General features: G+C 42.9%; 1 protein-coding gene across 1 annotated transcript; it reads right to left on the minus strand.

Annotated features, from left to right (window-relative positions):
• Window positions 1-10773: 10773 nt before the first annotated feature.
• On the minus strand, window positions 10774-33240 carry LOC126419313 (uncharacterized). The gene is made up of 2 exons (XM_050086494.1): window positions 32359-33240; window positions 10774-10906 (listed from the first exon to the last, which is right to left on the minus strand). The coding sequence occupies exons 1-2, from the start codon at window positions 33187-33189 to the stop codon at window positions 10877-10879; spliced, it is 861 nt and encodes a 286-aa protein (XP_049942451.1). The 5' UTR covers window positions 33190-33240; the 3' UTR covers window positions 10774-10876.
• Window positions 33241-72089: the final 38849 nt, after the last annotated feature.

Raw genomic sequence — 72089 nt, forward strand, 5'->3', positions numbered from 1 at the left:
GACTACACTGGTACAAATCTGCAACACACCAGATTACTTTAAACAAAAAGTTTTAACAATTTAAACAAGCACACAAACTATGCACCCCCGTATGAGGGATGGAAATGCCACAAAACACTAACAATCAAAATATTAATTTTTACCACCGAAGTGCAACTTGATTTTAACTTCTAAGATTCTAAGAAAAGTCTTACGGTGAAAGGGTGGCAACTTTATATACTAAAATGATCATTTAAATAAAAGCCCATGAAATGCAATCTTATATAAAATTCTACAAGGTTGGCCAAACAAGCTGCTCTACAGTACACAGATACTGCCTCTCAATATGATAGGCAAGATCAAAACATATTTCAGGAATTAAGCCGTTACACTCCAAGCAATAAATTCGTTAACACACCAAATACTACAAACATGACAGAGTCAGCTCCTAACTACAGACAGACACTAACTGCCTAACAAATGCGGACAAGAGACAGACGAGCAATCTGAGGACGACGCACTGAGCAAGAAAACAAGTACAATTTAACAATAGGAAATCACACAACATATCATCAATCAATTAACTTCTAATAAACTGCGATTTCTCGAGAAGACCTGGCGCAGCACCCCCAAATCGCTCTCCCGAACCGTCCGCTGCCAGCCGCTTCAACGGACGCAGGAAGGTGCGCCGATCTCCCGTCTCACGGCGTGGCAGCTCGCACCGGACAGACTGATTTCGTGGATTGACTCCTGTTGCTCTCGTGTCGACCGCGAAGTCACTACCCCTCACATGTGCCGACGCTCAAGACGGACAAGTCGTCTTGTGTCTCAGTGCACGACCGACCAACCGATCGATCCAACCGCCAATGACCATTGCCTGAGCAAACTCGAGCAGACTGGCGGCCTAACGCGCAGACTCAGATGCAGGGACTAAGCCCCGACCGGGCGACCACCCGCTGAGTTCTCTTAGTTTCGCAGTGGGAAGACTCTGATCCGAACGACCGACATACTAGCACTCCGAACGACAGACAGACACTAACTGCCTAACAAATGCGGACGAGAGACAGACTAGCAAGCTGGGGACGAGAGGCTGACTCAGACTGACTCACTGGCGAGCTCATAGCGCCCCTTAAATGCACATGAACAGGCAACCTTACCCCATTCCCCACCAGAGGGAGACACCAAAGCTGCAATTGCCACAGCGGCGCCACCGCCTAATTTCTATATGCATATATATTTTCATCTGTTTCTTTTTTTTTTTTTTAAATAGTGTGAGTATGAATGCGTGTATGTGTAGTCTCCTTCCTCATCTCATTCTGTTGCAAGAGGAAAGCTAGCCACAAGTCGATTTAAGGAATCTATTTAACCAAACTGGAAAAGTTTAGTGTTAAGGCAAGTCTATCAAAGGAGCATGATACTTCAAGGTAAATTTAGTTAGGGCTACCACGTTGTGTACTTTGTTAGTTGTTAAACTGTTAAGTATTTGGGTCTGTACATGGAACCCACTATCAAACAGAAATATTTTTTTAGACATTAAAGAGAGAGGATTGGATCCAGCAATATTAGTCAGTTTCAGTATGAAGTGTCGTAGTTTACTTCAGCATCTACTACACTTAGTTAAAATTTTGTAAAACTGTCGAAACTAAACCAGTAATCATGGTACCACTTTTGGCTTCGGTTAGTCAGAAGGAGAAGTAAATTAAGCCCATTTGCACTTATCTGTCCCAACTTAAGCTCTGCCCCAAGTGGTAGCAGAGTATGGGTGTGTATTGTGAGTCTGTGTCGTTTTTGTTATGCCAAGTTGTTTTCCTTGTTATGGTTTAATTGTTGAGGAATGAAATGACAGTGCTCTTTTGTGCTGTAATGTATGACCATTTCATATGGTTACTGACTGTATATTTGTTTATTCAGAGTCAATGATTATGAATATTATGGGAATTTGTGTTATGATGTACATTGTTAGGGGGGTGCAGTAACAAATGCAAATGAACGAGATGTTTTCAAAAATATTTTTAGAAGGGAATACTTCGAATAATACTAAAACTAGGTGTGTGTGTGTGTGTGTGTGTGTTTTTGTGTGTGTGACATTAACCTGAAAGAGACTGAACGGGGTATGCGTTATTGAAGATGTAAGGCTGGCAAGCAGTTCCATTTGTTTCTTGTCATGGCTGTAGTGACAAGGGGAATTTTTTCCAGTGTTGTATGTATAATTTCTTTAGTTGCATAGCATTCTGCATGATAGCGATATGACAAGATGCAGACTAATGTTTTCACTCACCATCAAGTATAATCCTGTAATGATTTGCTTCAGTGAAATGGCGTAAGGAAATTTATTGTGTTTACTCTTGATTAAGGTGAAATGTCTGGGACATTTACACTGAAGATCCAAAGAAAATGGTACACTTGCCTAATATCGTGTATGGCCCCTGCCACAACACTATGTGGCATGACTAATGACTGAAGTAGTGCTGGAGGGAACTGACACCATGGATCCTGCAGGGCTGTCCATAAATCCGTAAGAGTACCAGGTGGTGAAGATCTCTTCTGGACAGCGAGTTCCAAGGTAGATATGCTCAATAATGTTCATATCTTAGGGCGTTTAGTGGCCAGTGAAAGCGTTTATACTCAGAAGACTGTTCCTGGGGCATTCCTATAGCAATTCTGGACGTATGGGGTGTCGTGCTGTCCTTCTGGAATTGCCCAAGTGCGTCGAAATGCATAATGGACATGAATAGATGCAAGTGATCAGACAAGATGCTTTTGAACATGTCACTTCTCAAAGTCGTATCTAGACGTATCAGGGGTCCCATATCACTCGAACTGCACATGTCTCACACCATTATACAGCCTCCACCAGCTTGAACAGTCCCCTGCTTTCATGCATGGTCCGTGGATTCATGACATTGTCTCCATACCCGTGTACGTCCACCCGCTCCATACAATTTGAAACGAGACTCGTCCGACCAGGCAACATGTTCCTGTTCCAATGTTGGTGTTGACGTCCCTAGGCAAGGCGTAAAATTTGCGTCGTGCAGTCATGAAGGGTACACGAGGGGGCCTTCGGCTCCGAAGGCCCATATCGCTAATGTTCCGTTGAATTTGCACGTTTACACTTGTTGTTGGCCCAGCATTGTAATCTGCAGCAATTTGCGGAAGGATTACACTTTTGTCACGTTCGACGATTCTCTTCAGTCGCCCTTGGTTCCGTTCTTGCACGATCTTATTCTGACAGCAGCGATCTCGTACATTTCATGTTTTACCAGACTCCTGATATTCACGGTACACTGGTGAAATGCTCGTACAGGAAAATCCCCAGTTCGTCGCTACCCCGGAAATGCTGTGTCCCATCGCTCGTGGGTCGACTATAGCGCCATGTTCAAACTCACTTAAATCTTGATAACCTGTCAGTGCAGCAGCTGTAACCGATCTAGCAAATACACCAGACATCATATATTTGTTGTCTTATATAGGTGTTGCAGACCCATCCTCGTATACTCCCTGTTTACAAATTTCTGTATGTGAATATGCAATATCCATGCTTAAGTGTAGTGCTTCCAAACGTTGCGTACCGCCTACTTTGATCTTTTGTGATTAACTTGTCCACACGTACCACACCCATGACTTAAGAAACCATGATGGAGCTCTAGGTTTCCCAGAACTACGTACTCATGCAATAAAAGTTACATCATTTAGAACTGTAGTGTGTTTCAGTCTAATTTGTAAGCAATATGTAACTTCGCACTCATCTGGGCCCGCTTCATTATATATGTCACATGGGAACATTATATATTATGCTTGATATCAAGACGCTACCGTGTTCTATTATATTTTCATTACTATAAGCCCATTTCGTGGTGATTGGCATCGTCAGGTTTTATCAGGTGGTCTTGATGTCCATATGATACCGCTGACATAGTCGCTGTCACAGAGGTACTGGTGGCTCAACTGTCGATACAGTATTCAATTAACGTCATTTTGAAATCAACCTAAAAAGTAACTGATCCAGCACGGTTTAAAACCTACAATAGCTCCACCAACATCACAGGAGCAAATTTGTACTGTAGTGACAGTAACTCAGACAGCGATATCATATGGACATCAAGACCACCTGGTATAACCTGATGAAGCCAGTAACGCCGAAACAGACATATAGTAATAAAAAGAATAGTAGAACATAGCCGCGTCTTTGCCTCACATCACAATGTGTAAAATCGAAATTGTTGAGTTCAGTAATGGTGCGATTGCCAATAGATGTTTCAGAATAAATGCGTGTGCACAGTAAAGAAGACTATTTTTGTAGGGGTCTGGACGTCTTTTGTAACGTATTTAAATAATATCTATCATGAAGAATTACTACGTCTGTCTAAATTTGAGTGAGATGTGATGTTTAGTAGTAAACACCTACAGTTTTAATTGCAACGAGAGCTTCATGTAAATTGTATAATTTAATATTTTGTCTAATATTGCTGCATGTGTAATTTGTTTTACTCCATTCACAGTGTCGCGCTGCCATACATAGCATATATAGGAAACTCGAAATTTTCAGGATCATTGAGTAGAGTGAGAGGAGAAGAAATGCAGGATTCTTTACACAATTTTTTTCCAGTGATCCAGTTAAAATGAAAGGTATGAAAATAGGAAACGGTTGCAGTGCTCACATAAGGTCAGTCAGATTGTAGAGATTGTGTATATGTAATTTCCCGACCAAAGAAGATATTTTTTGTATTTTGGCTTTGTTCTGGACAACTGTGACAACAAGATTTGTTTGATCAGCTTGCAGAGTGAATTAGGCTTAGGTCACGAATTTTGGTACCATTTATGATTGTAGTTTATAGTGTTTCTTCCAGGTATACTGTTTCAGCCCAGGTCAGTTTAATAATGCTGAGAAATATAATCAAAAAAGCCATGGCCTTCATGCTATTGAGAATGCTATTAACTTAGCTGCACTTTGGAATACAGTACTATTGGAATCTTTGTCAGTATCATTTAGGATGCTGGAGAGATAAAGTTAATGTATGATATTTAGTGCCTAACGCATGAATTTTTTCGGATGACTGTTGTCAAGCAATTGGTTGAAAGGCATGTTGAGAGACTACATTGCTGTTGCACTGTCCATGCCAGTGTGTGCATCTTACAGCACTCTGTTGAACGTTTGCATCAGTAAGACCTGGATGTACCCTAATGGTAACATTCTGCGAAATGAAGTGGGACAGTATTGATGGTTTATCTTGAAACTGTCCTTTCAGTGATATTAAGTAATTGTACTCTTTCTAGATACTTCTGTGCCGATGAGACAGGCTCCCCACTTTCATTGAATACGACTCTTGTCAGTGGTGAGCTGCGCTAAATTTCTAGACTAACTACTGACTCTAATGGAGCACCACCTGTCGTAAGTATATACTTAAGTAATACATATGCTTATAGATTGTTTTATCATAGACAGATACGGTGAGAAAGATTTATTTTGTGGGTCTGCTCCTGTAAACTGAAGGGTGGGTCGAATGTAGGAAGTGAGCAGGAGCGGGAAAAGGTGAAATGCTTCGGTACTGCGCATAGGTGATGGCTCTTTTAGTGGTGTATGAACATATACAACTGATAATACTTAACTTTGCACTTAGATGACGACGTAGGTGCGAAGCTGTAGATCAATAAAGTTACACTGGCAAAAAAAATCTGTAGTGGCTGGCCCACTATGAAATAGAAACAATGTTGCTTGGTCGTCTACTCAGAATCAAATGGGCTGCATCTGAAGCGGCGCTCGTAGAGCTGCATAGCGCCGGCTAGAGGGCGCTGTCGTCTGTGTCGGTGTCGTAGTGCCAACCTACGAACTTGCACCTACGCCGTGGCATCGTAACTATCGATATCACAATCTATTTTTATTCTTTTATTTAAGAATGCACCACCGTCGGACTGTATCAGTAAATTTGCCTGCAGTCGGTTTTTGTGTGGTTGTCTGTTAGCGGTGTGCTGACTCCGCACACGTCTGTCAGTGAGAAAATAATCATTCACATAGGCTCCACTATGAATCTGAGCACATTTAGCGAAATTTTTTAAAAAAGTCTGGTTTTCGTATCTTGAGAATTGGATCTGTTTAAATGAACTTCATAGCATCAATCATTAGACAAATATTCTTTTCCATTATCGGGATCGTGTTCCATGTCGCCAGATTATTAACGGTTCCCGGGATGTTGCTTCAACGGACAGATGCATGAAAAGCGTCTGATGATAGATTGTCCAAATCCGAAACCGGACGTACTGGATTCACAAGTAAAGATGGAAAATACTTTTGTGAATGACTGTTGTTTTGAACATCACGACGCAGCCATAAACCTAACACGATTCTTTTTTTTTTTTTTTTTTTTTTTTTTTTGCATATTTGTAGCTGCAGGTGCAGAGTACGATGTTGAAAGCATTGCCACACTTGGCTGTAATGCTGCAAGGAAGATTTCACTCACTTCCTTATTCTCGAAACATTTCGTTATCTATTCTAGGTGGCACGCAATGCTACTCACCCAAGAAGAGCTGCGGAAAACTACGATGAGATTGAATGTTTCCTTAAACTGCATCATAATCTGAAATATCTGAAAGACGGAAAGATAAGTGAGGCATATTTTTAAGGATAACTAACCCACAAGCCCCTACACTTATAGAATGTGACACTATCTGGTGTGCTTTTCAAGAATATCTGATTATATATCACCTCTAATTTCACATGCAACAATCACGCCATGAGGCAGTAGCGATATAGTGCAGACGGCACTACATACACGTACTAGTGGCTTAGACGCGACGAGCCGACTGCACCCCGTGCAGTACACCTCCTGCCTCCAAAACACGGGACCGTGCGCCCCACTGACTGGCTGAATCTAGTGGTGTTCAGCTGTATGCATATCTATTCCAACATAATTAAGGAAATACATGTACAGTTAACTGACATTCGTCTTGAATGGAATTTATGATAAATACCTAAATACACTCCTGGAAATTGAAATAAGAACACCGTGAATTCATTGTCCCAGGAAGGGGAAACTTTATTGACACATTCCTGGGGTCAGATACATCACATGATCACACTGACAGAACCACAGGCACATAGACACAGGCAACAGAGCATGCACAATGTCGGCACTAGTACAGTGTATATCCACCTTTCGCAGCATTGCAGGCTGCTATTCTCCCATGGAGACGATCGTAGAGATGCTGGATGTAGTCCTGTGGAACGGCTTGCCATGCCATTTCCACCTGGCGCCTCAGTCGGACCAGCGTTCGTGCTGGACGTGCAGACCGCGTGAGACGACGCTTCATCCAGTCCCAAACATGCTCAATGGGGGACAGATCCGGAGATCTTGCTGGCCAGGGTAGTTGCCTTACACCTTCTAGAGCACGTTGGGTGGCACGGGATACATGCGGACGTGCATTGTCCTGTTGGAACAGCAAGTTCCCTTGCCGGTCTAGGAATGGTAGAACGATGGGTTCGATGACGGTTTGGATGTACCGTGCACTATTCAGTGTCCCCTCGACGATCACCAGTGGTGTACGGCCAGTGTAGGAGATCGCTCCCCACACAATTATGCTGGGTGTTGGCCCTGTGTGCCTCGGTCGTATGCAGTCCTGATTGTGGCGCTCACCTGCACGGCGCCAAACACGCATACGACCATCATTGGCACCAAGGCAGAAGCGACTCTCATCGCTGAAGACGACACGTCTCCATTCGTCCCTCCATTCACGCCTGTCGCGACACCACTGGAGGCGGGCTGCACGATGTTGGGGCGTGAGCGGAAGACGGCCTAACGGTGTGCGGGACCGTAGCCCAGCTTCATGGAGACGGTTGCGAATGGTCGTCGCCGATACCCCAGGAGCAACAGTGTCGCTAATTTGCTGGGAAGTGGCGGTGCGGTCCCCTACGGCACTGCGTAGGATGGTCTTGGCGTGCATCCGTGCGTCGCCGCGGTCCGGTCCCAGGTCGACGGGCACGTGCACCTTCCGCCGACCACTGGCGACAACATCGATGTACTGTGGAGACCTCACGCCCCACGTGTTGAGCAATTCGGCGGTACGTCCACCCGGCCTCCCGCATGCCCACTATACGCCCTCGCTCAAAGTCCGTCAACTGCACATACGGTTCACGTCCACGCTGTCGCGGCATGCTACCAGTGTTAAAGACTGCGATGGAGCTCCGTATGCCACGGCAAACTGGCTGACACTGACGGCGGCGGTGCACAAATGCTGCGCAGCTAGCGCCATTCGACAGCCAACACCGCGGTTCCTGGTGTGTCCGCTGTGCCGTGCGTGTGATCATTGCTTGTACAGCCCTCTCGCAGTGTCCGGAGCAAGTATGGTGGGTCTGACACACCGGTGTCAATGTGTTCTTTTTTCCATTTCCAGGAGAGTATATTTCAAATGGTAATTGACTTCTACCAAGTATTTATTTAGTGATGGATCGGCATAAACATGCTGCTTGCCGGATAAAATTATCATCTTTTTCTGCAGTTTTCAGTTAACTCTGTATATATGATTTACTTCATTATTTCGCAACGTTTCACACGCTCGGATATTCATTACTACCCACAAAATTCAAGATTCGTTCTATACATACACTTCCCATTTACTCCACACACATTCGAATAACATACCAACTGTTATTTGCTTCGTACCTTTGTGCTTTAAGGAATTTCCAGCACGCTGGAGTAGCTTGGATCGGCAACTTCTATTAATCAGTAGAAGGAAAAATCAGTACAAGTTGCAAATTTTTAATCTTTACTCATTCGATGACTAGTTTCGGGCTGAAACCCATTTTCAAATCATCGTAAAAAAGTCGAAAATGGCATTTCCCAAGATGTCAAAAACGTGCAATGAATATTTACAGTTGATGCAGGTAATCGTATGCAGCGAAAACATTGATTTCGGGATTTTTAACATCTTCGGAAATGCCATTTTGACTTTGTTATGATGATCGGCCTGAAATTGGTCATCGGATGGACAAAAAGTAAAAATTTGTAACTCGTAGTGTTTTTTCGTTCTACTTTAAAGAATTGCCTGTATGTATAAAAGATATTGACTTGAAATTTGTGTGGAGAATTCATATTTCAAGTAACGGCATGCAAGTTTCATTAATATTGGACCATGGAGAGGGATAAAAGTGGAATAACATTTTAGTGTACGATTTAGCATCTTTCTCTCTTTCTATGCACGCACGTTGAAGCAGCGCAGAGTTTAATGTGTGAGAGTGTTTAATACGGGCGACTATGAAGGCATTTCATCAGAAGTTCTCGTAATGATTATCATGCAAAACTCACAATTCGGGATCTTAACGAGGGAGGAGGAAACGAAATAATACAGAAAACTGATAAATGTTGGTTGTCCAGACAGAATAGAGAGGAATAGAAAAGTAATAAAGGACTCTGAAGCATATCATATGAAAAGATGTTTTATTCTTTATTACCTTATTACTTCGAAGAAACCATCAACCTGTAAGAAATTCTTATATCACAGAGTCTATATGTCACAGCAAATACAGAAGACAATAAGCATTAAGCGTAAAAAGCAGTCTCTGTTTCTTATTGATATATTTATTTTTTATTTTAAGGAAACAAACAAGGCTTGAGGAAGCGACGACATACTGTTCTGGCCACTCACTTGTGTTTCAGGTCTCTTTGTATTACGAGGTACATGTTGATTTATGGAACAATAATTTTATCCGAGATTACTGGTGTCTGCAATTACTATAGTAATCTTTCGCATTAGCATATTAATTTTATTTCATGATCTCATATGTTTCAGGTAGATGAATCAAATAGAACCTGCAGATCTATTTTTACGAACTCATATGGATGCCCATATGGTATGTTTATGATCAAAGAGCCTGCAAACAATGATGAACTTTAGTAGCCACTAGGTCTGACACTTCAAAAGATCAAGATGCGCAGAGGCGTAGGCATTTGAATGAAGCTGATTCAGTCTAATAGAAAATTCCATTGTATCCCGATGTTTATCGTATTACTAACCACATAGTGCCATCACAATCGTAGCGTGTCTGTCCCGGGGCAAGTCTTTCTTCATACGTAGCATACCTTCATCAGATTTCAAATATTTCTCGTTTATCTGGCGCAAAGGAAAAATAGTTTATAACACGAAAACCATTCCTGAAGACAGTGATGGAAATAGATAGCAAATGTAAAGAGAGGATACGATGACAGAACTACGATATTCCAGGAAACTAAATGGAGAAGATGAAAAGGTGTTTTGGAGATGACAGCTTGGAGATTCATCACGACAGGACATTGCGTCACTGATAAAAGTGGAGACGATAGATGAGGTCAACAGTAACTACTCAGTGAGTGATGGTATCTCGCACTCTGGAGGACGGTGGTTCATAAGACCATACGGATATGCAGATTCAGGTTTTCCGTGATTTCTCATAACTATTCAAGGCACTTGTCAGAGTTGCCCTGAGAAACGGCGCAGCCGACGTCTGTTCTTAAAATTCCCCAAACGTTGCTTGCACTCCATCTCTAACGATCTTCTCATCGACAGGACGTTAAGTCCGAATCATTCTCCTTTCCTTCGATAAGCTGTGAAACACTGAAGGCAATCGGTAGTTGTAACAAACATTTGTCTTCTGGATAATTCTAATCACCGGAGTTGTATATTTATTTATTTACCTTGGTTCCCTGTTAATGTGCAGTGCACTTACCTAAATCATATACTTCTAGAATGCGTATTGATTAGTGTACAACTATGGAATTAGCGCCGCAGAAGGAACTTTAAATGGGGAATAAAGTTACGTGACACAAATTCTGAAGATCAATTATTCATATTTATTGTAACAGTATAAAATATTTTAATTTCGTAAGTGTTCCTGCTTTGTTGTCTTCTGCCTCCATGAACGACCTGGCTTTCAGTCTTGTGGCCTGTTTTTGGGCAGCGACTGGAACAGAGAAACAACGAACTTACAAAGGTACAGAACACAGGCAGGTCACACAGATCAAAACTTATTGAAGCGTCAGTCTGCTGACCTAGGTGGTGCAAAAGCCATTTAATTTGTAGCTGGATTATTTTAAATATAGTTATTATGTAATAAAAAATTAATTAATCAATTATTTTGTGTAAAGGAAGCTTATGTTAAAGTGACACGTTCCACATCACTACGAAATGTCGTATTCATGATCTTTGGAATAAGGATTAATGTATGTATGTATGTACGCTTTGTTGTGTAGTCAATGTCTCACGTTAATGTATAAATTGTATAAATAAATTAGTATAGTTAATTTCTGTTTATTAATAATGGAAAAGAAGGATTTAATAATATAACTTATATAATAAGAATACATTATTCGAATATTAGATCTAAACTTTTTATTAATGATAAAACAATTAAGGTTGGTTGATTAACCAACCATCTTAAGTAAGGTTTAACTATTATTGAAAATATTTGTATTTTGTCAAAAGTTATATACGTGGTCATGTATTCACCTTTTCTTTACCTCATACGTTATCCTATCTCCCCAGTTTCTCTGACACGTGCTGCTGCCATTACATATTCTCATCTTTGCGATTTAAAATATTACTCAATATTTTACTAATGTTCTGTTACCCGATCAACGTAAAATTTAAGTTGTTCACTGCAACATTAAACTTTTAAGCGGCACCCCCACCCACCCCAGGAATGCACTCCTCACTGCTAACTACCGTTTCAGAAACTCTACAAACTGCTATCTTAAGGTTGGCAGAAACTACCCTCTGTCCTATGACAGGCCATTTAACAGTTAAAAATTACTTCAGTCCATCTCTGGAAAGTACATAAATTCTCTTGTGATAAGATTCCTCTTTACGGTGGTAGTTCAAACAACACACAGTAGATTGAAATGTTCTATACGTGATTCTAGAAACGAAATATTTCCATCTCCTTTTATCTTCACGTTCCGTCAAAAGAGATTTTTTTGTGAAATGTGCATATGAAATATTGACAACAAACACTTGAGACACGTTGAGAACTCTTAAAGGCCAATAACTTGAACTTGCAACGGACTGCAGACAACTGTGGTGCATAAACACAGCGATATTTTAAGCGGGACTCTCCTAGTCCTTACGGCTCCAATTACGTATAACAAATAATGATACAGAAAAACTGTTCGTGTTGCCATCTTCCGCTTTCTCATTTTTTTTTCTAACGCACTGTATTTTAAGAAAATTTTGCTTTAATTACAAAGCCGATTCTGAAAACATTCTAGGATTCGTAATATTTTTTTCATTTTGATTCCGATGCAAATAAAAGCAGTTTTCTTCTTACTTTTAATATATTTTCTATATATTATTTGTGGCGTTTATTGCTGTAAGCGGTAGAAAGAAAATTACCCTCTTCCATGTACTTCATAATGTTTTCAGACTATAGACGCAGATGTAGATACCCATAGTTGGTATAACAGTGAAGAGTAGCCTATGGAATATAAACTGAATAATGTGTGAGACACAAAGAAAATTTTTCTTCCAAAGTATGAATCGTTAAAAATGAAAGTCGTACGTAGATGTGGCAGCCCTGAGTTCAGGCTGAACTACCTTCATTCCGGACAAAGTAATTCTTGTTAGTGCTTTTAAGCTTATTTTGCTAAAACAGACGAATTCCTGAAATTAATACAGCGTCGTATCTCTTGATTGCCATCTTCTTTGTAGAATGATTTGCTTAAATTAGAGTCCTCGGTATTAAGTCCATAAGTGGTATGCCGAGTGAGTACACGGTAGGTCAGTTAGTTAGGACAATGGACGTTTACTGTGCAGGAGCAGGATTCATATCTCCGTCGGACCACCTAGAATTCCTTTTCCCCTGTTTCTCTTAACGAAGGCACGCCAATAGAGTGGCGATTTCGTTGATTATTGTCCTGCCGTCTAGCTCAGTTTCCCCCTTCTCCCATTGCTTGTCTGAGCTCCGTGTCTAATGATGTCTTCGTTGTCTCAACTGCTAGAAATTACGATACAAAGAAAGAAAAGCGCTACCAAATGTATCAAAATTAATGGTAGGAAATATACTGTATTCGATTTGCTGATACGTCATACTTTTAGCAAATCCTGTAAAAGAACATAATTTTTGTTAAAAGCTGTATCTAATGTCTTGGACAACTATAAACTGACCATAATGACAAAAGTCTAAAATATGCTAATAGGTAAATCGAACAAACGACTAAAGGAAACGAGGTAAGAAATGCAAATGAATTTTCGTGCATGGGCAGTACCTCAAGGAAGAGTGTAAAGAATCTGGCGGATGATATGTCAAGCTCCACGTCGCTCTTCGCAGATTATACGGTTGTCTATAAGAATGTAGTAATGTCAGAAGTCTGTACGAACTGCTGGAGTAGCTGCAGAGGAATAATCGAAGGTACAAGACCTTGAACGTAAATAAATGTAACGTACTGTGGGTGAAGAGATGAAGGAATTCGTTAATGTACGATTACACTATTATCGACAAATCGATAGAAACAAAAAATACTGTAAAATACCTAGAAGTTAACATTTGGAGCGACCTAAGGTGGAATTCATTGCAATCAGATTGCATTGCTTAAGCTAGCCTTGGAAATGAAAGTCATTTATCAACAGAAACCCACTTTCATACAGGAACAGCAAAGAAATTCATTGCGTGATTTTGTTAGAGCATTTTAAGTATGATTGTGAAGTATGGATTCTGGTGAAACAGAAAAGGAAAAATTAGAAGTACGGTAACAGAGATTTAGATATGGAGAAGATACACAAAAGTGTTTTAGACCGAAAAATTGCTACAAAAAATACCAAAAGAAATTAAAGAGAGAAAGCACTTGAGATTATGGGTGGATGCTGCATAAACCATGAAGTATCCATCACAAAGCGACCCAAATCATACTGTCATCTGGAATCTTCATCTGATAATGGTTAGTATAACCAAAACAAGTTATCTCCATAGGCCGAAAATAAATTGCGATTTGGAGTGTTGCTTTATATTTTTTATAAAATGTGCATAGATAAACATGACACAGAGAATCAAATCAAAATTCTCGACAGATCATTGTTGCACACAGTTAATTAATTAATTTGTTGCACAACAAGTTTCAGTCATCAAGAGACCATCTTCAGGTGTATGTATACAACGGAAAATCAAAATAAGAAACAAAGAGTCATTACAAAAACAACAGTAAATATAGTACTCAACGTTTATAACCTACTGAGAAATTGCATTGTGAAATCTTATTCAGATGTGTGACAACTCGTGTACTTATACTTATGTGCTAATGTCACCATAAAATGGTTACAAGGTCTGTGCCTTCATATGTTGGGTTCACTTTTAGTACATGGCTATTCAGTTTCATTCTCCTCAAGCCTTGAAGTTTAATTTAGGTTACTTAAGATCACAATTGACTTAGGCTTGATTGTACTTTACATAAACCATGAAGTAAGTAAGACACATAATGTTTTGTATGTTGGTTGCGTAAATTTGTCACTTGGTCGTCAATACGGTGTGTTCACTCTTCCTGAAATTTTATGTTTGTTGTATTCTGCTATGACCATAGATCGTATGGAGAATATTTTTAAGGTTTTGACAACATGGGATTTTCAGCCATTATGTTGATGTAATACTGTCTTCATGTTTCCAACTACCCTAATAAATATATGAATAATGATGTAAGATGACATGAATGCTCGGAAAGTTATTTATAAAAGGATGTTAGAAGATTGTCTGCAGAGTGTGTTCATCCTTTCTAAACATTTTGTTTTGTACAAAGCTGTAGTCCACAGTAACCGTTCGTCATTTGCCTTCATGTTTCCACTTACTCGTTCTTATTTTGCCATTGTGTCAACAATAATAAGGTACCATAGATCCAGTGACACCTTTAATTTATAATTACAAAGTACTCTTTGGATCCATAGAGCATCTCTTCCTGCCAGTATGACACCTTTGACGATCTACTCATTACTGAGTATTACATGTCACGTTTATAATGTCAAGTGCCTCACCACAGTATTACTGGACACTGTATGTGCTCCAGATTTCCATTGCAACGGACCTGTTGGCTTAAGCCATGATGGCTTGTAGTTGGTTATGAGTTGCCACATACCCGACGACATTTTCGCAGTGTAATTTCTCAGTGGTTAATAACGCTGAGTATTATGTTTACGATTGCTTTTGTAATGATTCATTGTGATTTAATTTAGTGTTCCACTGAGTGTAAACACCTGAATGTGGCCTGTAATGACTAAAACTGGTTATGCGATAAGCTGATTAATATAGCTGTGTGCCACCATGATTTTTCAGCAATTTTTACAAAGTGTAAATCATCACCTCCTCAAAATTATGTATGAAGTAAATTATTTGGGCATTTAGTTTAACACAACAACTTCATAAAAGACATCTTAGAAAAAAAAATCCTGTGAAGAATCATGATACAGGCGTAGAACATCAGCACCGCACAGTATCATCAGTGGATAACTGCAACCAAATGGTAAAGACGCGAGGGACATAGAAAGATGGTTACATCATCAAGGCGTTGCTTTTAGTGTCTGATAATGACCGGGTGATGAGTCTATAAAAGACCGATTCGCTTAACTCGTTGTCGGGTTGATACAAGAATGTGAAAATTGTGTGAAATCAACACATTCGAACTGTTTAGCGCTGTCGTCCATTGGTACACAGCCTAAGTTACTCGTATGTAAGGTAAAAACGCAGGCAAAGAGCACATTCTGTCACCGAGGAGAGAGCCACGCTATCGTCAAGAAGTACCGCGTGTTCCACAGGTTTGTGTGATTTTAGTCTTGCAACCTGTCTACTCCTATGTTTTAACACGTTGTGAATGGTGCAGACATATTACAGCAGTTATAACCTGTTTTGCATCTAGATTTTTACTACTGTCTCCGATGCCTAAATAGCTGAAGGGTGAAACCTGTTTTAAACGCTTGTTGTTTAAAGTAAGTGTATTTCGAAGTAGACCTTAGCTCCAAAAGTATTTCACTCTAGACTTAGTTTTAGTGTTTTCTGTAGTTGTGTTAATAATGTTTTTCTACGATTAGTTTCAGTCAGTGATAGCATATGCACTTCATTACAGGGCGTATGAAAAAGAAACGTCCGATTTAAGAAAAATTGTTATTTGAGATGTGCGTCAACAACGTACTGTTGGAAAAAGCAAACTCTCGAATTTTACGTGTTCCCGCTAGGTAGCAACAGTGTGCGCCCACTTCAGTTCTAGTAAAAATGGTGTCGGAACAATATAAAGCGTTTTGTGTTCTACGTATTGCACAGTGCGCGTCAGTTGTTGTGTGAAGGCAACTCGCCGGGCCGTCCCCGTGTGTGTGACACAGACATCGAATTCATCCGCCATAGTTTCACAGGGAGCCCGCAGAAATCCGTTCGCCGCGCAGCTCAACAGCTCAACGTGCGTTGTGTCGACGTTTACACATGAAACTATACAATATTCAGCTACTGCATGCTCTTCGTGAAGGTGACAAACAATAACGTAGGCTTCCGCATCCATTGTCACAGTCAATAAAATGTCTCCGGGCTTGTGATCGCAGTAAACAAAATCATCCTGAAGAAGATCACTTGCAAATGGTTCAAATGGCTCTGAGCACTATGGGACTTAACATCTGATGTCATCAGTCCCCTAGAACTTAGAACTACTTAAACCTAATTAACCTAAGGACATCACACACATCCATGCCCGAGGCAGGATTCGAACCTCCGACCGTAGCAGTCGCGCGGTTCCAGACTGAAGCACCTAGAACCGCTCAGCCACAAGAGCAAGCAGGGTCATTTGCAACAGTGACCGAAACATCGGTAGTTTTATACAATGACGATGCGGTCACAAACCCAGAAAAAAATTATTGACAACAACAACCTGTGGAGTTCTGTAATTTCGTTCTTGGCAGTATTGAGGATAATATTGCTGGCCTCCAAAGTCGCCAGAACTCACTGTATGTGATTATTTCTTGATGGGGTTTATAAAATACTCTGTTTATGTTCCTCCGTTACCAACAACAATGAATGAACTGAGACATCGCATAACAGCAGCTGTGGAAGTTGTAACTCAAGACATGTTCGCTGCAATGTGGGAACGATTTGAATACCGCATTGACATATGCTATGCATCTCAAGGGTGGGGAGGGGGGGGGGCATATTCAACACCTATGGAAAGGTATGGAAAAAAACTACCTGAGTTTCTCGCTCATTGTATATGTTTATTACACTCATGCTCAAAAATAAAGGATAATTGCAGAATGTGGTGCCACACAACGGGGCACAACACACAACTGGCGCTAATAAAATAGGCAGATAGGGAACACACACGACGCAGATCTGTAAGTCCACTGTATTGCTGATAAATTGAGAAACGCATCCCGAAACACATGTGCTACAAAACGCCACTGTTTCCTGCGCATGTTCCCCGACATCGATATGGGATATGATGACCGTGCACAGGTACACAGGCCGCACAACGAGTTGGCGCACTCCGAATCAGGTGGTCCAGCGGCTGCTGGAGTATAGCCTCCCATGCTTGCACCAGTGCCTGTCGGAGCTCCTGAAGTGTCCTAGGGATTTGAAGACGTGCAGCGATACGTCGACCGAGAGCATCCCAGACGTGCTCGATGGGGTTTAGGTCTGGAGAACAGGCAGGCCATTCCATTCGCCTGATATCTTCTGTTTCAAGGTACTTCTCCACGACGGCAGGTCGGTGGGGCCGTGCGTTATCATCCATCAGATGGAAGGTGGGAGTCACCGAACCCTGGAAAAGGCGGACATACTGGTGAAAAATGACGTCCCGATACACCTAACCTGTTATAGTTCTTCTGTCAAAGACATGCAGGGGTGCACGTGCACCAATTGTAATCCCACCCCACACCATCAAACCAGGACCTCCATACTGGTCCCTTTCAAGGATATTAAGGGGTTGGTATCTGGTTCCTGGTTCACGCCAGACGAAAACCCGGCGAGAATCACTGTTCAGACTGTGCCTGGACTCGTCCGTGAACATAACCTGGGACCACTGTTCCAATGACCATGTACTGTGTTCTTGACACCAGGCTTTATGGGCTCTCTTGTGACCAGGCGTTAGTGGAATGCACCTTGCAGGTCTCTGCGCGAATAAACCATGTCTGTTCAGTCTTCTGTAGACTGTGTGTCTGGAGATAACTGTTCCAGTGACTGCGGTAAGGTCCCAAGCAAGGCTACCTGCAGTACTCCGTGGTCGTCTGTGGGCACTGGTGGTGAGATATCGGTTTTCTTGTGGCGTTGTACACTGTGGACGTCCCGTACCGTAGCTCATGGACACGTTTCCTGTCTGCTTGAATCGTTGCCATAATGTTGAGATCACACTTTGTGGCACACGGAAGTCCCGTGCTACGACCTGCTGTGTTTAACTAGCCTCCAGTTGCCCTAGTATTCTACCCCTCATAACGTCATCACTATGTGTTCTTTGAGGCATTTTCAACACACAGTCACCATTAGCACGTCTTGAAATGTCTGCACACTTACTCGCTGCACCGTTCTCCGACATGCACCAACACACCTCTGCGTATGTGGACTCCTGCCAGCGCCATCATGCGACGACCACAGGTCAAATGCACCGCATGGTCATACCGCGAGGTGATTTAAACTCGCAAACCGCCCATCAGCGCGTTGTTTCACCATGTATCAGCATTATCCTTAATTTATGAGCATGAGTGTAGTTTCAGAAATATAGATGTACCTTTTACGGTATATTGATAATTTTTACTTATGGACCGTCTGACAGCAACTGAATAAAACACAATTTTAGTGCCATACGCGTTTCGCCTTTATTTTCTGCAAGGCATCATCAGTGGCAGGTTGCGTGGACAATTTCTTGCATATTACTCTCCTGTTGCGTTTTTGGTGTTGTTCTTCTTCTTATGAACGCCAATTTGCGGTTTTTCCCACATTCCACAGCACTATGCACTGAACGCTTGCGGTCCATAAGTAAAAATTACCAATATACCGTAATATTACACGCAACTGAGGAGGACAGGACTACAAAAGTTGAAGATAGATGTATCTATTCGAATGATTCTTTTTGACACCGCGCTCTATTGTTACCGGTTTTAAAGATAAACATCTTCAGATCTGTTATAGAAAACATAAAAGAACTACGTTTAATGACCGCATCACAACAAATGTAATAGACTACAATTCACATTTGTATAGCTTCTATGAGTAATGCAGGTACAATGTGCAGAACTACCAATTTATCCCGCCACTCAACAGAAAATGTATCCTGTTGTAAGTTTTCTGTACATCACGCACACAACACGATGTACCATCTTTATATAAAATATTTGGCAAAGCCTATTACAGGCTTCCTCGGTGTGTAGACAGAACTTTGCAGATAAATTTTTCACAAGCAAATATTGCGTTTGGATATAAAATCAATTTGAAGATCCGATTACTTTCAGATCTTCCTCATCTCTGTAATAACTCGTAAGAGTGTGCCGTCGTCAGTACCTGTCGCATTTAAGACGTCACATATTATTTCTGTCAGAGTACAGCAGTGACTACTAGAAACGGGTGACTCCGCAACTAGCACGGCAGACTGTTGAGATCCGCGGACTCATCACTCTCCCGTCTTTGATGAGGAAGTCCTCCGTCACGTAGAAGAGAACCCGACGACGAGTTCTCGGAACACTGCACAATGGCACAGACTCGTGTTGTCAGAGCTCGTTGTCTCGCTGTGGGCACCCCGTGAAGCGGCAGATTTGGAGGCGATACGATGTTCAAACATACTTTACATCCAAAAAGTGAATTTCCCGTCATGGGCTCTATTTCAAAACTTAGTCTACTAAATCGCTCTATACCCCTAGGAGCCTGCAACAAGAACTGGAAACACCCTGTGTAATCACACACAAACAAGATAGGTCGCATTCTTCATCATGTCTGATATAAATAATTATACACCACGAAATAACAAATGTAAAAAAGCACGTAAGTTTTCATTAAAAACTGACCTGCATTCATTGAAATTTTACAACTACACTCCTGGAAATTGAAATAAGAACACCGTGAATTCATTGTCCCAGGAAGGGGAAACTTTATTGACACATTCCTGGGGTCAGATACATCACATGATCACATTGACAGAACCACAGGCACATAGACACAGGCAACAGAGCATGCACAATGTCGGCACTAGTACAGTGTATATCCACCTTTCGCAGCAATGCAGGCTGCTATTCTCCCATGGAGACGATCGTAGAGATGCTGGATGTAGTCCTGTGGAACGGCTTGCCATGCCATTTCCACCTGGCGCCTCAGTTGGACCAGCGTTCGTGCTGGACGTGCAGACCGCGTGAGACGACGCTTCATCCAGTCCCAAACGTGCTCAATGGGGGACAGATCCGGAGATCTTGCTGGCCAGGGTAGTTGACTTACACCTTCTAGAGCACGTTGGGTGGCACGGGATACATGCGGACGTGCATTGTCCTGTTGGAACAGCAAGTTCCCTTGCCGGTCTAGGAATGGTAGAACGATGGGTTCGATGACGGTTTGGATGTACCGTGCACTATTCAGTGTACCCTCGACGATCACCAGTGGTGTACGGCCAGTGTAGGAGATCGCTCCCCACACCATGATGCCGGGTGTTGGCCCTGTGTGCCTCGGTCGTATGCAGTCCTGATTGTGGCGCTCACCTGCACGGCGCCAAACACGCATACGACCATCATTGGCACCAAGGCAGAAGCGACTCTCATCGCTGAAGATGACACATCTCCATTCGTCCCTCCATTCACGCCTGTCGCGACACCACTGGAGGCAGACTGCACGATGTTGGGGCGTGAGCGGAAGACGGCCTAACGGTGTGCGGGACCGTAGCCCAGCTTCATGGAGACGGTTGCGAATGGTCCTCGCCGATACCCCAGGAGCAACAGTGTCCCTAATTTGCTGGGAAGTGGCGGTGCGGTCCCCTACGGCACTGCGTAGGATCCTACGGTCTTGGCGTGCATCCGTGCGTCGCTGCGGTCCGGTCCCAGGTCGACGGGCACGTGCACCTTCCGCCGACCACTGGCGACAACATCGATGTACTGTGGAGACCTCACGCCCCACGTGTTGAGCAATTCGGCGGTACGTCCACCCGGCCTCCCGCATGCCCACTATACGCCCTCGCTCAAAGTCCGTCAACTGCACATACGGTTCACGTCCACGCTGTCGCGGCATGCTACCAGTGTTAAAGACTGCGATGGAGCTCCGTATGCCACGGCAAACTGGCTGATACTGACGGCGGCGGTGCACAAATGCTGCGCAGCTAGCGCCATTCGACGGCCAACACCGCGGTTCCTGGTGTGTCCGCTGTGCCGTGCGTGTGATCATTGCTTGTACAGCCCTCTCGCAGTGTCCGGAGCAAGTGTGGTGGGTCTGACACACCGGTGTCAATGTGTTCTTTTTTCCATTTCCAGGAGTGTATAAATGCAATAAGAATGAAAGGAAAATAAAATAATGACAAATAATGCATACTGATTTTTTCTTATTAAAATAACAGAAATGTTACTGGAACTAAAATCACTCTTTAGTTATTTTATTTTTTTCTTGTGGTACTTGGGAAGCTTTTCATCTGAAAATGGCCAACGACGAAATCGGTGATTATAATGAAGAGAATTTGCGAAATTAATCGTAGTAAAACTTCCACAAGAGCTGAAGCATGGTACTTACTCTAAAATCAGATTATGCACAATGACTTTACTCCAGACTGCATTTTATCTTCATAACACTGTCACTTTGACCTAAGGTTTCATAATTTAAGATCTCGTAGTAAATTATATTCTTTTTGTTGTAGTTTTATAAGATTGTGTGGGAAAAAATGGAATATAATAATCTTTTTTGATATCTTCCTGTTATTCTGGCCAATTTACACAGTCACATAGTCACTTACAAAAAACACTTTTATCAAAAAAGCCATGGTCCACAAACCATTAATGGTGAACACAGTAGATTCATTTCTGAGAGAAACGTGTTTCATATCTCTTCTCTGAACCCCATTCAGCTTTACTTCGTTTTCCTAAGCACTGTGAAGAAATACAGAAATATATGTTGGTACGAAATGAGAATTCCGTGGTTCTGGTCACTTATTGCTGCGAATGCATTCCTCTAAATGTTAGACGATACATGAAAATTAGGATCAGGTACAGCAGCAATCCAGGATTTTTCGCTTCTCGTGCACAGCTTTCATAACAGTGTTCTTGCGCCGTTTTAAGTGTGTCTCAACGTGGCCACTGCAGTAAATGGCGAGATGCACGAAATTCTTATTTCGTGGTCACTGTCGTGCCTCAGAAGAACTGCCAGTGTTAACGATGCACAAGCTCTGATGGTCGACACCACAGTGTTTTAGCTGACACAAGTGTGCCTACCTTAACCCATGAGGCCCTGTTGATGACGTTTAAGTATCCAGTGACTCCTGCGTACCATGCCTACTGTGAGCACAGAGGTGCTGTTTGATTTGATTCTCGTACGAATTCATCCTCTTTTGGCCTAGGTACGAACAGCAAAACGGGGGATCCCACTTCTCACCAAGCTCCGTACATATGACAACTGTTACTGTTATTTACAACTTAAAAGGAGGGGCAGGTGACATTCCCTTGGTAAGACACCCGAACGACACATCGTTTCTTGTTTTTAAACTGTACAAACGATTCAGGAGACAATCTGAGCAACCCTCTTAGATTATTTGCAGATGAGGCTGTCCCTTGCCTTATTAGAATATCAACACTAATTACACAATGATTTGGTTAAGGTATCTGCACTGTGCAAAAAGTGGCAGTTGAGCCATGATGAAAAGCCTGAGTTCATCCAAGCTAGTACTAGAAAAATCTATTAAATTTAGTTTACACGATAAATCACACAAACTCAAAATTTGTCAGTTCAATTCAATTTCTAGAGTTACAGTAACGAAGAAGATACATTGGGAAAATCGTGTAGAATAACTTATGAGGAAGATGAACCAAAGATTGCGGTTTACGGCAGAACGCTCAGAAGAGTCAACTTCTCCTGAACAGACTACCTGCATAACGGTTGTCCGTCCTATTTTGGAGTACTGCTGCGCGTATTGGGAAGTTCAAATGTTCAAATGTGTGTAAAATCTTATGGGACTTAACTGCTAAGGTCATCAGTCCCTAAGCTTACACACTACTTAACCTAAATTATCCTAAGGACAAACACACACACCCATGCCCGGGGGAGGACTCGGACCTCCGCCGAGACCAGCGGCACAGTCCGTGTCTGCAGCGCCTCAGACCGCTCGGCTAATCCCGCGCGGCGGTTTGGGAAGCTTACGTGATTTACAGGAGAGTGTTTTGCCTTGGAACACTTCACAGAATTTCGTTTCTAGTCAGGGCTGTAATAGAACTTAAATACATTTTCTTATTCCATTTTCGATAGTGTTCACTTCGTGTGTGATGCAGTCTTTTTCAGAAATTACCAAAATTACTCCGGAAAATTAAGGTTTTCCCAAATGTGAAACACTGTTCCAAGATATAACATGGCTATGTGCCTAGAAATAAAAACCCTATTTAAATCTCAAAGTGTTATAATCGAGAAAATCTTGTTACTATTGTATTTAATAGTCTGTAAGTTACTATTGTATTTAACAGTCTATGAGTTACATTATTACTCAACTACACACCAGTAATCACAAAGTGAAATCAAGAAGAAATATTATCAAAACTCATTTAAAAGTTAAAAAACTTTGAAAATTCACACATAATTCCATTCTCAATAGAGGGAACATTGTAGAAACACTAAAGAAACTCAATTCATTATGAAATGTCATGCGTTCCATGGTAGAAGACCTTCCACTCTTTCGAAGTACGAGATGGTGCATGACCCACAGACTTAAGCGTCCGCACGTTATATACACTGCTGGCCACCGTAAATGCAACACCCTGAAGGAAGCATCCGAATCAAGTGAAATTTACACCGTGGGTTTGCAGCGAAGAGATATGCAACTGATTAGAATTTCAGCGCAGCCGCACATCACGCGCGCCTGTGGCCTCACCTCATAGCGCTATTGAAGGCTTGGCGATTTCGACGAGTGTACGTTCGGCACGTGTGTTTACCTTGTGATTGTTTCACAGGACGATCAGTTATGCCTGGTAGACAACAGCGAACATCGTTTGATCAAGTATCTGAGTTCGACAGAGGAAGGATAGTGGCTTACCGAGATTGTGGATTATCGTACAAAGAAATCGCTAGTCGTGTTGGACGAAACCAAACAACTGTAATGCGGATATGTGACCGTTGGATGCAGGAGGGTACGACGGACCGACGTGGTCGATCGCATTCACCTCGGTGCACCACTGCACGTGCTGATAGGCAAATTGTGCGCATGGCAGTGACGAATCGGTGACATCCCGAACCATAGCACACCACATTGCGTCTGTAACGCATCATCCAGTGTCTGCGCGTACCATTCGACGCAGAGTGGTCTGTCCGCAAGACGTCCATTGCTTCGTCTACCATTGACGCAGAACCACAGACGTCTCCGTCGCCAATGGTGTGATGACAGACGGATGTGGACGGCAGAATGGAATGACGTTGTCTTTACTGACGAGGCACGCTTCTGTCTGCAGCACCACGATGGTCGGATTCGAGTGTGGAGACACCGTGGAGAGAGGATGCTGGACAGCTGCATTATGCACCGCCACACTGGTCTTGCACCGGATATTATGGTATGGGGCGGTATTGGATATTACTCTCGCACGCCTCTAGTTCGCATTGCCGGTACTTTAAATATCCGGCGCTACATATCCGAGGTGCTGGAGCCAGTTGTCCTTCCTTACCTTTAGGGCTCGGCCACAGCCATATTTCAACAGGATAATGCGCGACCACACGTGGCACGCATTGTCCGAAGGTTCTTCGTCAATAACCAGATTGAAGTGCTTCCCTGGCCGGCTCGCTCTCCGGATCTTTCGCAGATAGAAAACATGTGGTCCATGGTTGCTCAATGAGTGACCCAGATTACATCCCCAGCTGCCACACCAGATGATCTTTGGCAACGTGTGGAAGCTGCTTGGGCTGCTGTACCCCAGGAACACATCCAACGTCTCTTTGACTCAATGCCGAGACGTGTGGCAGCGGTGATCTCCAACAATGGCGGCTACTCTGGATACTGATTCTGGCAGGAACCACATGTCACAGACGTCTATAAACGTAATCATTTGATACTTGGTCAACATATTATCTACAAAATAAATTTTGTTGTGCTACCTCTTGTCTTTCTTGGTGTTGCATTTACGGTGGCCAGCAGTGTAAATACATTGAAACGCCAAAGAAACTGGTATAGGCATGTACATTCAAATACAGAGGTATGTAAACAGGAAGAGTACGGCACTGAAGTAGACAACGCCTATTTAAGTCAAGTGTCTGGCCCAGTCGTTAGATCGCGATGAAGTGGGGATTTTCCAGTACGACCATTTCACGAGTGCAGCATGAATATCAGAAATGCGGTAAAACATCAAATCTCCGACATCCTGCAAGAACGGGACCAACGACGACTGAAGAGAATCGTTCTCTATGACAGAAGTCCAACCTTTTCGCAAATTGATGCAGATTTTAATGCTGTGCCGTCAACAACTATGAGCGTGCGAATCATTCAACGAAACATCATCGAAATGGGATTTCGGACCCGAAGGCTGACTTGTGTACCGTAGGTGACTGCACGACACAAGACTTTACGCCTCGCCTGGGCTCCTCAACACCGACATTGTACTGTTGATGACTGGAAACATATTGCCTGGTCGGACGAGTCTCGTTTCAAATTGCATCGAAGGAATGGACGTGTACGGGTATGGAGACAACCTCATGAATCCATGGACCCTTCATATCAGCAGGGACTGTCCAAGCTGGTGGTACCTCTGTCACTGTGCGGGGCGTGTGCAGTTGGAGTGAAATGCGATCCCTGGTATGACTGTTGACAGGTGACTCGTTCGTAACCATCCTGTCTGGTCACCTGCTTCCATTCATGTCCATTGTGCATTCCGACGGACTCGGGCAATTCCAGCAGGGCAATGAGCGACCCCACACGTTCATAATTGCTAAAGGGTGGCTCCAGGAACTCTCTTCTGAGTTTAAACTCTTTCTCTCGCCACTAAACTCCCTAGACGTGAACATTATTGAGCATATCTGAGATGCCTTGGAACGTGCTCTTCAGAAGAGATCTCTAACCCCTCGTACTCCAACGGATTTATGGACAGCTCTGCAGGATTCATTGTGTAAATTCCCTCAAGCACTATTTCAGACATTAGTCGAGTCCTTGCCACTTCCCGTTGCTGCGCTTCCGCGTGCTCGTGGGGGCGCTACACGATATTATGCATATGTACCAGTTTCTTTGGCTCTTCAGTGTATGAAAAAGATTGATAAGGGAATTAAAGTTTAGGGAGTAGGAATGAAAACTTCGAGGTTGAGCAATGGAAAATAGTTTAGTCAAGACGGCATAGGACTTGGAAGAGCAGTTTAACGGAATGGATAGTGTCTTGAAAGAAGATTGTAGGATGAACATTAACAAAAGTAAAACAAAGATAATGCAGTATAGTCGAAGAAAGTCAGGTGATGCTGAGGGAATTAGATTAGGAGATATGGCATTAGAAGTGGTATGTGAGTTTAGTGACGAGGGGCATGCAAGAAGTAATGCAACAAATTTTTTCTCGGCCAGTCTCGGTTGAAAAACTGCGAAGTTTGTGGTGGGACATCGTGGAATATTCCGTCTTCATCCCCTACAGTTTCATGAGGTTCCGGTCGGAGGTGGCGCTATAAGTGGCCTTCAGATTGGCATCTATAACAGAGATGCGTTCCAAGCTGAGAGCTGTCATGAGTTTCTTTCAGAAGAAAATCAGTGCATTTCAGCTACTCATAGGCTTTTGCAGAGTGTCTACGGACACAGTGAACAAAAGCACGGTGAATCATTGGGCGAGTAGTCTATCGTCCCAACAACGACGCGCAAATTGTCTGATCTCTTGCATACCAACAATCTTGTAATTTGTGGACTTTCATTCGAGGTGATCGACGCATCACAATTAAACACTTCTCTGCACAGGTGGCTGTATTTGTTGGTAGTGCAGACACAGTCATTTCATCAGTTGCGGTACTCAAAGGTGTGCCCATTGGGTTCCCCGCCGCCTACGTACCTTCCATCTGTTTGGCCCAATGTTGCGCTCTGCATCTAGCGGTAGGTGGATGATGGGCGGAGGTTATTGATACAGCAAAGACGTTGGCTCCGAAGTAGCCCAATAGAGTGGTACCATGCGCGCCTACAGGCCCTCCCTGTAAGGTGGTATAAGGTTGTCGCATTGAAGGGATAGTATGTTGATAAATAGGGTTTTGCAGCCAAAAGAGTGGGGAATAATAAGGTATATTGGAATCCTGCACAAAATCAACCTGCTTTCCATAAAAAAGTGTTGCATTATCTATTGAACGACCTTCGTATGTAGGCAACGTAATAACTATGTCCGAAGTAGAGAAGAAGAATAGATATAAAGTGCAGGTTTGCTATACCAAGTCAAGAATTTCCAAACAGAGGAAATCACTGACATCTATGGATTACTAAGTTCTTCTAGGATATTTATATAGTTTGTAGCTTTGTACATACGTGGAATGTGGACAGTAAGCAGTTCAGACAAAAAGAGATTAAATATTCGAATAACTAATGAGGGCCAGCCGGGATGACCGAGCGGTTGTAGGTGCTTCAGTCCGGAGACGCGCGACCACTACGGTCGCAGGTTCGAATCCTGCCTCGGGCATGGATGTGTGTGACGTCCTTAAGTTAGTTAGGTTTAAGTAGTTCTTAGTTGTAGAGGACTGATGACCTCAGCAGTTAAGTCCCATAGTGCTCAGAGCCATTTTTGAACTAATGAGGAGTCATTGAATCGAAACGAGAAGAAAAGAAATTTATGGCAGAACTTGAGTAAAAGAATGGATCGGTTGAAATGACACATCCTGAGGCATCAAAGAATTGTGAGAAGTGTGGGGGGAACGGTGGGGGGGGGGGGGGAGGGGGGGGGGGAGTTGGAGACCTAGGTATGAATATAGTAATTAGGTTAAAAAGGATGTAGGTTGCAGTAGATTTCAGTGATGAGGAGGCTCGCACATGATAGACTATCATAGACAGCTCCATCAAACCAGTCTTTGGACTGAAATGTACAACAAAAAACAGCTCCCAAAGTAAGTAAAATATATCTCAACTAAAGTTCACATTCTTCCTCGGTGCAGTCATTCAAACACAACATTTTATTCAGTCATTTCGCTGATAATCTATTACGAGACTTTGATAACGCGTTACCTGTCTTTGAAAAGAAATGCTGGAAGGGATTTGGCTTCAATTATCAGACACCAGTTCGCTATCTTCCACGACTAAGTGTAATAAAACTGTCACTCCTCCCAACGCTCTAAAAAATTGTACTACACATTTAGGTGACTGTTTCACCATTCTCCTTTTGACTAATGTGTACTAGAGTCTAATAATAACTCCTAAATCTATGTACCATTTGAAGAAAAAATTCACTGTCCGCATCGCATCTGCTGGTGCCAACTGTAGCAGCAAGATTACTTGATGATAAACGCCTTATAATAGATATTGTCATAGCACAACTTTGGGATCTTGGAAATCTATAGTTTTGAATCTTGGGTAAAGCAAGCATGTTATTCCAGCCAAATAATTATGTTGACTTTGTCCGAATCTGTGTTCTATTTGCTTGTGTAGCTCATCTTTTGTTGCCTCTACTACACTGCTGTTTTGTGGATAAAAGTTTGTGGTAAGTACCAACAATGAAATAAATCATTACAAGGTACTAAAATGAGTAAAAGTATCAACTGGATATGAGCGAATAATCATGTATATTAGTTGAAAGTACCCCCATGAATCATAGACCTTGTGGTTGGTGGGGAGGCTTGCGTGCTTGAGCGATACACATAGCCGACCGTAGATGCAACCACAACGGAGGGGTATCTGTTGAGAAGACAGAAAACGTGTGGTTCCAGAAGAGGGGCAGCAGCCTTTTCAGTTGTCGCAGGGGCAACAGTCTGGATGATTGACTGATCTGGCCTTGTAACACTAACCAAAACGGCCTTGCTGTGCTGTTACTGCGAATGGCTGAAAGCGAGGGGAAACTGCAGCCGTAATTTTTCCCGAGGGCATTTAGCTTAAATTATGGTTAAATGATGATTTCGTCCTCTTGGGTAAAATATTCCGGAAATAAAATAGTCCCCCATTTGGATCTCCGAAAAGGGTGGGGGGGCACTAGGGGGACTACTCAGGAGGACGTCATTATCAGGAGAAAGAAAACGAATTCTACAGATCGGAGCGTGGAATGTCAGATCCCTTAATCGGGAAAATAGATTAGAAAATTTAAAAACGAAAATGGATAGGTTAAAGTTAGATATAGTGGGAATTAGTGAAAATCGGTGGCAAGAGGAACGAAACTTCTGGTCGGGTGAATTCAGAGTTATAAATACAAAATCAAGTAGGGGTAATGCAGGAGTAGGTTTAACAATGAATTAAAAGAATAGAAGCGCGGGTAAGCTACTACGAACAGCATAGTGAACGCATTATTGCAGTTAAAGATAGACACGAAGCCCACGCCTACCACGGTAGTACAAGTTTATATACCAACTAACTCCGCCGATGAAAAACAGATTGATGAAATGTATGATGAATAAAAGAAATTATTCAGATAGTGAAGGGAGACAGAAATAGTCATGGGGGACCGGAATTCGACATTAGGAAAGGAAGGGAAGTAGTAGGTGAATATGGATTGGGGGTAAGGGATGAAAGAGGAAGCCACCTGGTAGAATTTTGCACAGAGCACAACTTGATCATAGCTAACACCTGGTTCAAGAATTATGAAAGAAGGTCGTATACGTGGAAGAGACCTGGAGACACTGGAAGGTTTCAGATAGATTACATAGTAGTAATACAGAGTTTTAGGAAACAGATTTTAAATTGTAAGACATTTCCAGGGGCAGGTGTGGACTCTGACCACAATCGATTGGTTATGAACTGTTGATTAAAACTGAAGAAATTGCGAAAAGGTGGGAAATTAAGGAGATGGGACCTGGATAAACTGACTAAACCAGAGGTTGTACAGAGTTTCAAAGAGAGCATTAGGATACGATTGACAAGAATGAGGGAAAGAAATATAGTAGAAGAAGAATGGGTAGCTTTGAGAGATGAAATAGTGAAGGTAGCAGAGGATTAATTAGGTAAAAAAACCAGACGTAGTAGAAATCCATGGGTAACAGAAGAGATATTGAATTTAATTAATGAAAGGGGAAAATATAAAAATGCCGTAAGTGAAGCAGGCAAAAAAGAATACAAACGTCTCAAAAAATGAGATCGATAGGAAGTGCAAAATGGCTAAGCAGGGATGGCTAGAGGACAAAAGTAAGTATGTAGAGGCAAATATCACTAGGGGTAAAATAGATTCTTCCTACAGGAAAATTAAAGATACCTTTGGAGAAAAGAGAACCACTTGTATGAATATCAAGAGCTCAGATGGATACCCAGTTCTAAGCAAAGGAGGGAAAGCAGAAAGTTGGAAGGAGTATATAGAAGGTCTATACAAGGGCGATGTACTTGAGGACAATTTATGGAAATGGAAGAGGACGTAGCTGATGAAATGGGAGATATGATACTGCGTGAAGAGTTTGACAGAGCACTGAAAGATGTAAGTCGAAACAAGGCTCCGGAAGTAGACAACGTTCCATTGGAAGTATTGATAGCCTAGGGAGAGCCAGCCCTGGCAAACCTCTACCGTCTGGTGAGCAAGATGTATGAGACTGGTGAAATACCCTCAGACTTCAAGAACAATATAATAATGCCAATCGCAAAGAAATCAGGTGTTGACAGGTATGAAAATTACCGGACTATCCGTTTAATAAGTCACGGCTGAAAAATATTAACATTAATTCTATACATACGAATGGAAAAGTTGGCAGAAGCCGACTTAGGGGAAGATCAGTTTGGATTCCGTAGAAATGCTGGAACACGTGAGGCAATGCTGACCCTAAGACTTACTTTAGAAGATAGCTTAAGGGAAGGCAAACCTACGTTTCTAGGATTTCTCGACTTAGAGAAAGCTTTTGACAATGTTGACTGGAATTCTCTTTCAAATTCAAATGCTATTTACAATTTGTACAGAAACCAAATGCCGGCCGCGGTGGTCTAGCGGTTCTAGGCGCGCAGTCCGGAACCGCGCGACTGCTACGGTCGCAGGTTCGAATCCTGCCTCGGGCATGGATGTGTGTGATGTCCTTAGGTTAGTTAGGTTTAAGTAGTTCTAAGTTCTAGGGAACTGATGACCACAGATGTTAAGTCCCATAGTGCTCAGAGCCATTTGAAGAAACCAAATGTCAGTTATAAGAGTCGAGAGGCATGAAAGAGAAGCAGTGGTTGGGAAGGGAATGAGAAAAGGTTGCAGCACAGCCCAGATGTTATATTGAGCAAGCAGTAAAATAAACATAATAAAAATTCAAAGTAGGAATTAAGATCTAGGGAGAAGAAATAAAAAACTTTGTTTGTAGATGACATTGTAATTCTGTCAGAGACAGAGAGCAGTTGAACGATATGGACATTGTCTTGTAATGAGGAACAAGATGAACATCAACAAAAGCAAAACGAGGATGGTAGAATGTAGTTGAATTAAATTGGGTGATGCTGAGAGAATTAGATTAGGAAATGAGACACTTAAAGTAGTAGATGAGTTTTGCCATTTGGGGAGCAAAATAACTGATGTATGGAAGTGAAACATGGACGATAAATAGTTTAGGCAAGAAGAGAATAGAAGCTTTCGAAACGTGGTGCTACAGAAGAATGGTGAAGGTTAGTTGGATAGATCACGTAACTGATGAGGAGGCACTGAATAGAATTTGGGAGAAGAGAAATTTTTGGCACAACTTGACTAGAAGAAGGGATCGATTGGTAGGACATGTTCTGAGGCATCACGGGGTCACCAGTTTAGCATTGGAGGGCAGCGTGGGGGGTAAAAATCGTAGAAGGAGACCAATAGATGAATACACTAAGCAGATTCAGAAGGATGTAGGGTACAGTAGGTACTGGGAGATGAAGAAGCTTGCACAGGATAGAGCAGCGTGGAGAGCTGCATCAAAACAGTCTCTGGACTGAAGACCACAACAAAAACCCTGGGATGGACAATGAGTATTGATGTCGATCAAGAAGGAGTGCTTCAGGAGCCAAACGGGTACAGCGACTGGTTACGGAAAGCATGAAATCCGGATTCGATTCACAAACTGGATAAGAGTTTAGAGGCAAATGCGGGAACGGTTTCTTCAAAATGGAGGACTGCTTCCACTGTGTATCTCGAATGAAGCTGCTGTTTGACGTGAGAACTCAGAGAGAACGAAAATAAATACATAAGACTTACCGGATAGCTAGAAGCAGCGTCGCGGAAACTGCAGTCGTAAGTGACGTCACTCTGCAACAGTAGCTGAAAGTGTGGCGTCCCATTGGACGTGTCATGGCGGGAGCATACGACACGCAGGCGAGTGCCATCCTCGCGAGTGGGAAGTTCGCTAATCAGAGACCGGTACATCCGTTCCTCTGTTTGCGTGACCGCTAGAGGCAACTCCGAATACACGCGGAACGCGCATTTGAGTGGGTCATCAGCGATACCCGGCAGGTTAAAATGATAACGCCTATCAAATTGGTAACTGTTTTCTTCAGTTACAATTTGACAATAGATGGTCGGGTATCCTGGAAACTTGAGGTACAGCATTCCAGTGTCGTGCTGGTGAAGACATTTCATTGGATGGTCCTCATGAGGGCGCTGTATTCTCAGACGGAAATATTCGTCTGGTAGTGGTGAATCAGTAGTGCAGGACATTCTGTACGCAATAAACCTTACGTGATGTCTCACATTGAAATTGAAAAGAAGCGGTGCGCTCTTATCGATTAGGTTGAAATTACTGTCTGTCGTTGCGTTTCCTTCGAACGAGCATTTGTAGGGAGAGTACCCTCGTGGCAGACTGAGACAAAACCCAGCCTCTAAGGGGCCTACCGAGGCGCATTCGTGATCCTTGCCGGGCTCACAAATGAAGGGAGGGGTATTGGCTATGAAAAAGACGAGGGCATCTTCGGGTCTAGAAGGAGAATACTGGAACTGCTCCTCCTTGAAGTAATCTCCAGCGTTGCGGCCGCTGGAGACGGCGGCCATAGTCAGCAGCAGAAGGCTGCAAGCCCTGGCCGAGCTCTTCATGGCGCACTGCGTTCTGGCACTGCCCGCTCCTCAGAAGGGGGGCCCGGTACTGTGACATAAATATAGAATCCCTAATTTACGGCCAAACGTCATTATGCTAGTTTTTGTTTCTGAGTTTGTCCGCTGCCGCAGTGTCTTGTGAGCAAGTCTCGTGGCTGACGTCACCACAGCTGCTGCAGCTGCTGTGACCCGTCTGGATGTCGTCTCCAGTTCCCAGTGTCAACTGTCGCCCGTGACCTTTTTGGCCTTACTGTTTGTGGCTGACATATGAGCGCGCGTAGCTGCTCGCTGAAAATATAGCCTAACACTGTTTCAGGGTGAAGTCAATGATATCACTATCCAAGAATCCCCACTAAACGTCCAAAGGCCAGCTTTGGCTGATGTCGCACAGTGTACTGGGAACTACAATAACTAAACCAATCACAAAGCACGTTTCACCCGTCTTCACAGTTACGTGTATTAAATGTTGAATAAATGGTGTCCACAACTTCAGGCTACGCTAAGGATAAATCTGTTACCACACATTTTGTAGAGTGTTCCATTATTACCTCACAACCTGACGTCGTGCTATGCTGTCAGCTAGAAAGAAACATACGCTAATATGATATTGTTATTTCGACTGGACTATGACAAACTTAAATGGCAGATTTCCAGGGATCTGAACGTCATAGACATATAACTTGAGTTACAACACGGTTTCACCAGATTCTGTTGCTTCGAGTGCCTCCGGAATAGCATCGCGAAAGCACTACATTATAGAAATAAAAGATTGGCCTGAATATCAATCACTTGAACCAGGATCTCACAATGTCATGCACGAATTACTTGTCGAATCCAAGAATGTAATTATCCCCGCTCTTCATATAAAATTGAGCCTAATGCAAAACTTCGTTAAGGCCATGGATACAATTTGGGAAACATTTCTCTATTCGTGTGATAAATTTCCACGCCTTAGTGAGGTGAAAATAAAATAGGGGATTTTAGTGCGTTGCCACCTACGCAGACTGTACAAAGACGGGCATTTCAACACCATCCTGACAGGTAAGGAAAATTTAGCTTGGGATGCTTTTGTTCAAGTGGTAACAACCAATTAGCGCATCGAAAAGAGAATAGTTCTAATTATCAATGAAGTCCACAATCGCTTTATGAGTTTTTTTCTTTTATGTAAACATTTGAAGAACGCGACTGAGTACTCAGCAAAAGGAAGGTGCATAAGAGTACAAATGGCCCGAATACTTTCAGTGAAATAGATCGGATGCTCTATACCAAGATTCCAAAGCTCTTCAAACGGATGGTTCACTATCAGAGTGCCTGTTACGCGGTTTGACTTGCGACAGTGCGACATGTGAAAACAACACAAAAACTAAGGGCTACCCTAAAAGCAAATGAGAGATGCATGTTGGGCATTATTAAGAGAGACAAAAATATGAACAAATGTATCAGGAACTGTGTAACACGTAATTATGTCTGTTAAGGTAAGTGCAGTGGATAAGGGCAGGGCATTTAGCGTGGCGAATGGACGGTAGATTGAGTACGAAAGGCTATGCTGGATTCCCAACGATAAGGGAAAGATTCCTTGACAGTTCGTACCCGAGTAATGGAGTGAAGGAAATTGTAGACAAGATGTCAGGCAGACTAATCAAATTTCATTTCACATTTTCCGTAAGGATAAAATGATTCATGTCGCGATTGTATCTTAAATATTTGTGGATCTCGGCTCACTATTTCACATCTTGTTGCGGTTTCAGCAGTATTAATTGTAATCAGCAGATTAGCTAATTCATCAGCCAACAAAGTAGTGTGGGCCGAGATGAAAAAGAAGAAGCTAGTTGAACATTGTCATTAGCGTAGATGGAATTAGGTTACTATTTCAGAATCCTACTTCTGCAATAAAAGTTCTGTTTCCACTATGCATATAGGACATACTTGTTTTTAACCCCTAAGTTCCCTGCGTGTCCATATGGACACAATTGTTGAATAGCTTTGATCTTCCTTCACTGTCAGCTTACAATTAACTTTTGAGTTGGCACTCATGCATTCTTGTCAGATAGGTGTATAATTCTACATCCACTGTCTTAGCATTTCATTGTTACTATTCCCACTGCGTTTGTGATAGTAAGTAGGTAGTGCTTTGATAACAGCAGTGGACTATATTGATCTGAAGTAAGTATTGTTTTATGAAGAAGCTGTTTGTAGTAAATCTAAATATGTTTATTGAGAGTTTCATTTTAGACAAGTTTTTATCCATCGATTCGCTTTATGTTTATGCTGTTAGTATTTTAGTTGTGTCCATATGGATACGCTGGGCAGTTAGGCACTTTAGGATGGGCTAGAAGTATCGAGGTAAGTGAGGACGAAATGCTTGTGTCAGTAGATAATGCTAGCGCCTCTCGCAACATTGGAAATTCTAACGTGATTAGTTAGTGTAGTTTCGCTAAGTTGCCAAACACACTCTAAGCTTGTTGCGCAGAGTGGTGTATCTTGCTATAGACGCTGTGCAACAGTTCTTAAATTGTTGTTGGAACTTGGAAAATAGGGAAAGTGTTAAGGATAGGTTGAGAGGTTCTTTTCCAATTGCTGTACCCACTGTATCGGCGGAAATGTACTGCCGCAACAAGATTGTTTGTGTGATTTGCAAACCTGGACCTTAAGAGAGAGGGTATAATTGCCATAATTGAAAATGAGTTGGTTAATGAGTACTTCTTTCGGGTTCTACGTTCAAGTGAACCATGGGGGAATATACAGGATTGTCCATTGATAGTGACCCGGCCAAATATCTCACGAAATAATCATCAAACGAAAAAACTACAGAGAACGAAACTCGTCTAGCTTGAAGGGGGAAACCAGATGGCACTATGGTTGGCCCGCTAGATGGCGCTGCCATAGGTAGAACGGATATCAACTCCGTTTTTTTTAAATATGAGCCCCCGTTTTTTATTACATATGCGTGTAGTACGTAAAGAAATATGAATGTTTTAGTTGGGCCACTTTTTTCGCTTTGTGATAGATGGCGCTGTAATAGTCCCAAACGTATAAGTATTAGGTATCACGTAACATTCCGGCAGTGCGGACCACGGGGGTGAAAGCTGTATGGACGAAGAGGCAACAAGCCACGTAGTTCCATTCCATACCACTAGAGGCGCTAGGTGTCAAACGAAGCTGGAATTGACCAATGAGAGCTGTCTAAACTCCAATGGTCGTTGTTTTGAAATATTATATCGTCTTGCTCTGCACTGAAGTCTGTGGTCCTCGGTTACAGTCGTCTTTGTATTTGTTTCATATTTATATACTACTCATTTTCATTATAAACAGATTTTTTACTTTAAATTCATAAAGCTCACCGTGGAATTGAAGAAATTTCCTGCTGAAAAATGTCCACAATTAATTGTAAGGTAAGACATTTAATTTTTCATTAAATAATCTCGTTGCTTATAAATGAAATGTATTCTCTTCTATCGTGAATTAAGCAGTGTGGTTTCCGTTTGTTTATTTAAATAACTTTGATATGTCTGTAGTAGTTTTATTTAATGAAAACGTTTATGTTGTTTTTTTTTCAGAATATTCAACACAACAGATTGACGTTGAAATACTCCTGCAAGTTCACCGGCTGTTCATCTGGCTATTACTTGGGTTCAACGGAGGAAATTTGCAACAAGCATTTCTCCAGGTTTCCAAAACAACCTCAAGAGTTGCTTCTAAAGTGGAAGAGTGTTTGTAAACTGTCACCAGATGTGAACTGTGCTTCTTATTTTGTTTGTGAAGATCATTTTTTCGAAGAAGATTTTATGAATAAAAGTAGGCATAGGCTAAACAGGGGTGTGTTTCCAAAACATGTAACAGGTGTTCCTTGCGACACTGTTGTTAATAGTGAATTGGGCCAACCAAGCACTAGTGGTGTTATGGCAGCTGTTCATTTTACACCTGCTAATACCAGAAGTGAAAATGGTGTTAATGAACTACAAGGCCTTAGTTGTGCTGTGGCAAGCAGTTCTCATGAAGGTGTTTGTACCAGAAGTGGATCAGGTGAAACTGGTGTTAATAGTGAATTAGACTTACCAAGCACTAGTGGTACCATGGAAAATCTTTATTCTACGGGTGCCAATACCAGAGATGAAACTGGTGTTAGAGAATTACCTGGCACTAGTTGTGCTGTGCAGAGTAATTCATTGAGTGATGCACCTCTTAAATTTTTTATCTCCCCTCAAAATGAATCTGCTGATAGTGAGTACACATTCTGATCTGAAACATTTTGTAATGAGGAATGTAGGGTTTTAGATACAGGGGTTTCAAAAGCAGACTTAACTCCAACAAAATAAAAAATGTGCAAGATTCATAGGAATACTCTAATAAGGCTATCAAAACTGAAAGCAAAGCTACATCATGAAAAATCAGAACTGAAAGCACTTAAAGATTTATACGACAGTAATACTTTCTCTGTCATAGAATCTAATTTAAACTCTGTTGCCAAAGATTTCATAAACAGCCAATTACGAAATGCTCATCGATCAGCAAATGCAAGGCGATGAACACCCGAGGACAAAGTATTTGCTTTATCCTTATACAAACGAAGTCCCCGCCTCTACAAATATTTGTCAGTTCATTTTTATCTTCCTTCTGTGAGGTATCTGAAATGTCTGTAGTCTTCTATACCTTTCGAACTAGAATTGAATACTTCGATCATGAATGTAATGAAAGCAGAAGTTGAAGTAATGAACAACAGTGACAAATATTGTGCTTCGTTGTTTGATGAAATGTCTTTAGAAAGAGGGTTGTATTATAGTGCAAGCAAACAAGAAATTTCAGGATTTCAAGATTTAGGGCATTTAGGGAGATCAAATGCTCATGCAAATCATGCATTAGTTTTCATGGTTAGAGGCATAAATAAAAGCTGGAAGCAGGTTGTTGCTTATTATTTCACTCACAACTCAGTTTCAAGTATCACTTTAAAAAGTCTTATTACCTATGTCATAAGGCAATTGCAAGAAATAGGGCTAAAGGTAGTTTGTACAGTTTGTGACCAGGGTGCAACCAACCAGAGAGCAATGAAGGAACTCTGCTGAGAGAAATCTGCTGAGTCCAGTCCATTTCATTTTGTAGTCAGAGATGAACCTATTGCAGACATTTATGATTCCCACATCTATTAAAAATACTAGAAATGCTCTGCTAGGAAATAAAATACAGTTTGGGTTTAAAAAAGAGGCCAGTTTTGAATATATTCACTGCGCTTTTCTTCTGGATCAGCAGAAGATGTTTAAGACATTGCCAAAACTACATAGGAATCATTTTGAATTAAAGGATTCTTTTACTAAAATGAAAGTCAAGGGAGTCTCAGCCCAGCTTAGTCATACAGTTGTTGCAGTTATTGAAACTTATGTGGCATTTAATATCTTACCTGCTGAGGCAATGTGCACTGCAGAATTTGTTGAAAAGATGATTGTTTATTTGATTCACTGGAACCGTTCCTATTGTTATCCACAAGATGGCAAGTCTTATAAGTGTGCCCTCTCTGCAGAGTCTCCACATATTGAAATGTGGTACAGTCTTTTAAAGGAAATGGAAAACTGGAAAGTGTTGGAGCTAGGCACAGGGAGAGATAAGACAAATATGTTCAGTTTCATAAGTGGGTGGCAAACTAGAATAAGATCACTGATGTTCATTAGGAACAGATTTTAAAAAAATGGCTTTAATTTTTTAAGCATGAGGGCTTTTAATCAAAACCCAGTGGAGAATGTATTTTCTTGTGTGGGGCATCATGGTGTTGCAAACACCAACCCAACTTGCTTTCAGTTCAAAGCAGCATTGAAAACAGTTATAGTCAATAACATGGCCTTACCTACAAAGTCACTAGGTAATTGTGAGGATGATAGATGTATGCCATTAAGCAATTTAAGGCAATTTTTGGGAGCTAGTGATGACAACTTTCTTGAATCCACAACAGACCATTCCATTATGGATCAAAGTGCTTTATATTCTGCCCTTGCTGATTATGACGCTGCTGCTGGTAGTGGTGGGGCTGATGTAAGAATGACAGACAAGCACTAGCATATGTAGCTGGTTACATTCTACGAAATATGGGTGTAACACCTGAAACCAACTGTAGTGACTATAAAACAACTCTGTTCTCACCAACACCCCCAGAGCATCATTTATTTACAAGTTTCAAAGAATATGATGCTTTAGACCCAAAATTGTTGTATGCAAGTGACAACTTAATGTCCTTTGCAGCCATTTCATAGTCAGTTTTATGCATTTTTAGATAAATGTGGACACCAGGAACAATTGGAGAATACGTTCTACTCACTGTTTAAGTTTCCAGAGGAACTAACATTTTGCAAGGCCCATTTTTCTGAACAGTATATTTTAAGACAATGTGTACCTCTATTGATTTACAAGTATGTGAAAGATTGGAAACACACCATCAGTAATAAAAGACTTGATATTGTTAAAGACAAATTCAGTAAACGGTTTAAAGCTTTATAACAGTTAAAAGAAAATTTTTCTTGTGTGATTGAGAAATAAAATGTAAGTTTTGTTTTCATTTCACTGTTTTCATTTCACTGTTTTTATCCACATTTCCTGCTTTTGGTGCTTGGTATTGATGCTTTCTTTTTTGTGTTGAAGAATTTACAGTAGTAAGATATAGGAACCTTTTTAAGAAATTAATGAAATTAATGGTCAGTAGTGCAAGTTTGCTGGGCAGTTACTCAGAACTTATAGTGCTGAAACATAGTTGTAACAAATTTTAGAAGTCTTCATTAATTAATACTGTGATAAATATTTCTTAATTTAACTTCCTTAACTGCTGCTTATTCTCTTAATAATAGGCTTTTTTTCTCCATTGATCCAGCAGCTTGTACGACATAAAAATTATGACATTATTCAGGAATATTTGTAGTCCAGTTTAGCTGCTACAAAGTTATTTTTCTTTTGCTTCAATTATTTACACCACAAGCTTGTTTCGTATTATTCTCAGTTTCAGGCGTTGCATCTAGTTCGTATGAGCCATAAACATGCTGGAGCTTTTACATGTTGATAGATAACAATATAAGCATGTCAATTTAAAAGTCTATTTTTGACGTTTGCGCCTGACAGTTGCTGCTCCTATCACGTTTTCTTGTCTGTCAGACGCAAACGTCAAAAATGGGCTGAAAATGTTACTGAACAGGTTTCTCTCTGCTGTAGTACAGTGTGCTATAGCTGTGTTTCAATTATTTTATTATGATGCCAGCCAAAATAATTACATTGCACGACCATAAAAATAAGACAATAGAATAAAAATAAAAATAAAAACCTACAACGTAAGTAAACTAGGGGGGGATGCAACCCGCAATGTTTTCATACTTTAGTTCATCTCCATACCACTTGAGGCGCTGCTGTCGGTCTGTGTTTCCCACTTTTAACACGGGAGTTGCGTTTCCCTTTTTTCTCGTTCTGTGGTGCGGACGGTATTTGCTTCGTGATACATTACCCGTGTTAAAATGGACCGTTTACCAATTGCGGAAAAGGTCGATATCGTGTTGATGTATGGCTATTGTGATCAAAATGACCAACGTGCCTGTGCTATGTATGCTGCTCGGTATCCTGGACGACATCATCCAAGTGTCCGGAGCGTTCGCCGGATAGTTACGTTATTTAAGAAACAGGAAGTGTTCAGTCACGTGTGGAACGTCAACCACGACCTGCAACAAATGATGATGCCTAATTAGGTGTTTTAAGTGCTGTCGCGGCTAATCCGCACATCTGTAGCAAACAAATTGCGCGAGAATCGGGAATCTCAAAAACGTCGGTGTTGAGAATGCTGCATCAACATCGATTGCACCCGTACCATATTTCTATGCAACAGGAATTGCATGGCGACGACTTTGAATGTCGTGTACAGTTCTGAAACTGGGCACAGGAGAAATTACAGGACGATGACAGATTCTTTGCACGCGTTCTTTTTATCGACGAAGCGTCATTCACCAACAGCGGTAACGTAAACTGGTGTAATATGCACTATTGCGCAACGGAAAATCCACGATGGCTGCGACAAGTGGAACATCAGCGACCTTGGCGGGTTAATGTATAGTGCGGCATTATGGGAGGAAGGATAACTGGCCCCCATTTTATCGACGGCAATCTAAATGGTGCAATGTATGCTGATTTCCTACATAATGTTCTACCGATGTTACTACAAGATGTTTCACTGCATGACAGAATGGCGATGTACTTCCAACATGATGGATGTCCGGCACATAGCTCGCGTGCGGTTGAAGCGGTACTGAACAGCATATTTCATGACAGGTTGATTGGTCGTCGAAGCACATTCACCGGATCTGACGTCCACGGATTTCTTTCTGTGGGGAAGGTTGGAACATTGAAAGATATTTGCTATCGTGATCCACCGACAACGCCTGACAACAATGCTCAGCGCATTGTCAATGGATGTGCGAAGATTACGGAAGGCGAACTACTCGCTGTTGAGAGGAATGTCGTTACACGTATTGCCAAAGGCGCTGAGGTTGACGAACATCATTTTGAGCATTTGTTGCATTAATGTGGTATTTACAGGTAGTGTAAGTTCACAAAGGTACATGCATTACAGTGGAACAACTGAATACACCACTGGCCATTAAAATTGCTACAAAAAGAAGAAATTCAGATGATAAACAGGTATTCACTGGACAAATATATTATATTAGCACTGACATGTGATTACGTTTTCACGCAATTTGAGTGCATAGATCCTGAGAAATCAGTACCCAGAACAACCACTTCTGGCCGTGATAACAGCCTTGATACGCCTAGGCATTGAGTCAAACAGAGCTTGGGTGGAGTGTACAGGCACAGCTACCCATGCAGCTTAAACATGATACCACAGTTCGTCAAGAGTAGTGACTGGCGTATTGTGACGAGCCAGTTGCTCGGCCACCATTGACCAGACGATTTCAGTTGGTGAGAGATCTGGAGAATGTGCTGGCCAGAGCAGCAGTCGAACATTTTCAGTATCCAGAAAGGCCCGTACAGGAGCCGCAACATGCAGTCGTGCATTATCCTGCTGAAATGTAGGGTTTCGCAGGGATCGAATGAGGGATAGAGCCACGGGTCGTAACACATCTTAAATGTTACATCCACTGTTCAACGTGCCGTCAATGCGAACAAGAGGTCACCGAGACGTGGCACCCCATACCATCACGCCAGGTGATACGCCAGTATGGCGATGACGAACACACGTTTCCAATGTGCGTTCACCGTGATGTCGCCAAACACGGATCCGACCATCAAGATGCTGTAAACATAACCTGGATTCATGCGAAAAAATGACGTTTTGCCATTCGTGCACCCAGGTTCGTTGTTGAGTACACCATCGCAGGCGCTCCTGTTTGTGATGCAGCGTCAAGGGTAACCGCAGCCATGGTCTCTCAAGGGTTGTAATGATATAGTCATTTATTAATATTCAAGTTTTTCAATTCTGGCCGTTATGCCGTACGCGTATACTAGTCGCTTTAGGTATTACGCGTACGGCCAGAATGTTAGTCAGGTTCTGGCATGTTGGCTTATCAAACAGGATATGGTGTGGGGGTAGTATAAAGTGCGCCCCCAACCCCCCACATCACCCGACGATGTTGGTTTGTCAATTTGGGGAGTTTGAATTTTTGAGGTATTTCGGACTTAGCATAGTTCGGATTAGATTAAGCGACGAGAGTTAAAGTCCGTCAACATGGCGGACCGTATGGGACTTAGTGCAATTTTTAAGCAATGTTGAATAATGTCGTTAATAGTTGATCAATCTGAGTAATATTTGAGATTTAGATTGTGGGGTGCTCAAGGGTTGTAATGATATAGTCATTTATTAATATTCAAGTTTTTCAATTCTGGCCGTTATGCCGTACGCGTATACTAGTCGCTTTAGGTATTACGTGTACGGCCGGAATGTTAGTCAGGTTCTGGCATGTTGGGTTATCAAACAGGATATGGTGTGGGGGTAGTATAAAGTGCCCCCCCAACCCCCCACATCACCCGACGATGTCGGTTTGTCAATTTGGGGAGTTTGAATTTTTGAGGTTTTTCGGACCTGACTAACATTCTGGCAGGTCTTCTCCTCCTCCGTTAATGCTGTCACAAATTCACGTCTAATAGTACCCATTCGTCCGGACCACAGTTATTTTCCCCAGCCTGCATACAGGGTGGTCTATTTTTACTAAATTTTACCTGCTTCTGGTTTCGAAACATTATTTTCTTCTAATCTCATAGATATGTGCTGCTTAAGTTACCTTCATGCAGATATTTTCTGGATTGTGTAGTTATTTGTAAAAATTTTTTTCTATCTCCTTCTGTCCTTTACGTAATAGTAGTTTTGTAATCCTAACAGATGGCTCTGTTATACTTAATCCTATGCTGAAAACAGTATGCACTTGCTGAATAACAGCCATGTTAAAAACTATAAAATTTCCACAACCCTCTACAACTACGATACTGATGATAAGGGACGCAACAAACCTCACTTAATATGTCGTATGCTGTGTCAGCTACACAGGGACTGCACTACAAATTTATGATTAACCCTACAAAAACAGAAGCATTTTTCTCTGCCAAGAAACGTCCACTGATGGACACAGTATTAAAATATCCAGTGACCGGATAACTTGGAAGTTGCAGACAAAATAACCTTGCTGTCTGGTTATAAAAATGACTTACTATTACAACCCACATCAAGATGACGATACAATGATTTGGGTGTAGATGGCAATGTTCCTCAGAAGAGACCTCCAACTGTCAAAAAAACTTAGTCTTTAGAAAGCGACCATTCAACACAGCATAGTGTACGGTAGTGGGGCAGGGGCACAACGTATAGTACCAATATCCAAGAACTCCAGACCCTAAAAATGGAGTTTAAGACACCATGGCGGACGAGTACGAGAGATATACATACCTAAGCGAGAAAATACATCACCACACCGCTGTAGTTCTTATCGGGATAGACGACCTGAGGCACGACATCAGACATGTGAGCAGGTCGGGACACTATCCTAGACCATGGCTTCAATGTTAAGTCCTCGACACACTAGTACTCATGGATATACCTCTTTTTTTAGACTAATATCAGTGTCCAATGAGAAGTTCAGGCAGGCAGGTGCTAAACAGGTCCAAAACTCACGAGATTCTCACAACAGTAAAGTAAATAATAATGTTACCATATTTAACCAAAATGTTGGTGGATTAAAGAAAAAAGTAGATTCTCACAAAAGTAAAGTAAAAAATAATGTTGCCATTTTTCACCAAAATATTCCGGGATTGAAGAATAAAGTAGATGAGCTCCTGCTTTGTTTAGATGACATTGAATCTGATAATGTAATAGATATACTATGCCTGTCTGAGCATCACATTGTGTCTGATACCAAAAAGGTAAATATCAGTGGTTATGAACTAGCTGCACATATGAGTAGAGAGAATAAGGTGAGAGGAGGAGTTGCCATACATGTCAAAATTTATCACTGTGTAAAAAGCTTAGATACAAAATGTTTTGTCTAGAGCAACATATAGAAGCATGTGCCTGTCAACTTAAACTGAAGGAGGGCTCTTTTTATATTTGTAACAGTATATAGGTCCCCTTCAGGAAACTTTCATTTATTCCTAGAAAACTTGGATGCCTTGTTGTGCTATCTGTCAGATAGGGGAAAGCAAATTATTATTTGTGGGGACTTCAATGTTAATTCACTGAAAGAGTGTAATAGGAAGAATGACCTGGAAGTCTTGCTCGGTTCATTCAATTAGACATCTGTCATTGTTTTTCCTGCTCGGGTTGTAAAGGACAGTAGCACATTCATAGATAACACTTTTCTAGACCAAGATAAGTTTAAAAACATAAATTTTTGTCCTGTTGAGAAGGGTCTTTCTGATCGTGGTGTTCAGCTAGTTACAGTATATGACATAGCTGCATTCAGTACTTCAAAACTATCCTCCAAAGTTGTGCATTCAATTAATTACTCAACAATTAGAAATTTCAGGGAAATCTTCAGCAGTTAAACTGGGATGAGGTGTACAAAGAAACCGATGCTAATATAAAATATAACTTATTTCATGATACACTTGTAAGAGAATTTGAAAACTGTTTCCCCAAGACAGTAATTAAATTTAATTATAAGAAACCATGCAAAAAACCTTGGCTTACTAAAGGAATAAAAATATCTTGTAACCACAAAAGGGAACAAGGGAACTGTATCTAACAACAAGAAAGAGTAATGACCCAGAAACAGCCAAATATTATAAACACTATTGTGCTACCTTAAGGAAGGTTATTAAAAGTCCAGAAGCATGTGCATCATGTCTGAGATTAATACCTTTGATAGGAAAATCAAAACAATTTGGAATATTGTTACAAGGGAGACAGGACAACCAAGAATACAGGATGATGGCATTACCGTGAAAGCGAATGGAAACTGTTAGGGTCATTGCAAATTTTGGCGACATAAATCTCAGTAAATTAGCTTACCACGCCTATTTTTATTCTCTGCTTTCGTGTGGTATCATATTCTGGGGTAACTCATCATTGAGTAAAAGAGTGTTCATTGTACAAAAGCGTATAACCAGAATAATTGCTGGAGCTCATCCAAGATCATCCTGCAGCTAGGGATCTCACTGTAGCCTCAAAATTATATATTCACATATAAAATTTGTTATTAACAATCCGAACGAATTCAAAAGTAATAGCAGTGTACATGGCTACAACACTAGGAGAAAGGTTAACTCTAACTTTGGCTCAGAAGAAGGTAAATTATGCTGCCACAAAAGTCTTTGCTCACTTACCCAAAAAAAAAAAAAAAATATTATTAAGTGTCATGTAAATATTAAGTGTCATGTATATTTTGTGTGATGTAATATCTTGTATAGACAACTTTTATTAACCTGACACGTTCCACATCATTACGAAGTGTCAAATTCCTGATCTATGGAACAGGTACTAATCTAATCTAATCTAATCTATCTACATTGAGCCATTCTTTTCGTTCGCTCAGCATTAGAATACTAAAGGCAATCGACAGTTGTAATGAACATTTTTCGTCTGATGGATGCTGACAGTCGGAATTGTGTACTTCACATTTTCGTTTCCAAGTACTGTGCAGTACTGTTATTTAAATCATACAAAAGACTAATCGGTATGTATCTGGGAAGTTCAGCCATACCCAATTAATGTACCGTTGTGGAAATGTGCTCTGCAGAAGGAACTTTAGAGGAGCATCGTTATAGTTGTAATAAAGTAATATAGCAGAAATGCTGAAGATTAAACTTTCATATTTATTGCATTACTATGAAATGTTTTTCCGATTTTTTTCGTTAGTATTCTTGCTTTGTTGCCACAACAAGTATTCTGCCTATGTGGGGCTGCTGGCCTTTACTTTTGAGGTGTGTTTTCTGGCTGTGGCTAGAACAAAGAGAACAACAGGCAAACTTAGTTAAGCCACACTCCATCACAGGCTATCCATCTAAATTAAAAGTTACTGAAAAAACAGACATCCTAAAACAGTTTTTGGACTTGCTGTCCATTTCGAGGCGATGGATACCTATACAATTTTTAAGTATATTAAGTTAAATATACGCATAACAAAATATAATAGGGTACTTGTTTGAAAATCTTCCTTCATTAGTAATAAAAACAGAAAGATTACATAACACAATGTATATAATAATAATAAAAATATATTCAGCAGAAAATTAGAAAGTAGAAAGGTTTCTGCAGGCCTTAGCTAACATGCTCCCAACACTGTGGTTCAAAATATTAATCAATATTTTCCTGTCACTCTGTGAAATGATTGTATGTTTTTCTAGATTTCATGCCAGTCATTTTACAGTTAATCTCTTTTTAAACTCTTCACAATGCTATCTTGAGGTTGGAAGAGAGAGAGAGAGACTCCCAAATTTAGTTTCTAGAACAGCTCATCCAGAGTTCTAGAGGGAATTGCCCTCGGACCCGTGAGGGATGTTTTGACCGTCTTGTAACGGTACCACCGTTTAGGATAGGGAAAGTTAGTTTTATGCAATATTCTGAGCACAAGCTACAGCCAGGTGCAAGCCGGATTGCGGTGAGTTACCCATACCAACAGTTGCAAAGTAGAATAGAGGCCACAGGGCCATAAAATTGCTGAAAGAGTTTACGTAGTGGTTTCGCATGTCGCAAATCACAGGCAGAAGGGCCCACTGGCCAACCTAGCGTGTTATGAGTACGTGACACGAAGTGGCTCGTTTGGCAAAACGGAGGCGCACAGCTGCGAATAAATAGGTGTGGGTTTCTAACGGGATTCATTCAAGTGCGGCAGGACATGTCACACCACCAGCTACACATAGCAGCAGATGGGGCGACAGCGTTCCTGTGCAAGGCAGGTCGCTAGTTCCACCCCTGAGGCCGACGCGGTGTCCGTACCCACACAGCGGCGGGCCATTCCATGGCTCACTACCGCCGGCAGTCGTCCTGGCTTCCAACGCACGCTGGAGGCATCCCGAGGCGAGGGCTGCAGTTTCGGACTCCGGATCGTGGACACTTGTTGTCGCCGCGATCTCAGCCACACCGGCGAGAAGCATGCAGCTCACCATCTGCAGCCCACACTAAGCGGCGCTGAGTCGGCAGGGATGCAGACCACTGAGTCAACTGCCGGCATCCTGATGACACCGCAACTCCACTGGCATACAAGGCCAACTCACCCAGTGAGTGCACGGGTCGCCGAGGCAGCCATTCCGCGCCAAGCCGTTTCACAGACAGTGAAGTGGTGTCCTCAGTATTGCGGGACCCAGTGACACAGACCGAGGGGAACACGGCACTTGGAAAGCTTGGAAGAGTCTTAATACGGTGCCTACTACCTCTTCCCGCTACATTTGGTCATCCTGTTACATTCGGTGGCAGAAGTTGCCACTACATTCGGTGTGAGAATAGCGGACGTCATCTGCCCAGTACGACGTTCGAGCCCCCCGCCTGCATTACATTCACAAGATGTGGTGAGTTTGACCAGTTTTCTTTTGAGTATTGGACGTTTTCTTGCCTTTTTCTCTTTTTGCGTATGGCTCATGGCAGGTCATTTTAGATGTTTTGCTTAGGCATTTTTTTTTGTCAGAATAAGTGTTAGTGTATTTGGGGCAGCAAGATTTAGTATTTTTTTGTGGCATTTAATAACTTTTGTACTGACTTGAGTATGATGTTACCGAGTATGATGATACTGAGGTGTAGGGAGTTGGGTTATTCTTGTATATAAATGTTTTGTTTCGGGGCTAACTGGGAACGTAAGAAACACAATGGCAGAGTCAGGGACGCGAGGTGTGTCAGAACCAGAAGTGGTACGGATTTTGTTGGAAAAAGTGGCACAATTGGCAGCAAACAATACGCAATTGAGAAATGAATTAACATCTTGAAGTGAACGGGAAACCGCATCTCATCAGTCGTAGCCTAGGGTGCAGGAAAGTGATCCAGCAGCTACGAGTTTGTTTATTCCGTTTACTGACAAGGCATCTGAGAATGTGCGTTCGTTTCTGGAGGACTTGGAGACTTCAGCGGTGATGAATGGTTGGTCTGATGAGCAGCTGTTACATATAGCCAAGATTAGATGAACAGGTGAAGCGAAAACGTATTCTGAGACCTTAAGGAAGGCAGGACAGTTTAAGCAGTTAAAGAAAGGAAGATCTCTTACGAAGGTACAAAAAACAGAATAGCGCTCGGTACTTTAGAGAGAGGTTAAGTACAACGTCAAAGAGACGGAGGGAGACGATGGGGAAATTTGCGGACAGGGTAAGGGAAATTAATGAGTATACTTACGAGTTGGGTCAGAGCGATGAAGCGAAAGTGTTCTGTTGCAGGAGGCCGACAAAGGGCACTAGATGTATTTTTGAGAGGGTTACCGGCGCATATGTCACGGGAAGTGCGTGAAGGGACTCCGAAAGATTTGTATTCGGTCGTTCAGCTGGCAATTCAATGTGAGGAAATATACGTGGTAACAGGGGTATGCAAGAGGCAAACAGTGTTTACAGTGGGTGTGAAATGATTTAAGTGTGGTCGTATTGGACAGGTGCAGAGGCAATGTACCCAGTCACCAAGGAATAAAGGAAGGGGTGGGGAGAAGTAGAGATAGGTGGACAAGCGTTAAATGCCAGAGGGGGCCCAAGGCCCACCTAGGGGAGCTCCCGTTTAATTTCAAAGGAGAGGTGGAATGTTCAGTGGCAGGATCCATAGGAACTAAAAAGTTAAAGATTTTGTTCGACACGGGGGCACAAATGTCAATGGCTACTAGGAATATAGTGGGGCGAAGGAAGTTAGACCCACCACATTATGAGCTGCGTGGAGTGGGGGATAAGGAGGTCGCGCCTTTGGGGTTGGTAACTGTTAAGTTTTGAACAGAGAAAGTCCGATTTCATGCATGCATGGAGGTAGTACCATGGGTAAGCGAGGGCTACGACATGATCCTAGGAGTATATTTCTTGCATCATTATCATGCCAAAATTGACCTTGGACAACAAACTGTTTGTTTTGGACAACAAACTGTGGAACTTGGTGGAACGTTATTTTCGCTAGGGGAAACTGTTGTCAATACAGAGCTGTCGTAAGGGGCGTTCAACTTAATAAACAAACCAATTTAACCACAAACATTAGCATTAAGGCTTAATTCGCATGAGTATCTAGTGGCACCGGGATGTCGCTCTGAGTAAGTGTGGAGTCAGATCTACCTGTGGGCACAGTATGTGTTATTGCACCCGTACAGGAAAGGAACGACGGGCGAGTAGTTCCCGTGAACGTGAATAATTTTAGCGCTGTAGAAGCGAATTTGAGGAAAGGAGTTTTAGTGCCAGGTGACGAAGACTGATTTTCGAGAGGTAGGCGAAGCGATCAACCACTAACTGCCGATAGAACTGTATTGCGTGAAAAAAATAAGCATTTGAAAGGAGGAGAAAGAGAGCATATGAGAGGATTATTGTGGGAATTTAAGGGCCGTTGCCAGCAACTCCATTAGTTCAACATAGGACTCTTGTCGTTAATGGCGCTTATATACTTTTCATGTGTTGCAGAATGGTATTTAATAAGAGAAACAGTGTCCAGCGCGGTAGTAAACACCGCTGTTTCAACCTGTAACGGGCAGGCTGCAGGACCAGTCGTCTTGTAATTATTGTAATATTGTTTGCTGTTTTGATTTCTGTTGCAAAAGCTTATTCATTTTACAAATTTGTTCACTTTGTTAAAAAAACGAAATTTATGGTTATATATTGTTAAATAAACAGGTTGTGTGAAAAGAAAGTTATATTGGTGGCCCCTCCCTTCCACGTTTTCCTCAACTCCAGTAAGTGTCACGACTCACTGAGATCGCCGTTTAAGCAGTGTGTTTTTACCGCGCTCGATACGCAAAATGACACTGAAGAAACACGCATATATCCTACATGCGCTTCATAGCGGTTTTCAGAGTATGCACTAAATGTATGCATCGTTAGTGCAACAACAACCAGTAGTTTATGGACTGCCTGGTAAAAAACATGGGGGACGCAAAGAAATACTTTGCTCCAAAATGTTTAGTGATGAAACTGATCGTGATACGTATGTGTAGCATCTCCGATTTGTGCAGCACGGTTATAATTAAACTTTCACTACTTAAGCCAGTGGAGACGGAAAACTTTTCACCGTATAGGTACGCAAGTTTATAGAAATGACGTTCAGACTGTGCGCTGCAAGATTTACTTTGTCAGAGGAGACAGCGTGATGACTTGCCGTTAGACGCCGCTACTGTTTCAGCAACTTTGGGTCGCAACACAGAATCTTTTGTGGCGGTGTTCGTAGTGACAAACACTTGGCTGTAGAAATGGCTTACGAAGTCATCGCCACACTTTTAATAGCTGGCCGACCGGTCCGCTGGAACAGTAAACAGAAAGATGAAACCCCAAACACTCTGATTAAATAAAAGTCGGTACTTGTCTTTTATTAATGAAGATACAGTAACACAGTAGTGAACTCTGTGTCTACAGAGATCTGTCTAGTTCGAGTCGGAGCGGCTAGGTCAGCGTCGGCTGACGACATACAACAACTCTGCTGCGATGAACACACAACTGACTACCAAGTACACAATTCGGAGGCGAGTATACTACTGAGCGGCGAATACGGAACTGTCCTAGCGCTCGCGACTCCAGCGCTTAAGAAGCCAGAAGCCAGCGGTGGCGCGCGCAGGCTTGCGGCGATTTGCTGTCTCGCTGGCGCTGCTTATGCGGACGGCGTCCGGACTTTGATGCTGCCAACCTTTTGGCAGCGGGCTCGGGTGGCATTACTGGCTAGGACATAACAGAATCAATACGCACTACAGTTGCAGACCGTCAACATGGATCTCGACAAGGTGAATAGGGCTTTACTCGTAAAGCTGTGTTATCAAAAAAACAGCAATGTGCTGCTATTTCTAGCGAGTATCGACGCATTAAAGGAATACGGAGAGGTCCTCTTTGGTTGCCAGCCAATGTGGCCGAGCGGTTCTAGGCGCTTCAGTCTGGAACCGCGCGACCGCTACGGTCGCAGGTTCGAATCCTGCATCGGGCATGGATGTGTGTGATGTCCTTAGGTTAATTAGGTTTAAGTACTTCTAAGTTCTAGGGGACTGATGTCCTCAGATGTTAAGTCACATAGTGCTCAGAACCATTTGAACCATTTGAAGGTCCTCTTTCTGCGTAAGGGTTGAAGAACGTGATTCAGAATTCAGGATTGTCCAAAATGCATGGTCACCAAGATCAACAGATGTGAATCCGTATTATTTCTTGCTGTGGGTTTACCCGAAGGATAGGGTTTATCAGTTGAAGACGAGCATAGCGAGGGAGGTAACCAACACCCCATCTGAGTTGTTTCGGGCAGAGCGCTTCCAGGTTGCCGTGGATGTCGATGGTCGTCTGACAGAACAATGTTTGTAACTTGGAAAGTAAACATGGTACACAATTAACAAATTTTGGCCTCAGACGTGGAAATTAAAATGTGTGTCTTTCAATGGTTTATTCGTTATTTATGTTCTATTTGTCCTTACAAAGGTTTCCATAAAATTTCATTGTTCTAAGATCACTCGTTTTTTTCTTGAAGGTCTTCACGTTATGCACTGAATATTTATGCTCTTGAATATTCGTAGCTAAAACAAAGCTAAAATCAGTATGACGTCGTATGTCTTGACGTCCATCTAGTTTGCCCCGTTATTAAGGCCCTAACTGATATTTGCGAGCAAGAACATAGTTGGTTAGTAAGTTAGCTAAGGCGCTGGATGCTTATTCGGGATGAGCAAGGTTCCAAACCTAGTTATACCATCCAGATTTCGGCTTCTCGTGCTTTCCCCAAAGACGACACGCGACTGCCGAAGTGGTTGCGTTGGCTACGCTGCAGCCAGATAGCTTAACTTCCTCACCCCCAGCCCCTTGCGAGGCTGAGCTCCGTCTGTAATGACTTCTTCGTCGTTTCAAGTAAAAGAAGTTAATGAAAGCTAGAAAATGCAATACAAACAACGAAATGAGGCACCAAAGGCATCAAATTTTCTGACAGAAAATACATTGCTTGCTAACGACGCAGTAGCCTTACCAGATTTTGAAAATGAGATGAATTACATGTTAAAAACTTTGTCTCATTCCTTGACGAACTTCAGATTGACAACTAAACACAAGACCAAAATAATCGTAAAAATTTAATAAAACAGACAAGTAAAGGCAAAAATTCAGACGAAAAATACAGTACCAATACAGGTAAACGAATTGGAAGCATAAACTGTCTGAAAAGCTTGTAAGAGTATGGCAGAGTAGGCTGTGCTGAGATATAATTCTATACGTTGTGCCGTTTTGAGTTAACTAGCGCTGAAGTTAGCCAATAAGATCGTTGTGCGCGCATCTTCGAGTGGCCCATCAGGTACACTTAGTGTCAGTTGTTCTCATAGCGGAGATGTTAGCGCAGAAGACTGTTCTCAGCCTTTGGCTCGGATCCGATCCTTACTATTGTTCCATGTCCAATTTTTGTATCATTGTCTTATTCGATTTTATGGCATTACTGTGGGTGGCCGGACGTGGAGATCGGAGGGACGTCCAGCACGTCCCATGTGTCCCCCGATTGGCCCAATATTGTGGACACTGTGTTTGGCCCGCACTGAGGTTGACCCCTCACCCGTCGTCGAATGGGAGGTCGTTCGAAGTTGTCACAAGCAGAGAAAGACTTTTCGGTGGGCCTCCCCTGTTCGTCTCACTAACAGGTTCTGAACAATTTCTGTGACTGACAAAGACCTTGTTTCAGTTGCAACCAGCCGCCCTGTTCCACAGGAAGCCTCTCGGCCATCGAGGACTGGACATTCACACAGGGTGGGATTACTGGTAGTTGGGATCTCCATCATTATGAGGGTAGGTACGCCCCTTAGGAATATGGCTGCCAAAAAGGGGACGGTATCTAGTATGAACTCTGTGTGCGTACTGGGAGAACCCGTTCCGTGTGTGGGACAGGTACTTCCAGATGCGGCGAAGAGCAAAGGGTGCAGCCAACTCAATGGTGGCATATCTCGTGACTAACAATGTGTGTCACTTTGGATCGGAAGAGGTTCTCCTTGGTTACAGGCGGCTAGCTGTACTGGTAAAGACTGCCAGTGTTGCTTGCGAGGTGAAGGTGGTGCTCACCATCTGTAGCGTAGAACCGACTATGGTTTGTTGGAACAGCGCCGAGTGGAGGATCTGAGTCAGAGGTCCAGACGGTTCTGCGACTGTTTAGGCAGCAAATTCCTCGAGTTGCGCCATCGGTTGCTGCGTTTCCAGGTTCCACTTAATAGGTTAGGTGTCGACTACACACGGGAAGCGGCTACAAGGGTAGTGGCGGCTGTGTGGAGGGAATTGGGCTGCTTTTTAGGTTAGAGGGTTTCAGGAAGCTACAGAAAGCGCGTTAGTCTAAAAGGTGCAGGGCAAACACAGGAAAGTAGACCTAGCAACGACAGAAATTGTAGGTGAAATTGTCGTAGCTGTGTCGGGAAAGAACCAGAGCTCCAAGCGCTAATAGAAAGCACTGAAGCACTAATCGTTATAGGTACGGAAAGCCGGCTAAGGCCGATAATACGTTCTACTGAAATTTTTACAAAGGACCTAACTATTTCAGAAAAGATAGATAGAGTCGGTGCAGAAGTGTTAATTGCTGTCAGAAGTAGTTTCTGTTGTAATGAAATTAACGTAGATATATCCCGTGAGTTAGTATGCGCAGAGGTTGTACTTGACAACCGTAATAAAATAATAATTGGTTTCATATACCGAACCCAAAACTCTGAGGATACGGTTGCTGAACAGTTCAAAGAAATCTTGAGTCTCATTTCAAATAGATCCGCCGCGCGGGATTAGCCGTGCGGTCTAAGGCGCTGCAATGGACTGTGCGGCTGGTCCCGGCGGAGGTTCGTGTCCTCCCTCGGGCATGGGTGTGTGTGTTTGTCCTTAGGATAATTTAGGTGAAGTAGTGGGTAAGCTTAGGGACTGATGACAGCAGTTAAGTCCCATAAGATTTCACATACATTTGACACAAATAGATCCCCATTCATATTATTATAGTTCGAGATTTCAATCTAGCCTCGATATGTTGACGGAAATACATGTTTAAATCGGTGGCTGACATAAAACGTCGTCTGAAATCATAATGAATTCTTTCTCAGAAAATTATTTTGAACAGTTTTTTTGGAAATTTGTGGTAAGTTCCTATGGGGCCAAACTGCTAAGGTCATCGGTCCCTAGGCTTACACACTACTTAATCTAACTTAAACTAACTTACGCTAAGGACAATGCACACACCCATGCCCAAGGGAGGACTCGAACCTCCGACGGGGGTTTGAATAGCTAGTTCAGGAGTCCACTCAAAGTGTAAATGGTTGCGAAAACCCCTTAGCAACAAATAATAATCCTGATCAAATATGGAGCATCATGACGGATACAGTAATCAATAACCGGAAAGGTGCGTAGCGAGCTTGAGTACCGTAACATCCAAACCCACCAAAACTAAACGTGATATACATGTATTTTAAAAAGCGTTCCTATGAGACAAATCTCCGCTCCTTCCAGTCTACGTAAGCGCAGACCAGATGTGGTTTGAATTCAGAGGAATAGTATTGAGAGATATACACCAAATAAATTAATAAGAGACTGTACTAATTCCCAATGGGACACAAATCAGGTCAGTACACTGTTGCAGAAGCAACAAAAACACCATACCAAATATAAAGGAATGGAAAATTCCCGAGACTGACGAAGTCTTACAGAACTTTGAAATTTAGCGCGAATTTTAATGTGAGATGCTTGTAATAGTTTCTATAATTAAACCCAAAAGTTTCTGATCGTATATAAAGTACCAATTGCAAGAAACAATCCTTACTTTTACTGCGCCATAACAATGATGATGTTACTGACGATAGTGGTACTCAACCAGAGATACTAAACGCGCTTTAAAGAAATTCCTTCAGGAAAGAAGACGAAGTAAGTATTCCAGCATTCGAATTAAGAACTACCTCCAACACGCGTAACTTCGAATCAGATATCCTCGGTGTAGCGAAGCAGCTTAAATCAATAAAGGCAAGGTCCCTATTCGAAATTGTATACCAGTCAGTTTCCTTTCAGAGTGTGGTGATACAATAGCTTCACACTTAGCGGTCACATACAACTGCTCACTCTTAGAAAGATCCGTACCCAAAGACTGAAAAGTTGCAAACGGTACTCTAACACTGAAGTGAGGAAATAGAAGTAATCCGCTGAATTACAGACCCGTATTACCAAAGTCAATTTGCTGTACGATTTTGGGACATATATTGTGTTCGAAGAATATGAATTACCTGGAAAAAATCGATGTATTGACACAAAGTCAGCACGGTTTCAGTTAGTATTGTTCTTTCGAAGCGTAACTAGCTCTTCATTCTCACTAAATCATGAGTGCTATCGACAGGGGATGTCAAATTGATTCCATATTTTTAGATTTCCAGAAGGCTTTTGACACCGTTTCTCACAAACGACTAACAATGAAAAGTATGACATCATCCACATGAGCACTAAATGGAATCCGCTAAATTTCGGTTACACAATAAATCACACAAATGTAAAGGCTGAAAATAATAATGAATATACAGGAATTACAATTACAAATAACTTAAACTGGAAAGGTCACATAGGTAATGTAAGAGGGGGGGGGCGGCACAGCAAACCAAAGCCAGTGACTTATTATTGACAGAATGCTTGGGAAATGCAATAGATCTACTAAAGAGATCGTTTACACCACTCCGTCTTCCTCGGACGTGTTGCTGTGGGGTGTGAAATCCGCATCAGATAGAACTGACGGAGAAAACAGTTCAAGTTCAAAGAAGAGCAGCTCGTTTTGTACCATCGCGAAATAGTGGAGAGAGTGTCACGGATATGAAACACAAATTGAGATGGCAAACATTAAAATAAAAGCGTTTTTCGATGCGGTAGCATCTTCTCATGGCATTTCAATAGCCAACTTTGTCCTCAGAGTGTGAAAATATTTTCTTGGTGCCCACCGTATAGGATGAAATTATCATAGAAACAAGATACGAGAAACTTGGTCCCTAGTTCGAGTCTCGGCCCTTCACACAGTTTTCATCTGCCATGAAGTTTCATATCAGCGCACACTCATTTTTCATTCTGGAAACATCCCCCAGGCTGTGGCTAAGCCATGTCTCCGCAATATTCGTTCTTCCCGTAGTGATAGTTCTGCAGGTTCGCAGAAGAGCTTCTGTGAAGTTTGGAAGGCAGGAGACAGAGTACTGGCAGAATCGAAGCTGTGAGGGCAGGTCGTGAGTCGTGCTTGGGTAGCTCAGATGGTAGAATATGGAAACAAGAAATAAACTAGTCGTGTCGTATATTTAGATGGTTTTCTGATAAGAACACCACTGGCTGAAAGGAGATACAATAAAAAATATATAAAATGAAATTAAAGAGGAAAGGATGTTTACATTTTGGTAACATGATGAAACGTTAGCTATTGTACATAATATAAAAATAAAATGCGACAGTCCCATTTCAATTTATTTTCGTCCTACTTGTGGTAACCGGTTTCCGTTATAAATTATAATCGGAACAAGGTAACACACAGCAAGAAGAGCTGGTGATCCGAGCTGATGCGCACAAAAGCTCTGAGAAGCGACTCTTCGTGTTCTCTGATGATGGTTATTACAACAAAACCCGGTTAGCTGCAGTAGGACGGAAATAAAATGCGACTGTTACTTTTTAATTTTATAAGGAGAACATTAATATGCTACAGAGAAATTTTATTTTTATAAGAAGGATATTGATTAACATGCTACAGAGAATAAAAATGAAATTAACTGAACACTTAAGTCGACACGGAAACTTCATAAGAAACATCTTGCAAGGCAAAATGTTCGGGAAAATTCAGCAGGTAGCGCCAGAACTTGCACATTACACACTGCTACCGATGGTACAAACCGAGTGTAACCAAACGGCAAAAATGGTAAGGGAAAGAGGTGTTGCTACATTGACAAGGTGGTGCCTTCAGCGTCTAACGATCATTAATGGGTTATTCTGTAAAAGACGCCTCGCTTAGCTTGTGAATGGGACGACATATCAATGAAAGAGGCGAAGGAAATCAAGGCATAGGAAACGTTTAACGGAGAGGTCAGCTGGCAGACCAGTTTAGTTACTACTAGCCTGTACTACCGACTATGTAAGGCAAAACGTGGCAGGCAAAGAGCACGTTCTTGGAACCAGTAGAGAGCATCCCTATCGACAAGAAGTGCTGGAAGTGCCACAGGTTCTCGTAACGTGGTGCAAATAGTATTCCAAATATAAACAAATTTTCTTCTACGTCTTTATTGGTGTATACGATGTTTAAATAACATTTTACAAAAGCATGTTGTTAATAGTGACTGTAGCTCGAAATGGAATTTAGCTCCAAAAATATCACTCTAGTAATAATGTTTTCTAGAGCCTGGAGCCCAATACTTTTATTTTCATTATAGATACTTTTTTTTAAATTTGGAACTTGAGATACAGAATTACATAACAGAGTATCAGCAAAGCAGCCGAATAGCACCCAAGCGAGTGAGACGGGGTTGTAGCCTGCCCCATTGTTATTCAATCTGTTAATTCAGTAAACAGTTAAGGAACCAAGGTAAAACTGAGAAAGGGAGTTAAAGTTCATGTAAAAGAATTAAAAACTTTCTAATTTGCCGATGGTATTGTAGTTATGTCAGCGATGGCAAAGAACGTAAGAGAGCAGTCGTACGGAATGCATAGTGTTCTGAGAAGAGGTTATAGGATGAACATCAACGAAATTATAACAAGTGTTATGGATTGTTGTCGAATTAAATAAGGCGGCTCTGAAGGAATTACATCAGAGAATAACATAAACGTAGTAGACAAGTTTAAATATTTAGGCAGCAAAATAACTAATAGAGGCCGAAGTACAGTAGATAACACAAGATGCAGACCGGCGGTAGCAAGAAAAGCATTTCGGAAAAATAAGAATTTGTTAATCTAGTACAAATTTGTTAGGAAAGCAATTTTGAAAGTATTTATCTGGAGCGCAGCCTTACACGGGAGTAAAACGTGGACAGTAAGCAGGTCAGACAAGAAGACAATAGAAGCTTTTCAAAAGTGGTGCTATAGCAGAATGCTGAAAATTATATGAGTAGATCGAGTAACTAATGAGGCACTGAGTCGAAATGGGGAGAAAAGAAATGTATGGTACAACTTAACTAAAAGACGGGACCGGTAGATAGGACACTTCCTGAAACATGAAGCAGTAGTCTGTTGAGTGATAGATAGAAGTTTTGGGTGGTGGTGGTGGTGGTTAGTGTTTAACGTCCCGTCGACAACGAGGTCATTAGAGACGGAGCGCAAGCTCGGGTTAGGGAAGGATTGGGAAGGAAATCGGCAGTGCCCTTTCAAAGGAACCATCCCGGCATTTGCCTGAAACGATTTAGGGAAATCACGGAAAACCTAAATCAGGATGGCTGGAGACGGGATTGAACCGTCGTCCTCCCGAATGCGAGTCCAGTGTGAAGTTTTGGATGGTAACAGTTGTAGAGACCTACGCATTAATTCAGGAAGTAGGTACAAATGAATGTAGGACACAGTTGTTGAAGAGGCTTCGAAAAGACGGAATAACATGGAGAGTTTCACAAAAATGTCTTCGGACTGAAGATCACAAAGATAACATTACCGAAAGGAAAGTAAATCAAATCTTAAAGAAATTTCCCATTCTTTCTCCTATCGTTTCGCAGATAATTTGATACATGACCTTAAAAGCGTATTGTCTGTCGATGAAAGTAAAAGCTAGGAGGATGCTATGTGACTGGAATTGTCAGCTTATCTTTCGCTGGCCTGTACAACTGTGAGAAAAAACATTCACGTTTTACCAAAGCTTTAAAGGTTTAGCCCACAACAATACGTGACTGATTCATCTTTTTATCTTTGGTTTGAAGTGTGCTAATGTCTTATGATGACTCCAAACGTACCGTTTCAGGAGAAGAGTCACTATCTTTTTCGCAGCTGCTGGTTCCAGTGTTAGCAGCAAGAAGTTAGTTGCTGATAAATGCCTTATTGTAGAAATTCTGAACATATATATTTTCGAAACTTGGGTTAGGAAAACATGATACTGCAGCCTCGTGCTTATATTCAGTTTGTCCAAATTTGCCTTCTATTTCCTTGTGTAGCTTATCTTATACTTCCTCCACTACTCTGCTTACAGTGCAGTAACCAGTAATGCCGCCAGAATTTTGGGTAAATAATAAAAAATGTGATAAATCATAACTAGGATCCATGAAAACGATACTTGTAAAAAATAGTATAAACTGAATATTATGGAATAAAAAAGTTTTTCCAAGTTGAAAGATCTCGACAGCAAGTCCGTACGGACAACTTTTCTTGCTCTGGGGTTGTTCCAACGATGGCAGAACCTCTTCCCACGCTTCATAAATTAGGAAGCATCCCGAGAATTGACAATGACAATTCATGTCAAACAAGCGGGCTCAGAGCATGAGCAAAATAGTTAAAGCGACTGCCTATGAATAGGAGGATCGACTGTTTATGAATAGGAGGATATCCAGATACGACTCACAGTCCGAGCTCAGTTGTAGACCCAAACAGAGCAATGATTTCTTCAAAAAGTCGGACTCCTTCTTCTGTGTACCTTGAATTCAACTGATGCTTCACGTGAGGGACATGGACGAAGCTGTGACACAATGAAAATAAAAAACAAATAATCCTGTTGGCAGAACATCCCCAACTGAACATTATAGCAGAGGTAGAAAATACCGCTTCAGTCGTAAATTACTTTATTTTCACATGACCGTATCGGACTGCTATAAGCCCATCCTCAGGTGTCGTAGCTGTGCTGTGGTCCCCGAGCGCCGCGTGTACCAGGAGCGGTATGCTGCCTATGAGCGCAGAACAGGGACTCCCTGTGAACCGTATCTGGATATCCTCCTATGCATAAGCAGTCGATCCTCCTATTCATATGCAGTCACTTTAACTATTTTTCTCATGCTCTAAGCCCGTTTGTTTAACATGAATTGTCATTGTCAATTCTAGGAATGCTTACTAATTTATGAAGCGTGGGAAGAGGTTCTCCCACTGTAGGAACAGCCCCAGAGCAAGAAACGATGGCCCTACGGACTTGCTGTTCTGCGCTCATAGGCAGCACACCGCGCCTGGTACACGCGGAGCTCGGGGACCACAGCACAGCTACGACACCTGAGGATGGGCTTATAACAGTCCGAAACGGTCATGTGAAACTGAAGTAATTTACAAATCGATCCTCACAAGGGCGCTGCACTCTCAGATGGAAATATTCGTCTGGCAGCTGTGAATCGTTAGTACAGTACATTCTCAAATCGGTAAAACTTACTTTCCGTCCCCCACTGAAACCGAAAAGATGCGGTGCACTGTCTCGGACCAGATTGAGGTTAGTGTGTTTTGTTTCATTTCCTTCGAACGTACATGAGTAGGACGAGTACCCATGTGGTAGACTGAGACGAAAATCATCCTTTGGACCACCGCCCCCAACCCGATCCACAAATGAGGGGCGGAGCATTGCCTATCAAAAAGACCAGGGCGTCTTCGGGCCTAGAAGGACAATAATGGAATCGCGTCTCCCGGAAGTAATCTCTGGCGTTGCGGCCGCTGGAGACTGCAGCCATCGTCAACAGCAGAAGGCTGCAAGACCTCCCCGAGCTCTTCATGGCGCACTGAACTCTGACACTGCTTGCGTCTCAGGATGCGAGGCCGGTGCTGTGCTATAAACGCGGCGTCCCTACGTCACAGCCCTACGTCACTGTGTTAGTTTTTGTTTCTGAGTTTGTCCGCTGCCGCGGTTTCTTGTAAGTCACGTGGCTGACGTCACCGCAGCTGCTGCGGCCGCTGTGAGCCGCTCTCGCCGCTGTCTCCCAGACTCAGCTGGCGTCTTGCGACTTTTTTCTGCTTACTGTTTGTCGATGACTGACATGTGTACGCAAGTAGCTGCTCGCTGACGATACTGCGTAACACTGAGTGTGATCTGAATGATGCGACTCTCCCTCCATTACACCTCCGCAAGCCACATTCGGCTAATGCCAGTAGGCCCACCGAGAACAATAATTTTCTTGCTGCCCCCTATACTTCTTTCCTCGAATAGTGAAAGATGCGGAAATAAATGACTTTGGTGGTTAATAGTTACATAGTGTGTGTCCTCCCCGTTACACTTGAAATTCTGAGGAGGGAGTTTGCGATATACACTCCTGGAAATTGAAATAAGAACACCGTGAATTCATTGTCCCGGGAAGGGGAAACTTTATTGACACATTCCTGGGGTCAGATACATCACATGATCACACTGACAGAACCACAGGCACATAGGCACAGGCAACAGAGCATGCACAATGTCGGCACTAGTACAGTGTATATCCACCTTTTGCAGCAATGCAGGCTGCTATTCTCCCATGGAGACGATCGTAGAGATGCTGGATGTAGTCCTCTGGAACGGCTTGCCATGCCATTTCCACCTGGCGCCTCAGTTGGACCAGCGTTCGTGCTGGACGTGCAGACCGCGTGAGACGACGCTTCATCCAGTCCCAAACATGCTCAATGGGGGACAGATTCGGAGATCTTGCTGGCCAGGGTAGTTGACTTACACCTTCTAGAGCATGTTGGGTGGCACGGGATACATGCGGACGTGCATTGTCCTGTTGGAACAGCAAGTTCCCTTGCCGGTCTAGGAATGGTAGAACGATGGGTTCGATGACGGTTTGGATGTACCATGCACTATTCAGTGTCCCCTCGACGATCACCAGTGGTGTACGGCCAGTGTAGGAGATCGCTCCCCACACCATGATGCCGGGTGTTGGCCCTGTGTGCCTCGGTCGTATGCAGTCCTGATTGTGGCGCTCACCTGCACGGCGCCAAACACGCATACGACCATCATTGGCACCAAGGCAGAAGCGACTCTCATCGCTGAAGACGACACGTCTCCATTCGTCCCTCCATTCACGCCTGTCGCGACACCACTGGAGGCGGGCTGCACGATGTTGGAGCGTGAGCGGAAGACGGCCTAACGGTGTGCGGGACCGTAGCCCAGCTTCATGGAGACGGTTGCGAATGGTCCTCGCCGATACCCCAGGAGCAACAGTGTCCCTAATTTGCTGGGAAGTGGCGGTGCGGTCCCCTACGGCACTGCGTAGGATCCTACGGTCTTGGCGTGCATCCGTGCGTCGCTGCGGTCCGGTCCCAGGTCGACGGGCACGTGCACCTTCCGCCGACCACTGGCGACAACATCAATGTACTGTGGAGACCTCACGCCCCACGTGTTGAGCAATTCGGCGGTACGTCCACCCGGCCTCCCGCATGCCCACTATACGCCCTCGCTCAAAGTACGTCAACTGCACATACGGTTCACGTCCACGCTGTCGCGGCATGCTACCAGTGTTAAAGACTGCGATGGAGCTCCGTATGCGACGGCAAACTGGCCGACACTGACGGCGGCGGTGCACAAATGCTGCGCAGCTAGCGCCATTCGACGGCCAACACCGCGGTTCCTGGTGTGTCCGCTGAACCGTGCGTGTGATCATTGCTTGTACAGCCCTCTCGCAGTGTCCGGAGCAAGTATGGTGGGTCTGACACACCGGTGTCAATGTGTTCTTTTTTCCACTTCCAGGAGTGTATGTATAGGGTGAGTAAGCTATCTCCGTAACCCTGTAACACCTGTTTAGTGTCAAATGTTATTGTGCAGGCTGGTAGCTATGTTTCTTCTTGACAACTGTTGGGATTCATGTTTACATGTTTTCACAGTCGCAGTCTAGTTTTAATTTCTAGCCGTGGCAGATTCGAGCGTTCGTAGTCTCGTTGTTAAGGAGTGCATAGTGACAACTGTGTGAGTGGATGAACGACAACACAACAGACAGTGAGACAGATTATCGCAGCATTCCAGGAAAGATTTAATAAATCTCCACCGGGAGAAGCAACACTTCTGGACTGGAAAAGATGTACTTTTGCTTTTCGTAGTGTTAAAGACAGGTACCAGTGTGGAAGGAAGAGGAACAATCTCATATCAAGTCGACACGTAAACATGCTTCGGAACTCGGTATACAGAGGACAATAATGTGACGTCACATGAGGAAAGACGTTTAAGGGTCAGATGTTTTCGACTGACTTTCGTAAACGAGACAAGAATGAGCACATGCTTGGTTAACTCAGTTTTCAAATGCAGTGAACTGCGCCAAATTTAAGTTTTCAGTTTAATGAGTCATTTATCGCAGCACACTTGCTACAAATATCGTCGTTTGGGCCAAAGAGAATCCTCATTACACAGTTAGAAAGGAACCTGTCTCACGTAACGGTATGGACAGCGATGACATCGCAACATCTATTTGGGCCGACTTCTTTAAAGGAACTGTTGGTGGCAGAAATTATTTACACATGTTACAAACATGATTAGTACCTCAGCTTGAAGAAAGGGGCCTCACAGAACACATGTAGTTCCGGCAACGTGGAGCTTCTCCTCATTACGCTCTTGGAGTTCACGAAGTCCTAAATCAACACTTTCTGGGCAGTGGGTAGGTCGTGGCTCATCAGCAACACCAGCGCCTTGAAATGGTCACCAAGCAGTCCTGATCTCACCACACCTAATAACTCATCAAGCGGAGTCACTAAGACACGTGTATCTGCGCTTCATTATGCTAGAAACGAAGAACTGCGCAACTCTATTGAGGATTCCTTTCGCACTATGACATCAGACATGCTCAAAAATATGTCAAGAAAAACACGGGGGCGCATGAAAATGTGTTTACAGGATGATGGGGAAGATACCAATGTATCGCACATTTATTACTTAAGCAAGTATTTGTATTAAAACAAATCAATCAGAATTCGATACCAAGGGACACAGGGACTTCTCGCCCAACCGGCAACTATGAGCATCAAAGTACTCGTCCTTCACCTTCAAAGTACTGACCTTCACCACTAACATGCATTGCAACAAATGGCAACTGGTTTTTTATGCAAAAATCTCAATTGTGATTGTTTGTTAGAAGGTCCGGTATTGCTTCATATATGGACGTGAAATGCCTGCGACCATATCTCGGAATTAAGACAACGGCATGGCCCATAGAGACTGCGGCATGTCGTTCCACGGTACTGCTGCTCGTGTTGGTTGCGATCCAGCGACTGGCCTTGCGAATATGGAATCGATGTATACAGGACGATCAGACTTGGCTCGGCGAGGGATGTCACCCACACCACATAACTTGCGCCCGAGAGTACTGACAGGCACCGAGAAGCGCTTCTCTGCAGTGCGTCGAGTCTTCTCATCGCACTGCGCTGTGTGGCGTACTACACTCATGCTCATAAATTAAGGATAATTTCAGAATGTGGTGTCACACAACGTGGCACTACATAAAACTGGCGATAATAGCATAGGCACACAGGGACCACACTCGACACAGATCTGTAAGTCCACGGTATTGGGGATAAGTTGAGAAAACCGACCAAAAACACATGGGCTACAAAACGCCACTGTTTCTTGTGCATGTATCCTGACATTAATATGGGATATGATCACCATGCACACGTACACAGACCGCACACCTGGTTGGCATAACCTGGATCAGGTGGTCGAGTAGTTGTGGGGTATAGCCCCCCATTCCTGCACCAGTGCCTGTCGGAGGTCTAGGGGTTTGAAGACGCGCAGCGATACATCGACCGAGAGCATGCGAGACGTGCTCGATGGGGTTTAGATCTGGAGAACAGGCAGGCCACTCCATTCGCCTGGTAGCTTCTGTTTCAAGGTACTCCTCCACGATGGCAGCTCGGTGAGGCCGTGCGTTATCACCCATCAGGCAGAAGGTGGGACCCACTGTACCCCTGAAAAGGCGGACATACTGGTGCAAAATGACGTCCCGGTACACCTGACCTGTTTCAGTTCCTCTGTCAGACATGCAAGGGTGTACGCGCACCAATCATAATCCCACCCCACACCATCAAACCACGACCTCGATACAGATCCCTTTCAAGTACATTAAGGAGTTGGTATCTGGTTCCTGGTTCATGCAAGATGAAAACCCGGCGAGAATCACTGTTCAGACTATACCTGGACCCGTCCGTGAACATAACCTGGGACCACTGTTCCAATGCCCATGTACTGTGTTCCTGACACCTGGCTTTACAGGCTCTCCTGTGACGAGGGGTCAATGTAATGCACCTTGCAGGTCTCCAGGTGAATAAACTATGTCTGTTCAGTCGTCTGTAGACTGTGTGTCTGGAGACAACTGTTCCAGTGGCTGCGGTAAGGTCCCGAGCAAGGCTACCTGCAGTACGTTGTGGCGGTCTTCGGGTACTGACGGTGAGATATCGGTCTTCTTGTGGTGTTGTACACTCTCTGCCTCCCGTACTGTAGCGCCTGGACACGTTTCCTGTCTGCTGTAATCGTTTCCATAATCTTGAGATCCCACTTTGTGGCACACGGAGGGCCCGTGCTACGACCTGCTGTGTTTCACCAGCTTCCAGTTGCCCTAGTATTCTACCCCTCATAACGTCATCAATATGTGTTCTTTGAGCCATTTTCAACATACAATCACCATTAGCACGTCTGAAAACGTCTGCACTCTTACTGGCTGCACCGTACTCTGACGAGCACCAACACACCTCTGCTTATGTGGACTGCTGCCAGCGCCACCGTGCGACGACCGCAGGTCAAATGCACCGCATGGTCATACCCCGAATTGATTTGTACCCGCAAACCGCCCACCAGAGGGTTGTTCCACCATGTATCAGCATTATCCTTAATTTATGAGCATGAGTGTAGAAGCAGAAGCGGCTCCTTTGTCGTGGCGCTTCGCCGCTTTGCTCCGCCGATGTTGCAGTGCTTCGGTTCCGTCATGGGGTCTGATGAACAGGATGCGTCTCTTGTACTTCTCTTACTCAGCAAGCAAATCAAAAAGAGGCGATTTAGAAGTAAATCATGGGTGCCACCGATCTTCGAAGGAAAGCAATAAAAGGTTTTCTAAAAAGACAGCCAACTTACCGAACTGAGTGGCTGCTACAAATGATAAACATACACGTGTCATCAACGCAGCTGACTGTGGGTCACTTTAATACTAGAACAAAAATATTCTCTCAATATAGTTGCTGGCTATGTGTGCTTCCCCGCAAGGACTAATGCTCATTAACACTAGAGCAAGTAGCGGATCCCCAGACTGACCCGTGTTAAAGAACTAATTGCTTCAGAAGAAGTTATCTGACAGTGAAACTAAATTTTCTCAAAACACGCAGTTGTATGAAGGCTGTGATTACTTTCCTCTTCTAATCGTTGGTGATTAAGGTTTCGGTATCTCATGTTTCTTACTGCGTTAATACGGAGCCACATTCTTTTCAAAGACTTCACAGATACAGCCTCGGTAGAGCTAGAAGATACGTTAAATGTCCACTACTGGCCATTAAGAATGCTACACCACGAAGATGACGTGCACCAGGCGCGAAATAAAACCGACAGGAAGAAGATGCTGTGAAATGCAAATGATTAGCTTTTCAGAGCATTCACACAAGGTTGGCGCCGGTGGCGACACCTACAACGTGCCGACATGAGGAAAGCTTCCAACCGATTTCTCATACACAAACAGCCTCGTGTAAGGAGAGGAAATGCGTACCATCACGTTTCCGACTTTGATAAAGGTCGGACTGTAGCCTATCGCGATTGCGGTTTATCGTATCGCGACATTGCTGCTCGCGTTGGTCGAGATCCAATGACTGTTAGCAAAATATGGAATCGGTGGGTTCAGGAGGGTAATACGGAACGCCGTGCTGGATGCCAACGGCCTCGTATCACCAGCAGTCGAGATGACAGGCATCTTATTCGCATGGCTGTAATGGATCGTGCAGCCACGTCTCCATCCCTCAGTCAACAGATGGGGACGTTTGCAAGACAACAACCATCTGCACGAACATTTCGATTACCTTTTGCAGCAGCATGGACTATCAGCTCGGAGACCATGGCTGCGGTTACCCTTGACGCTGCATCACAGACAGGAGCGCCTGCGATGATGTACTCAACGACGAACCTGCGTGCACGAATGGCAAAACATCATTTCTTCGGATGAATGGAGGTTCGGTTTACAGCATCATTATGGTCGCATCCGTGTTTGGCGACATCGCGGTGAACGCATACTGGAAGCGTGTATTCGTCATCGCGATACTGGCGTATCACCCGGCGTGATGGTATGGGGTGCCATTGGTTACACGTCTCGGTCACCTCTTGTTCGCATTGACGGCACTTTGAACAGTGGACGTTACATTTCAGATGTATTACGACCCGTGGCTCTACCCTTTATTCGATCCCTGCGAAACCCTACATTTCAGCAGGATAATGCACGACCGCATGTTGTAGGTCCTGCACGGGCCTTTCTGGGTACAGAAAATGTTCGGCTGCTGCCCTGGCCAGCACATTCTCCAGATCTCTCACCAATTAAAAACTTCTGGTCAATGGTGGCCGAGCAACTGGCTCGTCACAATACGCCAGTCACTACTCTTGATAATCTGTGGTATCGTGTTGAAGCTGCATGGGCAGCTGTACCTGTACACGCCATCCAGCTCTGTTTGACTCAATACCCAGGCGTATCAAGGCCGTTATTACGGCCAAAGGTGGTTGTTCTGGGTACTGATTTCTCAGGATCTATGCACCCAAATTACGTGAAAATGTAATCACATGTCAGTTCTAGTATAATATATTTGTCCAATGAATACCCGTTTACCATCTGCATTTCTTCTTGGTGTAGCAATTTTAATGGCCAGTAGTGTATTTCTGGCATTGTTGCTAATGAGTGGAGAATTTTTGATCGTCATTCGAATGTATTGTACGTGTTGCATGTTGCACAGTTTTGTTGCGGTCGAGACAAATCCAACACGAGAGGGAAGAAATACGAGTGATGCTCGCCAGTCATCGTCAACAGCACAGTCCCCAGACATGAATGCAACTGAGCACGAATGGGGCATGTTGAAGGTGGCCATTGCAAAGAAATGTAAGGAGTATTAGGGACAGAGAACTGCTTATAGACGTCGACTCTGGTGTTCCTGGTTCAGCAGGAGAGGGCCACTTAAGCGATGTAACGATTCAGTGACTTCCTACACTGTGGTACAAATTACGTGGCTATTTCTGAAGGAGTTCTTGATGGGAAGAGTGGATGCCCACGTAAGGAAGAAACGGTATTTCATTCCAATCCACTGACAAACAGGTTATTGAATGTTGTTCAGAAGAAGTTGAATTTACTGAAACTAAATTTTCGACTATGGTTCTCTGTACGTCCGCTAACCTGGTTTCGTGTCATTTGTGGTCAAACTGAAGAGAGTAAGTTCGAGGATCAATATACATGGTGAATCACCTAAAACTTGCAGCGCAGATATTGTGGAAATGGGAAGTACTATTAATATGCGGTTCTCACAGAATGTATTGGTAGACAGGGACTCGTATTGTTAACCAATAAACAGAGTGTAATAATACTTAGAAAGTGTATTTTTTGTGCAAACACAAATTTTTTAAATGAGATATTGCCTATTGCCATTAACATACTAACAGCAGGACAAATCAGAATGTCAGTGATATTTGTTGTTGGATACTAGTGCGAGTCATTTACGAGATATCGTATTTAGAAAAGTATACACACCGACACTTGTTTGTGCCATTCAAACTGCGTAGATGCTATGTAAGATGTTGTTATGTTTGCTTATAGTGTGCTTGTATGTTCCTTGAGTGCATTACAACTTGCTAGTCAGCATGTGACATTCCAAGGAGTAGGTCGTGAGTGGAAGATGGGATTTACCAATGCAGAAAAAGTCGACATGCTCATTATGTATGGAGAGTGTAGGAAGAATGCAGTTCGTTCTTGTACGGCATATGCTGTAAGATATCCCAATAAGCATCAACCATCCAGGCAGTTATTTATCAGGCTCTTCAACCAGTTACGTGTAAGTGATAGTATATCCTCTAGACAACGTAACAGAAGAAAGCAAGTGACGACAGAAGAGGGGGAAATTAATGTTCTTGCTGCCGTTGCAGTTGACCCGCACATTAGCTCCCTCGTAACCAGGCGACGAAGTGGCACTCAGGCAAGCGCCATATGCATTCTCCATCGACATCTGTTCCAAACCTATCACAACTCTCTCCATCAAGAGCTGCGTGGAAACGATTATGAGAATCGCGTTAACCTCTGTACATCGGCATGAAGACGGCATGAAGACAGATTACGCCAGATGAGTACTATGGATCTGGTGACAATCCCAGTTGGCTTCGACAGGTGGTACGTCAGCGTCCATGGCGTGTAAACATGAGGTGTGAGATAGTGAACCATCAACTCATAGACCCGTGTTTCATTGACGGAACACTCAATGTGCACAAGTATCGCAACCTCCAAACAGATAAACTTCCTCTGCAAACTTGGAGGAACCTGTGGTAGCAACATGTCGGCTGTCCAGCTTATGGTGAATGAAGTACTATAGCACGTCTTCACGAATTGTTTCCAAATAGTTGGACTGGACGCGGAGAACCTGCACTTTGGCCAGCCCATTCCCCGGAAATTTGATGCCTGTAGATATTTTTCTAAGGGGAAAGCTGAAAGACGCTATCTACAAAGACATACCAACTACTTCCGATGATTTGCAATGACTTATTACTGCGGCCTGTTCGGATCGATGATTTGCAATGACTTATTACTGCGGCCTGTTCGGACATCTCCGCTGAGATGCCAGCGCGTGTGCACCGATCGTTCCGTACCAGACTGGGAGCGCATATTGTTGCTGCCGATGGTCATTTTGAACACAACCTGTGATGGTCAGTTATCTCGTTACTGATCAGAATCCAGATCACAAGTGTATGCACTTGTATCGATCTTTAATGTGTGTTACCACACATTGTACGAGTGCCGGTGTAAGCGACTGGCAGTAGAATCCTGAAGCAAACAGCACTGACATTCTAATTTACCTTACTTTTGGTTTGTTAATGAGAATAGGCATTGCTCCATTTAAACGAGTGCATGTTTGTACAGAAAACACTCTCTAAGTATTATTAAAATCTGTTTATTGGCTAACAAATGGCTCTGAGCACTATGGGACTTAACTTCTGTGGTCATCAGTCCCCTAGAACTTAGAACTACTTAAACCTAACTAACCTAAGGACATCACACACATCCATGCCCGAGGCAGGATTCGAACCTGCGACCGTAGCGGTAGCGCGGTTCCAGACTGTAGCGCTTAGAACCGCTCGGTCAGTCCGGCTGGCTTATTGGCTAACAATACGAGCCCATGACTATCGATACATTCTGTGAAAACCGCACGTCAGTAACACTTTCCATTTCAGCAATATTTGCGGTGCATGTAGTAGATGATTCACGCTGTATAAAAAGTATCAAAAATTATTAGTATGTAGACTTAAATATTAACTATACACGGAAAAGACTGTTGGAATAGGGTGTCGTCGAGAGCCAATAATGTTGCACTGAAGTCGGCCACCGCAAATATGCTTTGTGTACAAGTAGCATCATATGCTGCGCCAATCTGTACGACGCAGGAGCCACGACAACCGCAGTTCGCAGTCGCCATCGCAGCGGTGTCTACTATGGAATACAGCGACGAGAGCCAGGAGAAACTTTTGTTTGAATTCCGACTTGGGGTTCGTCTCCAGCGTGTGTTCTGTTTCCGCCTCCAAAGTACAGGGTCGACGTTTCATGGCTCTCTCTACCGAGCTGGTGACAGACTTGTTGTTGAGGGTATTTTTGTTTTCGTCGTTGCAGCGTGATTTTTTTCTCACCAGACATGTTTCGTTTATTGAGGTAAAGCATCGTCATTGGTCTGCAATTAAGTTATTTACATTTTGATTTGCTTTTAGATCATAAAATAGTGCGTTAAGAATAAATTGATTTGTACTTACCGTGATTTTTGTTTGATTTCTCGTTTACATCGGGAATTGCCGTCTGCTAGCACATCATTGTTTTTCTGCGTTAGATACTGATAATTTTTGTCTAATTTTTAGATGTTCTGCAACACTGTTCATTTCTTATGTTTTTGACGACACATTTTTATGCACACCACTGTATTCTGTTTATTTTTTGCTACAAGTATGTGTTGTGGTTTGTGTTTTGTAGTGTTGCCAACATAACCTTTCCACTACTTTGTCTTCGACCTACAACGCATTTTTATTTTAAACTAGATTATTGTATGTGTGTAATCTATTTAATTATGTTTCTGTGTATTTATGTACTGTGCAAGAGAAGGAATAGCGATGGAGGGATTTTTTCTGTGTAGGGAGGGGGAAACCATGATGGGTAAACATAAGTACATAGCAGTGTGATGTAATGGAGTCTGAGCTAGAAGAAAAGGTGAGGAGCGAGAAGTGAAATGAAATTGTGAGTGGAGGAGGGGAGGGGGGTTGTGGGAGAGTGGGAGGGGATGAAGGA

This window comes from Schistocerca serialis, chromosome 9 (genome assembly GCF_023864345.2).
Source record: "Schistocerca serialis cubense isolate TAMUIC-IGC-003099 chromosome 9, iqSchSeri2.2, whole genome shotgun sequence".
Taxonomy (NCBI): Eukaryota; Metazoa; Arthropoda; class Insecta; order Orthoptera; family Acrididae; genus Schistocerca; species Schistocerca serialis.

Bases quoted from the DNA above. Each gene is read 5' to 3' on its own strand.
- LOC126419313 (XM_050086494.1), bottom strand. From the start codon at position 33,189: ATGAAGAGCTCGGCCAGGGCTTGCAGCCTTCTGCTGCTGACTATGGCC. The intron at 10,907-32,358 runs GTAAGTCTTATG...TCTCTGTTCCAG, and splicing joins ACGCTGCTTCTAGCTATCCG to TCGCTGCCCAAAAACAGGCC.